The 71840-nt window shown below is 40.4% G+C and overlaps 3 protein-coding genes, 1 long non-coding RNA gene and 1 pseudogene across 5 annotated transcripts in view; 3 read left to right on the top strand and 2 right to left on the bottom strand.

Annotated features, from left to right (window-relative positions):
• Positions 1-22528: 22528 nt before the first annotated feature.
• LOC122430998 (tripartite motif-containing protein 77-like) lies at positions 22529-43946 on the top strand. Of its 2 annotated transcripts, XM_043452010.1 has the most exons (7): positions 22529-22669; positions 35311-35725; positions 36946-37041; positions 39625-39855; positions 41154-41176; positions 41871-41968; positions 43228-43946. In XM_043452010.1, the coding sequence occupies exons 2-7, from the start codon at positions 35315-35317 to the stop codon at positions 43719-43721; spliced, it is 1353 nt and encodes a 450-aa protein (XP_043307945.1). In that variant the 5' UTR covers positions 22529-22669; positions 35311-35314; the 3' UTR covers positions 43722-43946. The 2 variants fall into 2 exon arrangements, with proteins under 2 accessions (XP_043307945.1, XP_043307946.1); XM_043452011.1 differs by lacking the exons at positions 22529-22669; positions 39625-39855 and having other exon boundaries at positions 35315-35725; positions 43228-43721.
• On the bottom strand, positions 42366-46686 carry LOC122430999. The gene is made up of 3 exons (XR_006266420.1): positions 46301-46686; positions 44196-44350; positions 42366-42529 (listed from the first exon to the last, which is right to left on the bottom strand). It is a non-coding gene; the product is annotated as an uncharacterized LOC122430999 (long non-coding RNA).
• Positions 46687-61384: 14698 nt separating this feature from the next.
• Positions 61385-62626, top strand: LOC122431442 (upstream-binding factor 1-like protein 1). The gene has a single exon (XM_043452745.1). The coding sequence runs from the start codon at positions 61397-61399 to the stop codon at positions 62624-62626; it is 1230 nt and encodes a 409-aa protein (XP_043308680.1). The 5' UTR covers positions 61385-61396.
• Positions 62627-62673: 47 nt separating this feature from the next.
• On the top strand, positions 62674-64863 carry LOC122431441 (annotated as a pseudogene).
• Positions 64864-67429: 2566 nt separating this feature from the next.
• LOC122431440 (tripartite motif-containing protein 43B-like) overlaps positions 67430-71840 on the bottom strand; it is a 5970-nt gene continuing 1559 nt past the window's right edge. Inside the window, exons 3-6 of the mRNA XM_043452744.1 lie at positions 70555-70785; positions 69853-69875; positions 68999-69096; positions 67430-67929 (exon numbers count right to left, since the gene is read on the bottom strand). Of these exons, the coding sequence (XP_043308679.1) occupies positions 67430-67929; positions 68999-69096; positions 69853-69875; positions 70555-70785 (852 nt within the window). The remainder of the gene's footprint in view (positions 67930-68998; positions 69097-69852; positions 69876-70554; positions 70786-71840) is intronic.

The following is a 71840-nucleotide window of genomic DNA, read 5'->3' as shown; positions in this document are numbered from 1 at the left end:
CAGTCTACTTTTAATCAGAGGAAATTGCACAAAACACACGCTCGTACACACACAATAATATAGGGAAGAAAAGTACAGGCGAGAGCTTCCTGAGTTACTCACGTCTGTCCAATTTAAGTCAAAAAATGTAAACTGACAATTTTGCAAATTCCTCCATATCAAATTTGAAAATATTTACAAACTTAAAGTAATAATAATTTTATACAATTTTATTTCTAATGCGGAAAAGTTCAGATGCATTTTTGAACCATTAAAAGTCCTTTAAAAGTTGATTTTCCAAGACTTCCCAGTGATCCAGTGGTTGAGAATCCACTTGCCAATGTTGGGGACACAGGTTCCGTCCCCGGTCCAGGAAGATCCCGCGTGCTGCGCGGCACCTAAGCCCGCGAGCCAGCCTGCTGAGTCCGAGCCCACCTGCGGCGCTTACTGACCCCTGAGATCTCCAGAGCTGTGCCCCGTAAGGAGAAAAGCTAGCGCAATGAGCCGCGGGCGCTGCAAGCGGAGAGCAACCCCCGCCTGTCTCAAGGAGAGGAAGCTTGTGCGCAGCAACCAAGACCCAGTGCAACAATGAAGGGAAGTGAAGTGAAAGTCGGTCAGTCATGTTTGACTCTTTGCGATCTTGGAATTCTCTACACCAGAATACTGGAGCGAGGGACCGAACTCCGGCATTACCGGCCGATTCTTTACCAGCTGAGCCACAAGGGAAGCCCAGGAATTCTGGAGTGGGTAGCCTTTCCCTTCTCCAGCGGATCTTCCTGACCCAGGAATTGAACCAGGGTCTCCTGCATTGCAGGTGGATTCTTTAGTGCAACAATAAATAAATATTTTTTTAAAGTTGATTTGCTTTTTTTTTTTCATTTTCAAATTTCTTCTCTATAAAAGCAGGCTTCATCGCTGTTGTGCCTGGACTTTCTCCAGGTGTGGCTTCTGTGTGCGGGCTTCTTGTTTCCGAGCCCCTCCGGTTGAGGACAGGCTCCAGGCCCGCGGGCAGTGGGCGGTGCAGCGCGCGGGCTCAGTTGCGTGGCTCTCGGCCCTACAGCGCAGGCTCAGCAGTTGTGCCCAGGCTCAGCCTCTCCTCAGCAGGTGGAATCCTCTCAGACCAGGGATTGAACCTGTGTCCCCCGCCCTGGTCCCCCACAAGGCCAAGTGGATACCCATCCACTCGGCCACCAGGGAAGTCCAAGAACTAGATGTTTAAAGTACTTTTGAGGCCACCTGTGTGTGAGTTTTGCTATTTACATCTCTTCTTTCACACTCTTAACAATGCCCATTATAGGCTGTATGTTTTAGTATTGTTTGACTATTTTTGTTTTTTAAATAATTTTAATACGATGTTTGCTTAGTTTGCAGGGTTTTTTTTTTAAAGTTAATCAAATAGAATTATATTTTCTAAATAATTTTCTTTTTTGAATAAAATCATTCTCTTGTAATTCTTCTGTTGTTGTCTGCATTTTACTCATGTTTTCTAGCTATATACTATTCTTGGGCTCCAAAATCACTGTGGATGGTGACTGCAACCATGAAATTAAAAGATGCTTGCTCCTTGAAAGTAAAGCTATGACCAACCTAGACAGCATATTAACAAGCAGAGACATTACTTTGCCAACAAAGGTCCGTCTAGTCAAATCTATGGTTTTTCCAGTAGTCACATATGGATGTGAGAGTTGGACTATAAAGAAGGCTGAGTGCCAAAGAACTGACACTTTCAAACTATGGCTCTGGAGAAGACTCTTGAGAGTCCCTTGGACAGCAAGGATATCAAACCAGTCCATCCTAAAGGAAACCAACCCAGAATATTCATCTGAAGGACTGATGCTGAAGCTCCAATATTTTGGCCATCTGATACAAAGAGCCAACTCATTAGAAAAGTCCCTGATGTTGGGAAAGATTGTGGGCAGGAGGAGAAGGGGGCAACAGAGGATGAGATGGTTGGATGGCATCACCGACTGGATGGAGATGAGTTTAGGCAAACTCCAGGAGATGGTGAAGGACAAGGGAGCCTGGCGGGCTGCAGTCCGTAGGGTTGCAGAGTCGGACATGACTTAGCGACTGAACAATAGCAACGGCACTTGTCCAAGCTGAGGAGACAGAGCTGAGAGTCTGGTGCTGATGCTGTTGCGGACAGGATGTGAACCCCAGGCTTCTCACTGTCCTGCCTGGCTTCCTGGCTTGATTTCTTCCTGTCATTAGAAGCCGGATCAGGAAACACACCCTGAGCTGCAGGGGCACCACGTTCCCAGTGACCTGGGAGGGGCCTCCTGGTTGAGTCCCCAGCTGACCATGCAGACCCTGGCTTTTGTTTGTGGTTTTTGATTTTAGTTTTTTTGAAAACAATTTTATTGACAGATAATTAACATACAATAACACTGCACATATTTAGAGTGTATAATATAAAAATTTTGAAAAAGTCAAACAAGTTTTCTTAATTTAATTTTAAAAAAAAAGTTAAAATGAGGATACTAACCATAGAGGAATAAATTCATGGAAGTGAAGAGAAGAGAAATTTTGCACCTCTTCTAACAGGTAAGTGGGAGAAAGATTGCCTGCTAACTGCTGCAGAATCTGTGAAGCCTTATGAGGAAGGGTGGATATTTTTGTTGTCTCTCCATAGTTTTTCATTTTTTTTCTCCTTTCCTATTATGTTTTCTTCTTGTTCCCTTCTCTCTCCCACCCTGTCTTTGTGAGAGCTGCAGCACTTTGCCAAAGAGGTGAAAATTCCAGCCCTCGAGGTATATTTTAACATAGCTGAGCAGCTCCCACGAAGATGCCAGTAATGTCAGAGGCCAGATTGCCCTGGCTCCTGAACCCCATATCTTGGACAAACAGTCTGTTTTCCTTTCCCTGTTTGGTCGATTTATTATTTTCTCTGTGACTGAGAGGTGGCTTCCCAAGTGGTACTAGTAGTAGAGAACTCACCTGCCCACGTAGCTAGACATAAGAGATGCAAGTTCGATTCCTGGGTTGGGAAGATCCCCTGGAAGAGGAAATGGCAACCCATTCCAGTATTTTTGCCCAGAGAATCCCATGGACAGAGGATCCTGGAGGGATATAGTCCCTGGGGTCTTAAACAGTCGGACACAACTGAAGTGACTTAGTATGTGTGGCTTAGTGGAATCAGTACTTTTCTCCCTTGAATGAAAATGTGCATGAAAAATGTTTCTTGAGGGACAATTGTCTCTGTCAGCTTCTCTTTGTCTGTTCATTTGTCTATCCTCCTCCCAGTCCCCAGAATCAAATGCCCAAAAGTCCCGGGCTGACAAGAAATCCTTCAGAATGCATTTTCATGTAAAATCGGATGCGTTATCATTACTGAAGAAGGAATTCATAGGGCCTGGACTCCATCTCAGGCCTGTCTGTGCTGATCGTGCGCGGCCACCTCTCCAGTGGACTCTGAACTCTGTGCTTAGCACCTGTGGGAATGACAATGGAAGGATAAGACCCCCCTCTGGGCAGGGGAATCTTGAAGAACAGACACTAATCACCCCTGCCTCCGGACACTAGCTATCAGAAAGTAAGCACAGGCTTATCAGTTATTAACTATTTGTTATGTAACTGCGGGCTTATTGATTATTGACTGTTTGAACACATAACACGTGAATGATGGGGTTATTGTAGTTGTATTTACCCTTCCTTTGTTTATGTAAGTCTCAAGGGAATTGGGGTAGTGGGTTTGGACACATGGGGTATAAAAGATTTTCACAAATGCTGGTCGGGGTCCTTGGCTAAGAGGAGACTCTGCCTTGGGCCCGCCGGCGTAATAAACTGCACTCCACTATCTGCATTGTCCTTCTGAGTGAGTCTGTTTCCCGGAAAGCGTGGCTATAACATTACCATTAAGAGAAATTCAAAATTACCTGGAATGGATGAGGATCGGAAGGAGCTGGTGCTTCTTGGCCATTCATTTTACCAAGTCTGAGAAATCCTGAGGAAAGGTTGGCGAGGTGTTGACCCTAGTTAGGCCTTTGAGTTGTAAATTTTGGTTTTGTTTTTAAGATACACCCACTCCGAGTAGTGTTTGAGTTAGGTCCTTCGATCCCAGGTTGGTTTTCAGATGTGTGTGCTGTGCTGAGAGTCTTCAGCGTGTCCGACTCGACTCTGTATGTAGCCCACCAGGCTCCTCCGTCCATGGGATTCTCCAGGCAAGAATACTGAAGTGGATTGCCATGCCCTCCTCCAGGGGATCTTCCCAACCTGGGGATCGAACCCGCGTCTCTTACGTCTCCTGCATTGGCAGGTTGGTTCTCTACCACCAGTGCCACCTGGGAAGCCCTTGTTTTTGGATATCGTAAGGCAATCAGCATCAGCATACTCATCTTTTTCTATGCCATCACTAACTTCAACATTCTAAGGAAGGGTCTCTGGACTGCTGGGCTGGGAAGACCCTGCCTCCCCCTAATGAAGATCTGCCGAGCCAGGTAGGGTCACCCGAAGCACAAAGCTCTGGCCACCGTCTTGGCTCCCAGTCTGCCTGCCCACCCCTCTCACCGGCTCTCGGGCTCCCTCTAGCGGTCCCTCATTTTCCGCCCTGGTGCGAGATGAGCTCCAGGGTCCTCTCCTGGCTCTTCTTTGTTGTTGTTGTTGTTGTTGTTTTTAATTTTACTCTGCCTGCGAAGTTGGCCAGCAAATACACCACTCCTCCTCTCTCTCCAGATCTTTGAAAGTCAGAGAGTTCTTATGCAAATGGCCTTCTGTTGCAGGGCGAATTGGGGCTGTCTAGTCAAAGCTAAGAGTCAGACACGACTGAGCGATTTCACTTTCACTTTTCACTTTTCACTTTGATGCATTGGAGAAGGAAATGGCAACCCCACTCCAGTGTTCTTGCTTGGAGAATCCCAGGGACGGGGGAGTTTGGTGGGCTGCCGTCTATGGGTTCGCACAGAGTTGGACACGACTGAAGCGGCTTAGCAGCAGCAGTCAAAGCTATGGTTTTTCCTGTAGTCATGTAGGGGATATGAAAGATGGACCTTAAAGAAAGCTGGGCCCTAAAAATTGATATTTTCCAGCTGTGGTGCTGCAGTAGACTTTTGAGAGTCCCTTGAACAGCAGGTAAATCAAGCCAGTCAACCTAAAAGGAAATCAGTCCAGAATATTCATTGGAAGGACTGAGGCTGAAGCTGAAGCTCCAATACTTTGGCTACCTGATGCAAAGAACTGACTCATTGGACAAGACCCTGATGATGGGAAGGATTGAAGGCAGGAGGAGAAGGGGACAACAGAGGATGAGATGGTTGGATGGCATCACCGACTCAACAGACATGAGTTTGAGCAAACTCTGAGAGATAGTGAAGGACAGGGAAGCCTGGCGTGCTGCAGTCCGTAGGGTTGCAAAGAGTCAAGAAAGACAACTGAGTGACCGAAAAACAACAGCTGGTTTTCTCTAAGTATAGGCCCAGGTGTGGCATTGCTGGGTCATATGTTAGTTCTACTTTTAGTTTTTTATGGAACTTGCATACTGTTCTCCACAGTGGCTGTAATAATCTACATTCCTGCTAACAGTGTAAGAGGGTTCCCTTTTCTCCACACCTGCTCCAGCGTTTATTGTGCATAGATTTTGTGATGATGGCCATTCTGACTAGTGTGAGATGATACTTCATTGTAGTTTTGATTTGCGTTTCTCTAATAATAGTGATGTTGAACATCCTTTTATGTGTTTGTTGGCCATCTGTGTGTCTTCTTTGGAGAAATGTCTATTCAGGTCTTTGGCCCATTAAAAAAAATTATTTATTTTTTATTGAAGGATATTGCTTTCAGAATTTTGTTGTTTTCTGTCAAACATCAACATGAATCAGCCATAGGTGTACATATACCCCTCCCTCTTGAACCTCCTTCCCATCTCCCTCCCCATCCCACCCCTCTAGGTTGATACAGAGCCTCTGTTTGAGTTTCCTGAGCCACACAGCACATTCCTGTTGGCTATCTGTTTTACATATGGTGATGTAAGTTTCCATGTTACTCTTTCCATACATCTCACTCTCTCCTCCCCTCTCCCCGTGCCCGTAAGTCTCTCTGTGTGTTTCTCCATTGTTGCCCTGTAGATAAATTCTTCAGTACCAGTTCTCTGGATTCTGTATATATGTGTTAGAATATGATATTTATCTTTCTTTTTCTGACTCACTTCACTCTGTATAATAGATTCTAGGTTCATCCACCTCATCAGAACTGACTCAGATGCATTCCTTTTTGTGGTTGAGTAATATTCCATTGTGTATATGTACAACAACTTCTTTATCTGTTCATCTGATGACGGACATCTATGTCACTTCTATGTTCTAGCAATTTTAAATAGTGCTGCAATGAATAATGGGATACATGTATCTCTTTCAATTTTGGTTTCCTCAGTGTATATGCATAGGAGTGGGATTGCTGGGTCATATGGTGGTTTTATCCCTAGTTTTTTAAGGAATCTCCATACCATCTTCCAGAGTGGCTGGAATCAATTTACATTCCCACCAACAGTGCAAGAGCATTCCCTTTTCTCCACATCCTCTCCAGCATTTATTGTTTGTAGACTTTTTGATGATGGCCATTCTGACTAGTGTGAGATGATATTTCATTGTAGTTTTGATCTGCATTTCTTTAATAATGAGGAGTGTTGAGCATCTTTTCATGTGTTTGCCATCTGTAGGTTTTCTTTCTTCTTTGGAGAAATGTCTGTTTAGGTCTTTTCTCACTTTTTGATTGGGTTGTTTGTTTTTCTGCCATTGAGTTGTATGAGCTGCTTGTACATTTTGGAAATTAATCCTTTGTCAGTTGTTTTATTTGCTATTATTTTCTCCCATTCTGAGGGTTGTCCTTTCACCTTGCTTTGCTGTGCAAAAGCTTTTAAGTTTAAGCAGGTCCCACTTGTTTACTTCTGTTTTTATTTCCATTACTCTAGGAGGTGGGTCATAGAGGATCTTGCTTTGATTTATGTCATCAAGTGTTCTGCCTATATTTTCCTCTTAAGAGTTTTATCATTTCTGGTCTTACATTTAGGTCTTTAATCCATTTTGAGTTTCTCTTTGTGTATGGTGTTAGGAAATGTTCTAATTTCATTCTTTTACATGGAGCTGTCCAGTTTTCCCAGCACCATTTATTGAAGAGGCTGTCTTTGCCCCATTGTATATTCTTGCCTCCTTTGTCAAAAACAAGGTACCCATAGGTGCATGGGTTTGTTTCTGGGCTTTCTATCTTGCTCCATTGGTCTATATATCTGTTTTTGTGCCAGTACTATGCTGTCTAGATGACTATAGCTTTGTAGTATAATCTGAAGTCAGGAAGGTTGATTCCTCCAGCTCCATTCTTTCTCAAGACTGCTTTGGCTCTTCAGGGTCTTTTGTGCTTTCATATGAGTTGTGAAATGTTTTGTTCTAGTTCTGTGAAAAATGATACTGGTAATTTGACAAAGGTCACAATGAATCTGTAGATTGCATTTGGTAGTATAGTCATTTTCACAATATTGATTCTTCCTACCCTGAAACATGGAATATCTCTCCATCTGTTTATGTCATCTTTGATTTATTTCATCAGTGTCTTATAATTTTCTTTGTATAGTTCTTTTGTCTTCTTGGGTAAGTTTATTCCTAGATATTTAATTATTTTTGTTGAAATGGTGAATGGGATTAATTCCTTAATTTCTCTTTCTGATTTTTCATTGTTAGTATATAGACATACAAGTGATTTCTGTGTATTTATTTTGTATCCCGCAACTTTGCTAAATTCACTGATTAGCTCTAGTAATTTTCTGGTAGTATTTTTAGGGTTTTCTATGTACAGTATCATGTCATTTGCAAACAGTGAGAGTTTTACTTCTTTTTTTCCTATCTAGATTCCTTTTATTTCTTTTCTTTTTTTTTTCTTTGCCTGCTGTAGCTAGGACATCCAGAACTATGTTGAATAATGGTGGTAAAAGTGGACATCTTTGTTTTGCTCCTGATCTTAGGGGGAATGCTTTCAGTTTTTCACCATTGAGAATGTTTGCTGTAGGCTTATCATATATGGCCTTTACTATGATGAGGTAGGTTCCCTCTATGCCCATTTTTTGAAGAGTTTTAATCATAAATGGGTGCTGAATTTTGTCAAAGGCTCTTTCTGTATCTATTGAGATGATCATATGGTTTTTATCTCTCAATTTGTTATTATGGTGTATCACATTGATTGATTTGTGTATATTGTAGAATCCTTGCATCCCTGGAGTAAACCTGACTTGATCACAGGGTATGAGCTTTTTGATGTGTTGCTAAATTCTGTTGATGTGTTGCTGAATTCTGTTTGCTAAAATTTTGTTGAGGATTTTGCATCTATGTTCATCAGTGATATTGGCCTGTAGTTTTCTTTGTTTGTGCTGTCTTGTCTGGTTTTGATATCAGGGTGATGGTGGTCTCATAGAATGCATTTGGAAGTGTTTCTTCCTTTGCAATTTTTTGAAAGAGTTTTAGAAGGATAGTTCTTCTCTAAATGTCTGATAGAATTCTCCTGTGAAGCCATCTGGTCCTGGGCTTTTGTTTTTTGGGAGATTTTTGACCACAGCTTCAATTTCAGTGCTTGCAATGGGTTGTTCATAATTTCTATTTCTTCCTGGCTCAGTCTTGGAAGATTGAACTTTTCTAAGACTCTGTCCATTTCTTCCAAGTTATCCATTTTATTGCCATATAGTTTTTCATAATAGCCTCTTATAATCTTTTGTATTTCTGCATTGTCTGTTGTAACCTCTCCTTTTTCATTTCTAATTTTGTTGATTTGGTTCTTCTCTCTTTTGTTCTTTATGAGTCTGGCTAAGTGTTTGTCAATTTTGTTTATCTTCTCAAAGAACCAACTTTTAGTTTTATTAATCTTTACTATTGTTTCTTTCATTTCTTTTTTATTTATTTCTGCTCAGATCTTTATGATTTCTTCTACTAATTTTGGGTTTTTTTTTGTTGTTGTTGTCGTTGTTCTTTTCTTTCCAGTTGTTTTAGGTGTAAAGTTAGGTTGTCTATTTGATGTTTTTCTTGTTTCTTGAGGTAGGATTGTATTGCTATAAACTTCCCTCTTAGAACTGCTTTTGCTACATCCCATAGGTTTTAGTTGTCATATTTTCATTGTCATTTGTTTCTAGAATTTTTATGATTTCCCTTTTGATTTCTTCAGGAACCTATTGGTTATTTAGAAATGTGTTGCTTAATCTCCATGTGTTTGTGTTTCTTATGTTTTTTTTTCCCTTGTAATTGATATCTAGTCCATAGCATTGCGTTCAGAGAAGATGCTTGATACAATTTCCATTTTTTAAAATTTACTGAAGTTTTATTTGTGACCCAAGATGTGGTCTATCCTGGAGAATGTTCCATGTGCACTTGAGAAGAAGGTGTATTCTTCTGCATTTGGAGGGAACGCAAATCCTGAGGATATCAATGAGATCCACCTCATCTAACATATCATTTAAGACTTGTACTTCCTTATTAATTTCCATTTTGATTATCTGTCCATTAGTGTCAGTGGGTGTTAAAGTCTCCTACTATTATTGTGTTACTGTCAATTTCTCCTTTTATGTGTGTTAGTGTTTGTCTTATGTATTGGGGTGCTCCTATGTTGGGGGCATAGATATGTACAATTGTTATGTCTTCCTCTTGGATTGATCCCTTGATCATTGTGTAGTGTCCTTCCTTATCTCTTATAAACTTCCTTATATTAAGGTTTATTTTGTCTGATATGAGGATTGCTGCTCCAGCTTTCTTTTGCTTCCCATTTGCTTGGAATATGTTTTTCCATCCTCTCACTTTCAATCTATATGTGTCTTTAGGTCTGAAGTGGGTTTCTTGTAGACAGCATGTATATGGGTCTTATTTTTGTATCCATTCAGCCAGTCTGTGTCTTTAGGTTGGAGCATGTAATTCATTTACATTTAAAGTAATTATTGATATATATGTTCCTATTGCCATTTTCTTAATTATTTTGGGTTGATTTTGTAGATCTTTTCTCTTCTCTTGTATTTCTTGACTATATAAGTCCCTTTAACACTTGTTGTAAAGCTCGTGTGATGGTACTGAATTCTCTTAACTTTTGCTTCTCTGAAAAACATCTTAGTTCTCCATCAGTTTTGAATGTGATCCTTGCTGGGTACAGTAATCTTGGTTATAGATTTTTCCCTTTCAGTACTTTAAATATATCCTGCCATTCCCTTCTGTCCTGCAGAGTTTCTGCTTAAAGATCAGCTGTTAAGTGTATGGGGTTTCACTTGTTGTTACTTGTTGCTTCTCCCTTGCTGCTTTTAATATTCTTTCTTTGTATTTAGTCTTTGTTAGTTTGATTAGTATGTGTCTTGGTGTGTTTCTCCTTGGGTTTATCCTGTATGGGACTCTTTGTGCCTCTTGGACTTGACTGACTATTTCCTTTTCCATGTTGGGGAAATTTTCAAGTATAATCTCTTCAAATTTTTTTTTTTCAGATCCTTTAATTTTCTTTTCTTCTTCTGGGATCCCTATGATTCAAATGTTGGTGTACTTGATATTGTCCCAGAGGTCTCTGAGACTGTCCTCAGTTCTTTTCTTTCTTTTTACTTTATTCTGCTCTTCAGAAGTTCATTCCACCATTTATTTTCCAGCTCACTGATTCGTTCTTCTGCTTCAGATATTCTGCTATTGATTCCTTTTAGAGTATTTTTATTTTTTGTAATTGTGTTGTTTGTTTTGTATTCTTTAATTCTTCTAGGTCTTTGTTAACTGATTGTTGCAGTTTCTCCATTTTGTTTTCAAGGTTTCTTTTTTTAATCATCTTTACTATCATCACTCTGGATTCTTTTTCGGGTAGTTTGCCTGTTTCCTCTTCATTTATTTGGAGTTCTGTGTTTCTAGTTTGTTCCTTCATTTGTGTAGTATTTCTCTGCCTTTTCATTATTATTATTATTATTTTTTAAGTTATTGTGTTTGAGGTCTCCTTTTCCAAGGCTTCAAGGAAAGTTGAATTCTTTCCTTGAGGAAAGTTGAATTCTTCCTTTTGGTTTCTGCCCTCCTAAGATTGGTCCAGTGGTTTGTGTGAGCTTCATATAGGGTGAGATTTGTGCTGAGTTTCTGTTTGCTTGCTTGTTTGTTTTTCCTCTGTTGGGCAAAGCTGAGTTAGGTAGTAATCCTGTCTGCTGATGATTGGGTTTGCATTTTTGTTTCGTTTGTTGTTTAGATGAGGCATCCTGAACAGGGTGCTACTGGTGGTTGGGTGATGCTGGCTTTTGTTTTCAAGTGGTTTCCTTCATGTGAGTTCTCACTATTTGATACTCCTTAGGGTTAATTCTCTGGTAATCTAGGGCCTTGGAGTCAGTGCTCCCACTCCAAAGGCTCAGGGCTTGATCTCTGGTCAGGAACGAAGATTTCACAAGTGGTTTGTTATGGCATTAAGTGAGATTGAAACAAATACCCAAAAACAAGAAACCAAAGATGAATCCCAGGCAAATGGCAGTTACAAAATAATAATTAAATTAATGGAACATACACATATACATATACATCCATAAGCAAAGTCAAAACAGTCCAACTAAAATAAAGTACAGTAGATTGACCTGGCAAGCAAAGGAAACCAAAAATTATATTTACCAGTTAAGAACAAAACTAACTAAAGGACAAACTGGAAAACAAAACTAAAGCAAGGTGCCAAGTGGGGAATAAAGCAATGAAAACAAAATCAACAGATATGTTGAGAGGAAAGGAAAGACAGAAAAGAAGGAAAGAATAGATATGCAATTTAAATAGAGGTAGATAAAAAAGATTTATATATGTTAAAGATTAACTGCAAAGGGAAAAGAACAGTAGGAAAGGCAATCAAAAGAATAAATGTAGAAAAATATAATAGGTTTAAAAAATTAAAAACTAAAATTATAAGAAATAGAAAAGAAAAAAATATAGAGAAAAAAAAAAAGGAAAACTCCACATTACTGCAAAAGCCCAACATAGAGGCAAAGGTTTATAACAACAATGAAAAATGTGACTGAATATAGACGTATACATATATACCCATAATTAAAATCAATACAGTCCAACAAAAATAAAGTACAATAGACTGACCTAGTGAACAAAGGAAACCAAAAATTATATCTACCAGAGTGAAACTAACCAAAGCACAAACTGGAAAACAAAACTAAAGCAAGGTGCCAATTGGGGAATAAAGCAATGAAAATAAAACTAATAAATATGTTGAGAGGAAAGGAGAGAAAGAAAAGAAAGAAAGAATAGATATGCAAAGTTAAATAGAGGTAGGTAAAGAAGATTTATGCACATTAAAGATTAACTGCAAGAGGGAAAGAAGAGTAGGAAAAGAAAACAAAGGAATACATGTAGAAAAAATAATATTAGGTCTGAAAAATTAAAAATGAGAAATATAAAAAAAGGGGAGGGGGTGGGAAACTCCACAGAACTGCAAAAGTCCAACTTAGAGGCAGAGGTTTATAGCAACAATAAAAAGTGTGACTGAGAACAAAAAAGCTCAAAAGCTTAACTGGATTTCTTAGTGTCAATAAAATAAACAACTACAACAGAGGGTGGGGGGGGGGGAAGATAAAGGAAAAAAAATCCAAAAGAATTTACAGAATAATTCAAAAAATAATAATAATAAATGTTTTTCTTGAGTGACTGCTTTGAGTCCTTTCCCTCACTGGGAGTCACAGCCCACCTCACCTCCCTATGATGTCCTCCAACACTGTGCTGGTCTCTGGACCTGCTGTGGGGGCAGCTCAGAGTCTAATCTGGTCCTACTCCTGTGTGTTCTTGCCTCCAATGTCCACAGCTATCAGAAGTAATTCATTTTCTTTTGTAGGAGCTCTCAATGTCCTTTCATATATTCCATAGACACAGAGTCTGCCTAGTTGATCGTGTGGATTTAATCTGCAGCTTGTACAGCTGGTGGGAGGGTTTTGGGTCTTCTTCCTTAGTCACACTGCCCCTGGATTTCAGTTGTGGTTTTATTTCCACCTCTGCATGTGGTCGTCCACTGGGGTTTGCTCCTGAGGCTGCCCTGGAGGACTTGGGTCTGCCCCAGTGAAGGCCAGGTGTGGAGATGGTGCAACTGCTTGGGCCTCAGGGGTTCTGGCAGCACCAGGTACTCAGGGGGTTGGCAGCAAGGGCAGCAGGAAATACAGTGCTCTAGAAGGGTATGGAAACCAGTATTGGCCAATACACTCCAGTATTCTTGCCTGGAGGACCCCCCCCCCCCCCCCCCGATAAAGAAGCCAGGCAGATTACAGTCTATAGGATTGCAAAGAGTTGGGCACGACAGAAATGACCCTGAGCACGTAGACACAAGAGTTTTTTTCTTGCCTGTGGCAGCTCTGCCCCAGTGAGGGTTGACTGTGAATGTGGGCAGCTGCTTGGCTTGTGGGGACTCTGGTGGCATCAAGCGTGCAGGGCCACAGGCTGTCTCCACTGCAGGAGTTATGGCCGGATCAGAGTCTTTCTTCCAGCCTCTTGTAGCTGGTGATCAGAAGGCTTCTTTGGCCAGTCTTTCTCCATAGCTCCGCCTGTTCAGGCACTTAGAGGGCTCCCTTGCCTGGGGTCCTTCTCTGTTGTTTGGCGTGTCAGGCACATAGAGGGGCTCCCCTGGCTGGGATCCTATTCTGTAGATCTGTGCATCAGGCGTTTGATGGGCCAGCCTCTCTATTGTTCTGCTGCCAATGCTTGAGTGTGGAGAGAGAGAGGCTATGGTGATGGCTCCACCCCCTATGCGTGGCTCAAATTATCACATTGCTTCCATGTCTGCCTGGCTTTCCTCCGCAGGCATTTCCCACCACCATCTCCTCCCTCACATTCCCACAATCCATATCTCCACAGTCAACAGCAGCCTGCACACTGGGATTGCTCCATGACCCCAAACTCCCAAGCTCCCAGTCGCTGCGCCTTCCAGAGGACCACAGTTCCTGTCTGCTGTATGTATGGCAAGAAGAGGTGGCAAGAATACCCCGAAGAACTATACAAAAAAAAACTTCAGATCCCAGATAATCATGATAGTATGATCACTCATCTAGAGACAGACATCCTGGAATGCAAAGTCAAGTGGGCCTTAGGAAGCATCATGAAGAACAAAACTAGTGGAGGTGATGGAATTCCAGTTGAGCTATTTCAAATCCTAAAAGATGATGCTGTGAAAGTGCTACACTCACTATACCAGCAAATTTGGAAAACTCAGCAGTGGCCACAGGACTGGAAAAGGTCAGTTTTCATTCCAATCCCTATGAAAGGCAATGCCAAAGAATGCTCAAACTACCACATAATTGTACTTATCTCACATGCTAGTAAAGTAATGCTCAAAATTATCCAAATCAGTCTTCAACAGTATGTGAACTGTGAACTTCCATATATTCAAGCTGGTTTTAGAAAAGGCAGAGGAACCAGAGATCAAATTGTCAACATCTGTAAGATCATAAAAAACAAAGATAAAAACAAGAAAGTTCCAGAAAAACATCTATTTCTACTTTATTGACTATGCCAAAGCCTTTGACTGTGTGGATCACAATAGACTGTGGAAAATTCTAAAAGACATGGGAATACCAAACTTCCTGAACTGCCTCTTGAGAAATCTGTATGCAGGTCAGGAAGCAACAGTTAGAACTGGACATGGAACAACAGAATGATTCCTAATAGGAAAAGGAGTAAGTCAAGGTTGTATATTGTCACCCTGCTTATTTAACTTATATGCAGAGTAAATCATGAGAAATGCTGGGCTGGAGGAAGCATAAACTGGAATCAAGATTGCTGGGAGAAATATCAATAATGTCAGATATGTAGATGACACCACCCTTATGGCAGAAAGCCAAGAAGAACTAAAGAGCCTCTTGATGAAAGTGAAAGAGGAGAGTGAAAAAGTTGGCTTAAAACTCAACATTCAGAAAACTAAGATCATGGCATCTGGTCACATCACTTCACGAAAAATAGTTGGGGAAACAGTGGAAACAGTGACCAACTTCATTTTTTTGGGTTTCAAAATCACTGCAGATGGTGACTGCAGCCATGAAATTAAAAGACACTTGCTCTTTGGAAGAAAAGTTATGACCAACATATAATATGACAGCATATTAAAAAGCAGAGACATTACTTTGCCAACAAAGGTCCATCTAGTCAAGGCTATGGTTTTTCTAGTAGTCATATGGATGTGACAGTTGGACTATAAAGAAAGCTGAGCGCCAAAGAATTGATGCTTTTGAACTGTGGTGTTGAAGAAGACTCTTGAGAGTCCCTTGGACTGTAAGGAGATCCAACCAGTCCATCCTAAAGGAGATCAGTCCTGGGTGTTCATTGGAAGGACTGATGCTGAAGCTGAAACTCCAGTACTTTGACCACCTCATGCAAAGAGCTGACTCATTTGAAAAGACCCTGATGCTGGGAAAGATTGAAGTCAGAAGGGGATGACAGAGGATGAGATGGTTGGATGGCATCACTGACTCGATGGACATGAATTTGAGTAAACTCCAGGAGTTGGTGATGGACAGGGAGGCCTGGTGTGCTGCAGTCCATGGGGTTGCAGAGTCGGACATGACTGAGTGACTGAACTGAGCTGACTGTATGTACGGCTGCGGCAAGGACTGTCTGATTCTCATTCCATTTAGGCTGCCACAGATCAGCTGTTTCACTTTCAGCCTTAAATGTTTCTCCTTTGACTCAGACAAATGCCCCAATGTGGGGACTGGACCCCTGCTTCAGTTCCCCCACCTGCCGAGGGCAGGTCCAGTCCTACTAATACTCCTGTTTTTCCCCCTAGTTCCTTTGTCCTACTGAGTTTTGTGTGTTCTATGTATTCATTTCCACTGGTCAGGTCCTCCTACCCATCTCAGCTGGCGTTCTGCATGCACTTCTGTGTCTGAAGCTGTATTCCTGATGTATCCGTGGAGAGAGATGTACTCCACGTCCACCTACTCCTCTGCCATCTTCGTATCTGCCCATTATTTCATTGGCTTGTTCATTTCTTTGATATTGAGCTGCATGAGCCACTTGTATATTTCAGAGTGAATCGTTTGTCAGTTGCTTCGCTCGCAGACGTCCTCCCCTGTTGTGAGTTCCGGACGTTCCGCCTCCTCTGTCCGGACGTCACTTCCGCCAGCCCTTTTCCCACTTGCTCCCTACTCAAGTCTCAATGCTTCTTGTGTGTTTCTCTTCTGGAGGGATTTTTAACGTTTTTTTAAGCTTCCAGGACTAATTCTGTCAAAGAGCGAAACTTTCTCAGGTTATAAGTCTAACTATTTAAGTTTGCACGTTTGTTCAGAAAAAAAATTTAAAGGTATTTTTTCCCAGTCCCTTAGTGACTGTGTAGCCTTGAACAAGTGGTTGTTATTGGGTGGAAGATTATTCTCCTCATGCCGGGGTCCAGCCCCAGCAGGATCCAGGGGAACCCTCAGGATGAACGGCGTTGGCGAGAGAAGACAGACAGACACACACACACAGACGTTGAGTAGAAGAGGTAGCTTCTTTTTTTATTTTTAGGATAGCTCAGTTTTTATAGAATGAATGTTACCTCCCCCTTAAGTCACCACATATTACATCAGATATTGGTTTATGCTTCCGTCAATATTTTTTTCCCCATGTTTTTCCCCTAAGCATTCATCTAGAACATTTCCAATTACAGGGTTTATACTTAAATATCCCGTACATAATCTTCTTGCCTCAATGGCCTAACATTCTCACTCTAACAAAAACAATGTTTCATAAATCTCAGGTATAGTGTAGATTCTTTGGACAATAAAACAATACATGGGAAGGGTTACAGTAACATGTTTGACATTTCTGAAAATAGTACCATGAGAAAAACCTGATATTTTTCTTTACCTGAAACCACAAAATCTCAATTTACAACGATTAACTATTAAACAGCAAAAACACCTCTAAAGCAGCAAAACACCTCTATTAATAATAAAATAATGGCAGTAAAGCTGGTTAATATAAATCTTCTATTAAAATCTTATATACCCCATTTTCTAACTTTACAAAAATACCCATAATATTCCATGTTGTTTAAAGAAAGGGAAACAATGAACAAGTAGCAGCAAGGAAATAGCAATAGTGAAAACCCTTTCAACCAAGGAGAAAGTAAACTAAAGCAGTATATCTACTTCTAAATCTAAACACCTCTACTCTTTTCTATTCTAGAACATTATAATCTTTTAAGCAAGCAGCCAAACTATACCTGTGGCCTTTTCTTTTATGACTTGATGTTTATGGTCGTGTCCTGAGCCAGAGCAATCTTAAGCATTTCCAAAAGGCTCGGACTTTTCCAGCAAGGCCTTATTACTATGTATTATAATTTCCAAAAATTAATAGAAAGCCCAACAACAGTAAGACAGAAGGAAGAAAGGGACATACCGGGCCCCTGGGACAACCTCGAGGGGAAGAGCTGCCTTGCAGGTTCCTTTCTTGTCCCGGTGGCTCCCAAAATCCTCATATACTAGTGACTTTATAATGTCTTCTTTGGAGCACTGGTCTTGGCCGTTAGACATTATCTTTAGGTATTTGGGCCATTTGTAAGATCCCAGTTGTGCAGACATTTCAGTAAGAGCTCAAACTTCTTCATTCTCAAAACTAGCAGGTGAATTATTTTTTGGAAGTGTGTATGTGTAATTCCATATTTCTGAGGAGAAAAAGAGGAAATGAATGACAAGATCACAACCCCACTTGGCTTGTCCCTTGTATAATTAAATCTCCTTAACAATATAAATGGAATATTGCCTATTCTAAATTGAAATTGATGTTCAGTTTCATATGCCACATTTGCACTTTTCAAAAGTATCACCCTCCACTCCAGCCTGCCTTCTGCCAAACCTCACCAGGTTCTGTCTTAAATACAACTGAGTAAGACCAAAAACTGGCTACTCTCTTAAGAAGCTCAGTTGAGTTCAGTTCAGCTGCTCAGTCGTGTCCAAGTCTTCGTGATCCCATGGACGGCAGCGTGCCAGGCCTCCCTGTCCATCACCAACTCTTGGAGTTTCACTCAAACTCAAGTCCATTGCATTGGTGATGCCATCCAACCATCTCATCCTCTGTCGTCCCCTTCTCCTGCTGCCTTCAATCTTTCCCAGCATCAGGGTCTTTTCAAATGTGTCAGTTCTTCACATCAGGTGGCCAAAGTACTGGAGTTTCAGCTTCAGCATCAGTCTTTCCATTGAACACCCAGGACTGATCTGCTTTAGGATGGACTGGTTGGATCTCTTTGCAGTTCAAGGGACTCTCAAGAGTCTTCTCCAACACCACAGTTCAAAAGCGTCAATTCTTCGGTGCTCAGTTTTCTTTATAGTCCAAACCCTCATATCCATACATGACTACTGGAAAAACCATAGCTCTGACTAGATGGACCTTTGTTGGCAAAGTAATGTCTCTGCTGCACAAAAAGACTTGGGAAAGAAGTATAAGAATATACAATGAAAAGAGAAAGAGCTAAAAGGGAAAAGACCTTTGTTCTCTAGTACTTTGAGTACGGCCACCTTCTAAGTGCTGCCCAGGTGTCCATGACTGATGGTGTGAGTTATAAATAAAATGTGACAAGCCAGGGAGCTCCTCCACAGATGCATCCCACCGTGGTCTTCTTATGACTGAGACTAAACTTGTAGTAAATGACTGATATATAGATTATTCAGTATATATATATATATATATATATATATATATATATATACACATACATACTGATATATATAGGACCTTGTGCAGGAGTATGAATGCTTTCTAATGAACTGTACTTCTCCCTTCAAATGTCAAGGACCAAATGAGAATTATAGAACATTTATAATTTTATTTGGTTGAACTGTTCCTCGTTTAACAGTTAACTTTTAGGTTCCAATGCTAAATACAAAACTACACAAAATCTAGAACTTTTCTTTAGATATCAAAATTAAGTTAAAAAAACATATAAATTTGTAAATGTCAAAACAATAACAGATAAAAATCTATGGTTCAGAGTGAAGTGAAAGTAATTACATAAGTTTTACTAACTAAGCATATAAATCTGCTTAGGAAAGTCTTAAGCCTGCTGACAGTTAAATTCCTTTTTTAATTTTTAAAGGAAAGAAGTAAAAAATCATTTACTTGCACGAGTGTGCTCACTTGTTAAATTCCTATAATTGGTCTCATCAATATTTGTAGGAAAACTCAGGTCAGGGATTCTGGGTTCTCTGGGCACTCTGTAAAAATGATATGCTAATAAATTATTAAAATCATCATGGAATACAAAAGTCCTAATGTACTCAAAATATTTTTCAAAAATAACAGTTAGAAGATTTACATTACCCAGCTTAAAAATGTACAATACATTTACTGTAATGAAGACTATTAATGAACACAGAATGCAGTGTTAGCATAAAGTGAGATATATAAATATGTACAACAATGAAGCAGAGTTAGAATCCAGAAATAGATAACACAATGGTCCATTAATTTTCAACAAAGATACCAAGATAAATAAAAAATGGAAAGGATAAATATTTTCTACAAATAGAGCTTAAACATTGGGACTATATGCAAAATGAACCTCATCCTCACATTATACCATACAAAAATTTGACTAAAAGTGGATCGTTGATCTAATTGTATTTATAAAAAAGAAAAATTAGTGACCTTGTGTTAACAAAGATTTCTTGCACATGGCACCAAAATGAAACAGAAAATAAAAAACTGCCAAATTGTATTCATCAATATTAAAATTTTCATTCTTTAAATGAGGTATTTAACAAAACTAAAAGATAAGATACAGATTAGGAGAAAAAATTTGCAAAACAAATATCAGCTAAGGGTTTTGCATCCAAAAGAACACTTACAATTCGATAAGGCCAATAATTCAAAGGAAACCATTGTACAAACTAGAAGACTTGAGTAGACACTTCATCAAAGAAGGTGTTAATGTCTAGATGGCAAATAAGGACATTGCCTTTGTCTGTTCTAGCTTCTATGACAAAAATACCATAGACTGGATGGTATATCTCAGAAACATATCTCATAGTTCTAGAGGCTGGAAAGTGGAAGGTCAAGATGCTGGCAGATTTGCTGTCTGCTGAAGGCCTGCCTCCTGGTTCACAGTGTCTTCTGGTGTCCTCACATGTTAGAGTGAGTAAGGGCCTCTCTCTAATAGGACTCTAATTCTTTTCATGATGGCTTCACCCTTATAACCTAGTCATCTCCAAAAGTCCTACCTCCAAGTATCACAATGTTGATTAGCCTGTTAGGCTCCTCTGTCCTTGGAATTCTCCAGGCAAGATACTGGAGTGGGTAGCCATTCCCATTTCCAGGGGATCTTCCCAGACCAGGGATTGAATCAAGGTCTCCTTCATTGCAGGCAGATTCTTTACTGTCTGAGCCACCATGGAAACCTGATTATGCTTTAACATATGAATTTTGAGGGAAACAGACATCTAGTCTAGCATACATAAAATAATGCTCAACATCCTTCAGTTCAGTTCAGTTCAGTCGCTCAGTCGTTTCTGATTCCTTGAGACCCCATGAATCGCAGCACGCCAGGCCTCCCTGTCCATTACCAACTCCCGGAGTTTACTCAAACTCATGTCCATCAAGTCGGTGATGCCATCCAGCCATCTCATCCTCTGTCATCCCCTTCTCCTCCTGCCCCCAATCCCTCCTAGCATCAGGGTCTTTTCCAATGAGTCAACTCTTTGCCTGAGGTGGCCAAAGTATTGGAGTTTCAGCTTCAGCAACAGTCCTTCCAATGAACACCCAGGACTGATCTCCTTTAGGATGAACTGGTTGGATCTCCTTGCAGTCAAAGTTATTAGTAATACATGTGCAAATTAAAACTACAATGAGATACCACTACAGAGTAAAAAATGAAATGGCTTAAGTAATGAAGGCAAACAATACTAAATGCTGCTGAGAATGTGGAGGAACTGGAACTCTTATAAATAGCTGGTGGCAAAATAAAATGGTTCCCAAATAAACAAAATGGTCCAGCTATCCTGAACAACAGTTTTACAGGCTCTTAAATGATTAAATATATAAAACAAGTAACTCAGCACTTCCACACATAATAAATAAATCTACCCACAATAAATGAAAGACACATGAAATTTCATAGCAGTGTTATTCATTAGCTAAAAACTCAAAATAATCCAAATGCCCATCACTTAATAAATAATTATGTAAATTACAATAGATTCATAAAATGCAAGGCTACTCAGCTAAAATGGGATAAATGAATAAACTACATTTATGAAAAAGGCATAATAGACTCGAAACATTTTGTTAAGTGAAGGGGGCCAGACACAAAGGACTATGTGTAGTATGATTTCATACATGTGATGGTTCTAAAAAGACAGAACCATAGAGACAGAAAGCAGGTTATCTGGTTGCATAGAGCTGAGGATGGGAGTAGGGACTGACTGTGAAAGATCAGGAGGGATCTTTTGCAAAGGCCTTTTGGAAAGATCTTTTGGAAGTATTCTAGAAGTAGATGTGATGATGGTTGAATAAAATAAACTTAAATATTTATTATAAGTCATTAAACTGTACCTATTAGGTGGGTAAATTTTATGGTATATAAATTGTACCTCAGTTAAATAAATTATTGTGGAGTCCCACAAGCTTTTTGTTAACTGGGCTCCTTTTTTTTTTTTTAAATGTCAGACCATGCCATATCCCCTGGAGAAGGGAATAGCAACGCACTCCAGTATTCTCGCCTGGAAAATTCCATGAACAGAGGAGCCTTGTGGGCTACAGTCCATGGGTTTGCAAAGAGTCAGACAGGACAGAGACTAACACATACACACACATGCTGTATTAGAAATTAAACCTAAAAATAACTAAGTATTTATTTACTAACTAATTTAAAATAACATCTATAGAACCATATAGGACACAGGACAAATATTCTCTAAATATTATTTTAAATATAATTTTGACCTCACAGACTCCCACAGTTCTCATAACCACACTTTGAGAACCTATGAAATAAGGACATATTTCCTGTGAAGTCGGGATAGGGAAGGGAATGATCCAGAGGTGGGCTGCCTGGGCCCCTGGGCAAGAGGCCTGAACCTTGTTGCTTGATTTTCTGGGCCCTGCAAGCTAAGGATCCACGGTGGTACTCCTGCACTCCTCCCGAGGCCCTGTAGCTATATGGGCAAGAGAGCCAGCATTTTTGGCCACTTCATTCTTTCCACCACAGACTATAAAAGGTGATAGTAGCAAGGTCACAGTGTGCTTCCAGCCTGTGCTTTTCAATAAGATTCTTTTTAAACTATCCTTCCTTGTACAACCTAAAAGTATCACCTGTAATAGACGTAGATTCAGTCAGAGATTCTCAAATTATGGTCCTGGAAACAGCACCAAATTATGGTCCTGGAAGCAGCACTGGTCCTGGAACAGCATCTTGTGAGCTATGCAAACTTGCCTCTCATTAGATATGCAAACTCGCATCTCATTAGATGTGCAAACTCTGTGACCCCAGACCTACTGAATCAAGAAGCTTTGTGGCTGAAGACTAGCAGCCTGTGGTCTACCAAGCCCTGCAGGTGATTCTGATGTACCTACTAGGCTAGGTCAGCCTTGACGATTAACATCAAACCGGCCTAGCATCCCTTCTCAGAAAGGAAGCAGCACAGCTGGGAAGGGCAGCTTCTCTCGCTCGCTCTCATCTCCTTGCCTTCCTGAACGTGGACAGCGGGCAGAGACAGAGAATCAGTTCCTGGTGTTGGGGACAGACAAAATCAGGCAACAGCGGCTCCTTGAGAAGAAGCACCAACTGAAAGGTGAGAAATGTGAGTTGTATAAAAGAAGACTGCCTTGCTTTTGGTTAGTGTTTGTCTTTCCTTGTAGTTTTCACTGAGCTTTTAAGAAAGCCTGTAAATTAAAGTTTCAGCCTCCTCTCTGACCCTTGTTTGAATAAAAATGAAACCAGGATCATATTATGTGGAACAACACCACCCGTGGTCCCCTCGATGGGGGTTACCCAGAAAATCTTCAAAGAAGTGGAGTTGTGCTGAGAGCTGCTCTCTGCACCTGGAGACTCCCCTCTGGATGCCTTAGTGGTTCTGAGTTTGCTTCCATTAACGAAGGAGGCTTCATTACAGTTCATTCTAAGGTCTGTGGATACCGCAGAGACAGCCATCTACATCCTCTTTCCTAATACAGTCTTGCACTCATATTTTTGCTACTTGCAAATTTGTAAAGTACCAACAAAATAACAAAAATAAACTACTTTAACTCATATTACATAAATAGCATCTATTAGTGATTTTGTTAATGTTTGTTAATATTTTTGGTATGAGTATTTTCTTTATTTTAATTTTGTGTTTCATTAGAGAAAGTTTTAGTAAAAAATTAGCCAACAAAATTTACTGAGATGGACTGGTAAGTTTGCTTTCATATATATTGAAATAAGGATTGAGGGGAAGATAAATAGAAAAGATCCTCATGGTGTGAAATCAGTTATAGGGTTGATATCCTTCTTGGGAAAAATTCTGAAGCACATTATGAGTTCAATTCAGTGCTCAGTCATGTCCGACTCTTTGTGACCCCATGAACTGCAGCATGCCAGGCCTCCCTGTCCATCACCAACTTCCAGAGTCCACCCAAACTCATGTCCATTGTGTCGGTGATGCCATCCAACTGTCTCATTCTCCATCATCCCCTTCTCCTCCTGCCCTCAATCTTTCCCAGCATCAGGGTCTTTTCAAATGAGTCAGCTCTTCGCATCAGGTGACCAAAGTATTGGAGTTTCAGCTTCAACATCAGTCCTTCCAATGAACACCCAAGCACATATTCTAGGGATTAAATAATGTTTTATTTTATTTTTTCATTTATTTTTATTAGTTGGAGGCTAATAACTTTACAATATTGTAGTGATTTTTGCCATAGACTTTCATGAATCAGCCATGGATTTACATGTGTTCCCCATCCCAATCCCCCCTCCCGCCTCCCTCCCCATCCCATCCCTCTGGGCCTTCCCAGTGCACCAGCCCTGAGCACTTGTCTCATGCATCCAACCTGGGCTGGTGATCTGTTTCACCCTTGATAGTATACTTGTTTCAATGCTATTCTCTCAGAACATCCCACCCTTGCCTTCTCCCACAGAGTCCAAAAGTCTGTTCTGTACATCTGAGTCTCTTTTTCTGTTTTGCATATTGGGTTATTGTTACCATCTTTTTAAATTCCATATATATGTGTTAGTATACTGTATTGGTCTTTATCTTTCTGGCTTACTTCACTCTGTATAATGGGCTCCAGTTTCATCCATCTCATTAGAACTGATTCAAATGAATTCTTTTTAATGGCTGAGTAATATTCCATTGCGTATATGTATCATAGCTTCCTTATCTATTCGTCTGCTGATGGGCATCTAGGTTGCTTCCATGTCCTGGCAATTATAAACAGTGCTGCGATGAACATTGGGGTGCATGTGTCTCTTTCAGATATAGTTTCCTTGGTGTGTATGTCCAGGAGTGGGATTGCTGGGTCATATGGCAGTTCTATTTCCAATTTTTTAAGAAATCTCCACACTGTTTTCCATAGTGGCTGTACTAGTTTGCTTTCCCACCAACAGTGTAAGAGGGTTCCCTTTTCTCCACATCCTCTCCAGCATTTATTGCTTGTAGACTTTTGGATAGCAGCCATCCTGACTGGCGTGTAATGGTACCTCATTGTGGTTTTGATTTGCATTTCTCTAATAATGAGTGATGTTGAGCATCTTTTCATGTGTTTGTTAGCCATCTGTATGTCTTCTTTGGAGAAATGTCTGTTTAGTTCTTTGGCCCATTTTTTTTGATTGAGTTATTTATTTTTCTGGAATTGAGCTGCAGGAGCTGCTTGTATATTTTTGAGATTAATCCTTTGTCTGTTGCTTCGTTTGCTATTATTTTCTCCCATTCTGAGGGCTGTCTTTTCACCTTGCTTATAGTTTCCTTTGTTGTGCAAAAGCTCTTAAGTTTAATTAGGTCCCATTTGTGTATTTTTGCTTTTATTTCCAATATTCTGTGAGGTGGGTCATAGAGGATCCTGCTGTGATTTATGTAGGAGAGTGTTTTGCCTATGTTCTCCTCTAGGAGTTTTATAGTTTCTGGTCTTACATTTAGATCTTTAATCCATTTTGAGCTTATTTTTTTGTATGGTGTTATAAGGTCTTCTAGTTTCATTCTTTTACAAGTGGTTGACCAGTTTTCCCAGCACCACTTGTTAAAGAGGTTGTCTTTTTTCCATTGTATATCTAAATAATGTTTTTAAATGTGTGATATTCCCACCTTTCCAAAAGATTTTGTCATCTTTGAGGGGACTCTTGTCTCTGAAGAAAAATAGCCTGGTGGGCTATAATCCATGGGCTCACAGAGTCGGACACAACTGAGCGACCAAGTACAGCACAAGATCCTCTTTTTCCCCAAAGACCCTACTGAACCCACAATCAGAATTCAGCTTTCCTTTTTCTTGATGAGACCCATAGTCCATCAATTGTCCCTGAATACAGGGACTTAGAACCCTGAGTGTGGAAAACAAATGAAATCTCCAACCTGGATTATAAACACAGATATATCTGTTTTCCTACATCATTCTTCTATAATAAATTTTAAAAGTTTCAAAAATCTTTTAAATGCTTTTCCTGAACTCAGCTACCTTTTGATGAGGTTGTTTTCCTTTCATCAACTACCATCTCAAATTTGGTTTTTCTTTTCTCTGTTGCTTTATTTTTATTAGCTTTTCCTTAAGCCTCTCTACTTTTCTTCCAGTTCTTACATTTTTGTCTTTCTTGTGACTGTGCTCCCTCTCTCTTTTGTTGTCATTTTATACTTGATAATAGTAGCAATTAACTCTTCTACAAGGCACTGATCCAATTACCCCTCTTTGAAATAGGTACCTGGTTTGTTTTGCAAATGGAGATATAAAATCTTCTCAAGGCAGCAGGGTCTAGAGAACAATGGGTCTAACTCAGCAATTTAACTTCAGAATCTGTACTCTTAACCACAGACCACAGTGGTCTCTAATGTCTTTTTCACTTTGGGTGTTAAATTGCAGAAGCTTCATGCCAACTTCTTGAAATGGGAGTTTTCTACCACCAAGAATTGGAGAAGGAAATGGCTACCCACTCCAGTATTCTTGCCTGGGAAATCCCATGCACAGAGGAGCCTAGTGGGCTATAGCCCGTGGGGTTACAAAAGTGTTGGACACAACTCAGCAACTAAACATTAACCACCGAGAATAGTTTTGAAATGTGCAGAAAATTTTGCCTGTTGCCTCCTTTATCAGTATCTCATGTTCTCTACAACTTTGCTGATATTGTCCAAAAATTATCTTTCTCTTGGGTTCATCAATTAAAGCAAGGGCAATTTACTTTGGACCAGACACTGTTTGAACTCCTTTTTCTCTATAACTGCCCGAAGGTCACTGTAACCCTTTTACACAACTTTCTCTACAATTACATTTTTTTTTTTTTTTTGTATTGCTTTCTCTAAGTGCCTCTCTACTCCTGGTATCTCTTTTGTTTCACTCTCATCTCTGATCCTTTGGACTTATATTTTCTTCTTCTTCTCTTCCTATGATATAATACCCTAAATCCCTTGTCCTGTAAGTCACGACCTCCACACATGTTTGTGGAATCAGTCAGAACAGAACCTTCACTCCAGTTTCTTGAAGTCACATCATAGGAAAAAGACTGAACATTCTGGAAAGCTTCACCTTTTGCCACCTCCTCTTTAGGGTCCTACATATTTACTGCTGGTTCTCAGGTAAGAACTGGTGGCCCTGATTCCTCATTCTGGGATTTTTTAGATGATCAGCACATCGTATGTTATGAGAGGGAACAGCAAGAGCAGAGCCCTGGCATGTGGTTTGTGCTGAGGTCTGAGTCAGACAGGGGATGGAGGAGAAGGGAGAGGATTGCAGGGTGGCTTTGTCAGACATCCTGGTTCAGTAGGACCAGAGTAGAGATACACATAGTAACATGGTCAAAACAGTGTGGCAAGGACGGGGCCCGTTCCTTCACAGCAGTATGGTAATACAGACACTAGATTTTAGGAGAGATGCCACGTCTCAGAGACTGCAGCGGAAATTTCCACAGCCCAGAAGAGTGGGGAGGTCAGAAGAACTCGCCTGACTGGCCCTCAGAGTATGGGAGGCACAGAGACGGTGTGAACAGAGCAGTCTCTAAAGATGGGGCCACGTTTCAAGCTCTGCAGGCCGCACTGACTGGGAAGGTCCAGGGGATGTCTCAGCTATGGGTTTTTAACATCTGTCTATTACAGGCAGGATATGCCACTCTCTCCTCAGGAAGACACACATGGACCGAAGTCCACTGGGCCTTTTTATTTTTTATCATTTTATTTACTTATTTCTGTCTGTGCCGTGTCTTCGTTGCAGTGCGCGGCTTCGTAGTGCGGTGGCTTCTCTTGCTGCAGAGCATGAATTCCAGCAGTTTTGGCATGTGGGCTCAGGAGCTGCTGTTCCCCAGGTCCAGAGCCCAGCCTCCACCGTTGTGGCACCTGGCCTTTGTTGCTCCTTGGCATGTGGGATCTTCCCGGACCAGGGATTTAACCTGTGTCTCCCACATTGGCAAGCAGGTTCTTTTACCACTGAGCTCCCAGGGAAGCCCCAAGACCTGTATTGATGAGACTTTCTAGTGAAATATGGAGACATCAGAAGGGGCTTCCTGCTGAAGAGAGGTTCTGACCTTCACTCCATTGGCCTGGAATTACTAAGTCTGTTCCTGGTGCCCTGTGAGGAGGGGAACATCTCTCCCATTCAGTACTGTGCTTATCTGTATCAATATGCCTTTTACTGTGTTGTATTCAGAGTGACTGTCCAGTTGACACCAAATCCTTAAAGGGCCCTCCTACATAAAAAAATATTTATTGCGCCAAATTTCCAGAGAGCTAGAGAACCATTTAATAGAAACCTGGAGCTTGAAAGGTAGATCTATAAAAGACTCATTGAATCCAGGCCTTCACTCTCTGGATCCAGATCCCTGAGGTCAACTTATCAGGAAGAGCAGATATAGCAAGATTTATTCCTCCCCTCCTCATTCCAAAAGAGACTCAACAGTATCCCATTTCCCATTCTTTTCCTACAATGTAACTTCAGTCCTGCTCACAATTGAAAGTGTCCCATCCCTTTGAATCTGGGTAGGGTTATGACCACAACAGGTGAGATACTCTGAGTTGCACAATTCCTCTTGACAATATTGGGATGGAAATAACTAGGAAACTGACTACCAGGCTGTGAGGAAGCCCATGAAGCTACGTGAATGATTAGGTGGAGATATTCTGGGCAACAGCCCCAGCAGAGGCAACCCAGATGGTGTCATCTGCCAGACTTGTGAGTGAGGTCTTTCGTGTTTCTAGTACATATTCAGCTTCCAAGAGAATGACTACTAGGTGGGTCTATAGACCCAAGAGACTCAGGATACCCGGGAGTCTTCCAGAGCTGCTCTTCTTAAATGATCCTCATTTGTCTTTAGTCTAACATGAGATGAGGATTATGCTTCAGGTCTTCAAATATCAATTAAAACTCCTACCTTGTGTGAAATCAAATTGTATGCGTATTCCCATTTTCCTAAGTCACTTTAGTCATTGACCATAGGTCCCTTTGGATAAGGACTGGGTCATCTCTACAGTACATACTTGTCATGATGTCACAGAGAACTTACTCCTAGGGATGTGGTTACCTTATCAATCAAGGAGCTCTAAGTCTGAAAATAATCTCAGTCTGGAAAGAAGGATGATTAATTAGAGAAAAAACCCCTCTGCCTCCTGATAATGCTTTCTTGATTTCTTCTGTTTATATCTTACAGCAGTATTCTGGGCTGCTCTTGTGTCTCTTCTGCCCCTGGGGGTGCTATTCATTTTATTAACTATCTCTGCAATTCCATGTGGCTCAGGTCATCTTGGTTCCTGCTTAACCCTTGCTAGTCATTACACAGATGCAGTCTGCTGGCATCTGGCAGTTAAATACCCTATATCTGATTGAGATCAGTAGCCAAGCTCTGTAAATACTTTTATCACCATGCCAATGCTGGAGAGGACAGCTACCATTGAACTTCATTCTGAAGCTAGATCTCTCTCAGCAGCATATTTGTGATAATCTGGGTGGATAGTGTATCCTCTTGGCTTTATTGATAAACACAATGCTGTGACTGATCTTCTGATTTCATAACATATTCACTTCAACATGAAAATGCCCTTTTGCTTTTTAATCCTGTCCTGTCCCATCTTACACAGCAATTTTTGCATTTCATTGTTAAGCATGGGCCATCATTTTTCCAGGCTTGTAGGAGCCTACAAGCATCCAATGTGCCCCATCTTCTAATGTCCTTGTCAGACTGTTATATTCTGTATCCTGAGGAAGTGTCCCCAGACCAGTAAACTCTCTCTTATTCTGTTTTATGTCCCAGCCCCTTGATCAAGTATTTCAAAATCTAGTCCTAAGGGAACTCTCACAATCTCTGCCAGTGCACACTGGATAATTCTCCCAGCTTCTTTGGGATACAGTCCCTTAATTCTCAGTTAGACCCAGTGTCTTCATGGTTAGGTTTTGCTGAGGATTAAAGAAGCCAGGAGAGAATCTGAAGGGCTCCCTATTGACTCTTAGGGGAGAAACCTCTCCTGTGTCTACATAGCAGTTCCAGGTTTAATAGGAATAGGGAGATACCTCTGCAATCTCTGTGGATCCAGAGAAGTCTTATCTTCTGTCTTGCCAGTCTATTCGGTTCATTTGGATAAATACATTGGAGTGAAATAGAATCTGCCTGCAATGCAGGAGACCCAGGTTTGATCCCTGGATCAGGAAGATCCCCAGGAGAAGGGAATGGCAACCCACTCTCCAGTACGCTTGCCTGGAGAACTCCATGGACAGAGGAGCCTAGTGTGTTAATTTCTTTCATGGATTGTGCTTTTGGTGTTTTATCTGGAGAAAGGCTATTCTTTCTACAGTGAAGTGCTGATCAAAGTGAAAGTGAAAGTCATTCAGTTGTGTCCAACTCTTTGCGACCTCATGGACTATACAGTCCATGGAATTCTCCAGGCCAGAATACTGGAGTGGGTAGCCTTTCCCTTCTCCAGGGGATCTTCACAACCCAGGGATGGAACCCAGGTCTCCAGCATTGGAGGTGGATCTTTACCAGCTGAGCCACAAGGGAAGCCCAAGAATACTGGCTACCATTACACGTGTAAAAAAAAAAATCAGCCGACTATATCTCTGCAGGTCTCTACTTTCAGTTTAGTTCTAATAATCAGTATGTCTTTCCTTTTCCCAATACTGTGTGTTTTTAGTACTATAGAATTCTACTAACTTTTAAAATCAAGTAATGTGAGTATTCTGATTTTATTTCTTAGGATTGTTTTGGCTATTCTATTTGTTTGGTAGGCCATAATACATTTTAATGGAGTAGGCAATGGCAACCCACTCCAGTACTCTTGCCTGGAGAATCTCATGGATGGAGGAGCCTGGTAGGCTACAGTCCATGGGGTCTCTAAGAGTCAGACACGACTGAGCGACTTCACTTTGACTTTTTACTTTCATGCACTGGAGAAGGAAATGGCAACCCACTCCAGTGTTCTTGCCTGGAGAATCCCAGGGACAGAGGAGCCTGTTGGGCTGCTGTCTATGGGGTCGCACAGAGTCAGACACGACTGACGTGACTTAGCAGCAATACATTTTAAAACCAGTTTGTATATACCTATAAAATTTTTCTAGAGTTTTATTAGAGGTTACATTAAATTTATAGATCATATAGAGGAAGATTGCCATTTTAACAGTATTAAATTGTCCAATGTATAAACATGATATAATTCTCCATTTATCTAGATCTTGATTCTTTTCTTCCATTGATATTTTATTAAAATTATAACTAATTATTTCATTTTTTTGGCATGCACATGTGCCAAGTCACTTTACTTGTATCCAACTCTTTGTGACCCTATAGACATAGCCCCCCAGGCTTCTCTGTCCATGGGATTCTCCAGGCAAGAATACTAAAGTAGGTTGCCACGTGCTCTTCTAGGGGATCTTCCTGACCCAGGGATTGAATCTACATATCTTATGTCTCCTGCATTAGCAGACATGTTCTTTACCACTAGTGCCACCTTCATTTTCTTAAAATTTAATAATTGTGTTCAGACATAATTGACAAAAAATAAACTCTACATACTTAAAATGTACAATTTGACAATCTTTTGATACATGTATACATTTACAAATCCTCCATCAAAATCAAGATAATGAACATATCAATGCATTACCTGCAAAAGTTTCCTTTGCCCTTTTCTTTAAATTGTAGTATAAGAACACTTAACATGAGATCTACTCATTTAACACCTTTTTAATGATACAACAATATCATTAACTATAGGTACAATGTTGTTTATAAAACCTCTAGAACTTGTTGCATTTGGCTAATTCATTTTTTGAAGTTATTATAAATGTAAGGTTTTTAAAAATTCAAATACAAATTTTTCATACATGTATGAGGGATTAAAATCAATTTTTATATATTGACCCTTTGTTTTCTGACCTTGATAAATTTGCTTATTACTTCCAAGATGTTTTTTAGTAGATTCTTTGGGATTTTCTACACTCATAGCCTTATCATCTATGAATATATGTAGTTAGCTTAAAATATTGTTGTTTAACATGAAAAGATGCTCAACATCACTCATTATTAGAGAAATGCAAATCAAAACCACAATGAGGTACCATTACACGCCAGTCAGGATGGCTGCTATCCAAAAGTCTACAAGCAATAAATGCTGGAGAGGGTGTGGAGAAAAGGGAACCCTCTTACACTGTTGGTGGGAATGCAAACTAGTACAGCCACTATGGAAAACAGTGTGGAGATTTCTTAAAAAACTGGAAATAGAACTGCCATATGACCCAGCAATCCCACTTCTGGGCATACACACTGAGGAAACCAGATCTGAAAGAGACACGTGCACCCCAATGTTCATCGCAGCACTGTTTATAATAGCCAGGACATGGAAGCAACCTAGATGCCCATCAGCAGATGAAATGGATAAGGAAGCTGTGGTACATATACACCATGGAATATTACTCAGCCATTAAAAAGAATACATTTGAATCAGTTCTAATGAGGTGGATGAAACTGGAGCCCATTATACAGAGTGAAGTAAGCCAGAAAGATAAAGAACATTACAGCATACTAACACATATATATGGAATTTAGAAAGATGGTAACGATAACCCTATATGCAAAACAGAAAAAGAGACACAGATGTACAGAACAGACTTTTGAACTCTGGGGAGAATGTGAGGGTGGGATATTTCAAAAGAACAGCATGTATACTATCTTATGGTGAAACAGATCACCAGCCCAGGTGGGATGCATGAGACAAGTGCTCGGGCCTGGTGCACTGGGAAGACCCAGAGGAATCGGGTGGAGAGGGAGGTGGGAGGGGGGATCAGGATGGGGAATACGTGTAAATTTATGGCTGATTCATATCAATGTATGACAAAACCCACTGAAATGTTGTGAAGTAATTAGCCTCCAACTAATTAAAAAAAAATAAAATAAAATACAATCAGAAAAAAATAAATAAATAAATTTAGAACTTTCCAAAGGCAAAAAATATATATATATATATATATATATATATATATATATATTGTTGTTTAGTCACTAGCTCATGTCCGACTCTTTTGCGACCCCAAGGACTGTAGCCTGCCAGGCTCCTCTGTCCATGCGATTTCCCAGGCAAGAATGTGGAACGGGTTGCCATTTCCTTCTTCAGGGAATTTTCCTGACCCAAGGATCAAGAAAATGCATCTCCTCCATTGCAGGCAGTTTCTTTACCACTGAGCCACCAGGGAAGCCCCGTTCAAAATATACCTCTTTAAATAATCTTTGTCCACTTTCAGTAATACTATATTGCTTTTCATTTAATGTAAAATCCATATAATATTTCCTATTCCTCTTTTCTATTTCTTATGTCATTTTTGTCATAAGTTTCATAAACACATGGTACATTGTTAACTATTGCTTTAAATAGTAAGTTAAAGAAATAAAAATATAAGAGCTTATGTTTTGCCTGTATTCAATTTCCAGTGTCATTTGTTTTTTGTGAGTAGATCAATTTTCTTCTTAGTATCATATGCTTTTAAATCAAGAGCTTCTTTGTGTATTTCTTGTAGATTAGACCTGATAGCACTGGATTCCCTCAGTTTTTCTTTCTTGTTTGTGAAAAATTCTAGTATTTTACTTTTGAAGTATATTTTCACTAGCTATGAGAATTTTGGGTTAATACTTGTTTTCTTTCAGCAATCTAAAGATGTCACTTAATTGTTTTCTTGTTTGCATGTTTTCTGCTATAATTTTTATCCTTATTTTTCTGTGCATAATCTTTATTTTTATTTTTCCTATTGCTGTGGCTCCCTTAATGAATTTCTCTTTGTAAAAAAAAAAAAAAAAAAGAAAGAAAGAATTTCTCTTTGTTATTGGTTTTTATTCAGTTTCAATATAACTTGCCTAGTTGTGTTTTTGTTTGCTTATTTGTTTTGTATTTTCCTGTTTGATAGTCTCTAAATATCACAGATCTGTTTTATTGTGACTGACACTAATTTTGGAAGAGCCTCTACCATTATTTCTTTAAATGCTTCTTTTGCCCTGTTGGGTTTCCCTGGTGGCTCAGCTGGTAAAGAATCTGCCTGCAGTGTGGGAGACCTGGGTTTGACCCCTGGGTTGAGAAGATCTCCTGGAGAAGGAAAGGTTACCCACTCCAGTATTCTGGCCTGGAGAATTCCATGGACTGTATGTATAGCCCATGGGGTCGCAAAGAGTCGGACATGACTGAGTGACTTTCACTTCACTTTGCCCCATTATATCTTCATTTTCTTTCTGGAAATCTAATCACACAGATGTTAAACAATGTTAAACAACACTTAATGTTGTCTTACTGCTCTTTGATGCTCTGTTCTGTTGTAACATTTTACCCTTGGATTTTGTGTTTAGTTTTTGTATTTTACACTGACATACTGCCGTGCTCACTGATAATTTTCTTACTTGTATTTCACCTACTTCTGAACCCAAACATAAAAATTCTCTGCATATGTTATATCTAGCCTATCTGCTTGTCTTATAGTTTTCATCTGTCTCCTGAAATTACCTATCTTGCATGTTGTCAACATTTTTTTAATAAAAGTCTTTAATATACTAATCATAGTTATTATTTTTTAATTAATTTATTTATTTTAATTGGAGGCTAATTACTTTACAATATTGTAGTGGTTTTTTTCCATACATTGACATGAGTCAGCCATGGGTGTACATGTGTCCCCCATCCTGAAGCCCCCCTCCCACCTTCCTCCCCATCCCATCCCTCAGGGTCATCCCAGTGCACCAGCCCTGAGCACCCTGTCTCATGCATCGAACCTGGATTGGCGATCTGTTTCACATATGATAATATACATGTTTCAATGCTATTCTCTCAAATCATTCCACCCTCGCCTTCTCCCACAGAGTCCAAAAGTCTGTTCTTTACATCTGTGTCTCTTTTGCTGTCTCACATATAGGGTCATCATTGCTATCTTAGTTATCTTAATAGTTCTAATATCTGTTTTATATCTAAGTCTGGTTCTGATGATTGCTTTGTATGTTTAGACTAAATTTTTCTTGCCTTATGACATGCCTCATGATTTTTGTTGAACCCCTGACATATTATATAAAGCAGTAGATACTGTGCTAAGTTCTTTTTGTATGCGGTGGTAAACACAAACTTTCTTCTGCTAGGATTTTAAGTATAGAGATTTGTGTTAATTTAGTCCAGAATTGGCCTCTCCAGAATTAGGTAACTATTGTTCAATGCCATTGTCAAAAACTGTTTCTTTCTATGTTTTTGTTATCCTTAGACTATTGGCTTTTCTCCTCAGGCTGGCTCATGCTGTGATCACAAAATGGCTATGCAAGTGGGCATTATATCTGCAAAATGTCCAGAAACAGAAAAAGCCATCTGTTTATTCCGTGCATATCCTCTGGAACAAAAAATTTTTTTTTCTAAAATTGTCCTAGGAGTTTTAGTGTCTTATTTTATTGGCCAGGATTGGAACAAATACCTAGTGCTAACCAATCAGAGAGAGTAAAAAAGGGGAAAATTGTGATAGTTTTGGACACAATGTGACCCACTGCCTAGGAATGAGCCCAGAACCTCTGATTTCTTTGTCTTTGAAAAAGAGATAACATATGTGGAAAACACTGGATTTCCAATAGGGAAATGAGAAGTAGTGCTGGAGGCCAATGGTGGAAAATAATAATGCATTTTACTGGTCTGTAGGACTCTCTTTTCCTCACCATCCTCAAAACATGGGCTGTCCTCCTACAGTACATATGTGCATTAGCAAGAGAAAGCTTAAGCTCAGTTCACATGCCACGGGTAAACACAGTCCTTTCCTTTTGTTTCCTTAGAAACATGGCATCTGCTTCTGCACAGTGTCTCCCCAGTGAGATCATCTGCCCCATCTGCCAGGACACGTTCACAGACCCTGCCACGATTAGGTGCGGGCACCGATTCTGCACTCCCTGCCTCTGTCTCTTATGGGAAGCCGCCCCAACAGTTACTTGCTGTCCTGTGTGCAAGGCGGTGTCTCCGAAAATGGACCTCAAGAGCATTATTCTTGCTAAGAAACATATTCATTCTACCGGAAACTCAGTTGTCTGCCAGTTACCTGGCTCTGCCAAGCAGATGTGTAGGACACACCAAGTGATAAAGCTCTACTTCTGTGAAGCCGACAAGAGCCTGCTGTGTCTGTTCTGCTCTTGTTCTGCACGGCATGCCACTCACGAACACCATTCAATAATGCAGGTTGCAGAGCACTACAGGGTAAGTAATATCTCTGACTGCACTTTAAAATGTGGAGGACCCTGTATCTGATAGGCACTGAGGAAAACACATTGGTTAATAACCATTATCATTTTATGCTATTAACAAATACAATTTCTGAACACCATGTGCCAGGCACTATGGTGAAATCTAGAGAGAAAGCAGTGAAGAAACTAGGTAACATCCTTGCTCTCCTGTGTTTAAATTCAGTTGGGCTGAGAGGAATGATGATGAAATTGATGAGGATTAGGATGGTGGTATTTCAGAAGTAATGTGGTAGATGGGCTTCCCTGGTGGCTCAGACCGTTAAGAATCTGCCTGCAATACAGGAGACCTGGGGTTGATCCCTGGGTCGGGAAGATCCCCTGGAGAAGGGAAGAGCTACCCAATCTAATACTCTTGCCCGGAGAATCCCATGGACAGAGGAACCTGGTGGGCTACAGTCCATGGGGTCGCAAAGAGTCAGATACAACTGAGCCACTGAGCATGCACACAATGTGGGAGATAAATATCTAGTTTCAGTAAGAGTCATTGGCTACTACAAACATGATTATAATGAGCCTGTTCTAACTATAGCAGATTTAGAAACACTGGCCAACATTTTCTAACAGTGCCACAGGAAAACTGAGGGCTAATATTTCACAATTAAATATAAAGCAAGAGACCTCACAGAATGAATTAAAAGGTATTCCTTCCTCTTCTATTATTTTAGAAGAGTTGGAGAAAGGTTAGTGTTGATTCTTCTTTAAATGATTGGTGCCTTTCATCAGTGAAACCATCTGGTTCTGGGCTTCTCTTTGTTGGAAAATTTTTCAGTATCGATTCAATTCTTTACTACATATGGGTCTGTTCACATTTTCCATTTCTTCTTGAGTTAATTTTGGTAATTTGTGTCTTTCTAGGAATTTGTTCATGTTGACTTAAAAAAATGCATAATGTGAAAAAAACAAAACAAAAGCAAGATTCACTTCTGAAAATTGACAAGGTTATTATAAATTCAATGCTAGATTCCTCAGATAATGGATTACATTTTTCAAATTTAGACATTCTATCTTTGCTTGATCTCCTCAGATTTAGGAGTTAGTATTCCAAAGGAAAATCACTGACCTCTCTGCTCTTTTTACTGTTTGTCCCATGTTCATCCCTTTATATCTTCTTTTAGGTATCTGAAATGTACTAACTTTGCTTTTCTAGTGCTCCAAATTATAGTTATTTTGCAGGAGCACCTTCTGATGCAAATGAAGTCTATTTGGAAAAAGAAACAGGAAAATCAACAAAATATAAAAAAAGTGACCAACATATTCAGAGCATGGGAGGTAAGTCACAGACCCTGAATCCCTTGAAGCCAGTTTGGAACAAATATCCTGGTAACTTACAGTGGAAGAACTTGAATTAAATCATAATGTCGCCTGAGAGGGTGATCAGAGAAAGCTGCATACGGAAAAACATGACCTTCAACGTATGATTTCATGTTGAATGACCCCAATAAGTAACTAAAAATTTTTTCCTGATTTTCTTGATAAAGCAATATCTACCACTAATATTTCAGCAGAGACAAGAAAATGCAGTATCACAAAACAAAATACAATGGTCACTCAGATGGAGGTAAAAAAAGAGTTCTGTAGGAGCTTAATAAACTTTGAATGTTAAGCTTCTCAAACAAATAAAAATCATCCTGAAGCTAATGTTTTAGTAGAACCTGTAAATTCATAACATAGAGATCTAAGGTACAAGAAAGCTAAATATGAGAAAAAATCATGGAATTATCTGGGGCATGTAGATAGCTCCTATTAATTAGTACATAGGGTATGAGGCAGGCAGTGAGAGATATGGCCGGCAAGATGCCAAGCTAAGGATGTGGGGTTTTATTATTCATTGGTTCACATTTATGAATGGAGAACCTGAAACTAAAGAAGTTTAAGTACATTTTCATTTTCAAAGAACTCAGTCACTTCTAAAGAAGACACATCAGCAGGCTATTTTACAGAATATTTCTGTAAATATTCTGTATGTAGTGCTGTAAAAATACTGGGCAATAACAAAATTACCCTGATCATTTAGGATGGCTTTCCTAATGAACCTTTCTTTCATAGGAGGGCATGTGATGTGTTCCTCACTGTTCTAGGTCCATAGAGAGATATGGGAATGGGCAAAAAGGAACAAAGCAATGACTTCAGTAGGATATAATCTTGTAAGAGGAGTCACATAACAAATAAAGAAGAATAACATTTACAATACATCACATTTGTAAAGTTCTTGGAAGAAAATTAAAGAAGATATATATAAATAGTACAGGTTTGGGGGATGTATGCTGGCCAGAGAACACCCATCGTGACAGTTACATCAGGGTAGAGATCTACAAGATCACAAAGGTAGTGAGCCAGAAGCTCTCTGAGAACACATCCTTCAGGAGCACAGAAGACAGAAGCTATGGTCCGAAAGTTTGGGTCCCCCCCAATTCAAATGTTGAAATTCTAACCCCCAAAATGATAGTGTTAGGAGGTTTGGCCTTTGGAAAGTGATTAGGTCATTAGGAAAGAATCCTTATTAATGGGATTCTTATAAAAGAAGCCCTAAACAAAAAAAAAGAAGCTTAGTAGAGACTTGCCCCTTCTGCCATGTGAGGACACAACCAGAGAATGGCTATCTAGCCAAGGCATAGAAGAAACCTAAATGTTCATTGACAGATGAGTTGATAAAGAAAATGTAGTATATTTATACAATGAAATACTACTCAGCCATGAAAAAGAATGAAATAGTGCCCTTTGCAGTAGTAGCATGATTGGATCTAGAGATTATCATACTAAGGGAAGTAAATCAGAGAAAGGAAAATATCATATGCTATCACTTACATGTGGAATCTAAAAGAATGATACAATTACACTTATTTACAGACCAGAAATAGGCCAATAGTCACAGAAAACAAGCCTACGGTTATCAAAGGGGAAAGTGAAGGGAGGGACAAATTAGGAGTTTGGGATTAACGTATATAAACTATTCTACATAAAAATAGATAGACAACAAGGACCTACTTTATAGCACAGGGAACTATCAGTTCAGTTCAGTTGCTCAGTCATGTCCAACTCTTTGCGACCCACAGACTGCACCATGCCAGGCTTCCCTGTCCATCACCAACTCCCAGAACTTGCTCAAACTCACATCCATCTCATCCTCTGTCATCCCCTTCTCCTTCCACCTTCAATCTTTCCCAGCATCGGGGTCTTTTCTAATGAGTTGGCTCTTTGTATCAGATGACCAAAATTTTGGAGCTTTAGCATCAGCCCTTCCAATGACTATTCAGGGCTGATTTCCTTCAGGATTGACTGGCTGGATCTCCTTCTATCCAAGGGACTCTCAAGAGTCTTCTCCAACACCACAGTTCAAAAGCATCAATTCTTCAGCACTCAGCAGGGAACTACAATCAATATCTTGTAATAACCTATAATGACAAAGAGTTAGAAAAAAGAATATAGCTATACACATGTATATGGATAACTGAATCACTTTACAGTATACCTGAAACTAACACAATATTGAAAATCAATACTTCAACAAAAAAATACATGCATATGGTAAAAAATGAAAACCAAGTATGTGAATGTGATTTGTAAAGTGGAGTATATTTTAATTATTATTAAGTGGGAAAAAAAAGATGCCTATTTAAGAGGTGGGCTCTCACTGTACACCAAACCTGCTGGCACTAATCTTCTATTTCTTACCTTATTGAACAGTGAGAAGTAAATGTCTGTTATTTATAAGCACTCAGTCTTCAGTACTTTTGTTATAGTAGTCCAAATGAACTAAGACAAGCATTCTATATATAACACATAGACAACAGTTGATAAGGGAAGAATAAAACCATCCAAATACATTATCTAATTAATCCAATGTCACTGCAGGGTTTTATAAATCTACGACTGGTGATGATACAAGCTGAATACCCTAAAGTGTGTCAGTATCTCCAGGAAGAAAAGCAAAAACATTTAGAGATGTTGGCAATTGAAGGCACAGTTATTTTTCAGCGACTCAATAGAAATGTAGCCAGAATGATTCATATGGGGAAACTCCTGAGAAAAATATATGAGGAACTGAAGGAAATGTGCCTTAAAGCAGATGTGGACATGCTCCAGGTAAGGACTAAGGAAGGATGTTGGGTGCAGAACAGCAACCTGCTTGGAAAGCACTTATATCATTTGACATTATATCCTCTTTGACTTCCATTATATTTCTGACTCCAAAGTCCAGATTCTGACTCTTCTACCTCTGTGATGGCAGGTTTTGTTCCTCCAGCATAACCTGGAGACAAAACATCAATTTTGCCTTCTATGGAAGAAGGAGGACTATGTGGAAAGATTCAAGTAACAGACAGAAAAAAAATCTCCCAAACCTTCTTATATCCATCTACCATACAGTTGCCCTTCCAACTCTACAGGTTTTGCATCTGGGGACTCAACAGACCACTGATGGAAAATATTTTTAAAGAAAATTCAGAAATTTGAAATAAGAAAATCTTGAATTTACCAGTGCTGACAATGATTTACATAGCATTTACATTATATTAGGTCTTATAAGTAATCTTGTTATTTAGTCACTAAGTCATGTCCAACTCTTTTCAACCCCATGACCTATAGCCTGCCAGGCTTCTCTGTTCAGGCAAGAATACTGGCTGTTCATTGTTCAGTTGCTAAGTTGTATCCGACTCTGCAACTCTGTGGATGGCAGCACTCCAGGCTTCCCTGTCTTTCACTAACTCCCGGAGAATACTGGAGTGGTTGCCACTTCCTTCCCCAGAGGATCTTCTCAACTCAGGGATCTAACCCTTGTCTCCAGCTGGGCAGGTACATTTTTTACCACTGAGCCACCTGGGAAGCCTTTAAATAATCTAGAGATGCTTAAAGTATACAGGAATGTGTATACATTATATGGATATACTGTGCCATTGTATATAGGAATTTGAACACCTGATGGATTTTAGTATCCAAGGGGGATCTTAGAATGAATTCCCCTCATATGATGAGGGATGACTGTGTTAAACAGATAATTTATATTTGCACTTGATAATACGTGTAACGTGTAACCGTAGGGTGCATTCATCCTTTCTATTGTGAAATTCGAGATTTGGAGTCCACACACCAAAGAACTTTGGGGAAACCCCTGTGAATACTTCTGTATATCAAGACAAAGAACAGTCATTCATGCACCCTAAGAACATTTGACTTTCAATTTTGTCAAGATTATGATCTTGTCAAGTGTATGTAAATGTGAGACTGGATTTCACATTTATAAGGAGAAGGGAAATGACAAATGATTTTATCCAAGGAAGAAAACTGGAAATAATGAATTTCCCAGTATAATCTCATATCCTCAAACTAGACTTAACAGGAGAGTTTGTGCTGAAAACTAAGCCTTCTTCACTTTTTCTTTACAGGGTGTGGAAGACACAGTGAAAAGGTAAGTTTGCCCCTCTATTTAAATCATGATAATTATGACAGCGATCAGGCTATTTCTGCTAAGATGAACCCTCCCTTTCAATGAGAAGTTTCTTTCTCTCTGTATTTATTCCTTCCTTCTCTAATAGCCTGCCAGGTTTTATATAGTCTACCCTTTGGTGACAGTATGTTTGAGAGGAGCACAGTTTCTATTGCAAGGCTTTCTGTAGAAGTTGCAAAAAGACGATTTTTCCTGCCCCTAATTTCCAAATCTTAGTTATCCAAGGATTATTCCTGGTCATCCATGGGAAAGGCAGATAAACTCAGAGAAGGAGTAGGTAGAAGGATGCTGAGAAAAGGAGTGAGGTAGAATTCATCAAGAAAGAACATACAATAGTGCTGACGTTTCATGTGTATTAAATGGCAAGTTCCAATAATTTTCTGCCTATTAGATTTCAGGAATTAAATGAGAATTGCTGTGTGGATCTCCTAGGGAAGCTAGAAGGAAGGAAACAGACACAGTTTTGATTGAGGTGTCACATTCTACTAGGTTTGATATGCCAAAAGCAAGGAAGCAGATTATAAAATATAATAGCAACTGCAGTGTTCCTCCACCTGAGCAGTTAAATTCATACCCTTTAAAGGTAATTATGAGGATTCTGTTGAAGCATCATCAGTGGGTTGCTAATGATACCTCTTGGCCTTTCTCTTTACAGGAGTCAGTTAATGCAGCTGTACATTCCCCAGCCTTTGGACCCACAGCTCAGTACATGGACCATCACTGGGATGTTGGAAAGGCTTAACAGCTTCCGAGGTGAGAGGCGGCACTCTGCGTGAAGGCAATCACATTTCCTACATGAGTAGATAACACATTGATGATATCTCTTCACCACTCTGTCTGTTCTTTGTAGAAAACAGGGGAGCATGTACATATGCAAACCCTTATAACTTATTTATTTTATTGCTAATTATCAGTCAGAAAAGTTAACTGAAGCCTGTCAAAAATAATCAAACATGACACATAGTTTTTTATACAGCTACTTGCAGTGAGTTAAAATAATAATAATAAAAAGAACACTTTGACTTATAAAAATGCGTATCCATTCAGTGTATTTATGTGGATATTGAGATTCCTAGAATCACCTTAATGCTGTTATTTAAATTTTTACCTGAATATTAAAGGTAATGTTTGCATGTGAAAAATCACAAGACTTTCAAAAAGCTTGAAAACAATCCTTAATTCATTGTGTAGAGGCCTCCCTGAGACAAACGCAATTGGAGGTGAGCCCGGCGGACAAAGGAGAAGCTGGACTAAGATGGGATGAGTTGGATTCTGATTTAGCAGCGACTCCATTAGAAATTCTGGGAGAAATCACTGCAAAAAAAGAGCACATATAGATATTTGGTTTATTTTATTTTTACTTCCTTAAATGTTAAGCCCTTATAGCCTAGGCAATGTGATCCCTATTTAGGACTAAAAATAGCAACAATGTCATATGAAATATATATTTATTATGATTATTTTTAATTTTGTGATGATTGATTAATGAGATGACTTAAGGGCCATTTTGCTATTTTCTTGACATCTATGAATGGACTCCCAAATTTTTGGTGAGGTAGTGAAAATAAGCCAGAGTCTGACATCCTTATCTTTATGTATTCTCAAAGTTTTCCTTCCTTCAGTTGTACAATTAGAGATTTTCTGGCTCTTTAGATAGATAAGAAGCCCTTCCTGTTCTTTCTATGTATTTCCAGCACACACTCTGTATAAAGGGTGTGGTAACACAGGGTTTCGAACATCTGTGATTAAAGGATTCTGGAACTAGCCAGTATTGCCACACTCGTGGGAGCTAATTGTTACAAGCTCCAGAATTTTAGGAGCAATTACTTAAGGACTGGCACCTTGAAACTGGTCATGGTGGGTTGAAATATTCCCAGCAAATAAGACAAATCAGTTTTGCTTCGTTTCAGAGATTTGGTTGCTAAACATTTGTCACAACACCACTGCACTTATATGTTCCTCAGAACTTGAAATTGCTGTTCCCTGACTTCATTGCTTTCGTTTTACTGAAGTGTATATTACGTTGGATGGTAAAATAAGAAACTGTCACGTGCCTCTGATTGAAGCCCTGAGATGTCTACAATGCAGTCCTGTCCATCGAGATGTGCCTTGGGACCCAGCACGTCCAGAGAACACTCCTACATGGGGTGCTCAGACCTTCACCACTGGCAAACACTACTGGGAGGTGAATGTGGGCAACTCCTGTGATTGGGTTATAGGACTCTGCAAGGAGTCCTGGACAGGCAGGAGTGATATGCTGCTGACCTCTGAGGACATTTTTCTACTGCTGTGTGTCAGGAAGGATGGCCATTTCAGTCTCTTTTCTACCTTCCCGTTCTTACCCCACTATATTCAAAGACCCCAGGGCTACATAGGGGTGTTTCTAGATTATGAATGTGGTATGATAAGCTTTATTAATGTTGCCAGAGGTTCCCTCATTTGTAATTTCCTCTCACGATCTTTCTCTTTCCCTCTCAGACCTTTCATTTGGTGTGGACCCAAATGATCAGAAACAGGCCACAAACCTGACCAAGGTCTTGGTAATTCTAGTAGCTGAGGGGGCTCCTATCCTGTTGACTTCTAGAATGGGGAAAATCAATTATAACTTCACTGTGTTTAACTTCATTTTACCTTTAGGACTTATAATGGCTGCATTATTTTTTAAAGCGGTGGTAATGTTAATGATGTCCATTTGTCTTTTATATTTTATTTAAATAAAAGCAATCACTTTTATTTTATTGGGTAGGGTATAGGCACTTTTCATTTGCCATCTGAACTTGCTAGAGATCAAAGAACACATGGGTGTGGAAACCCAGTCAAATGCATGAATGCAAAGCACAGAGAATTCTTCTTCCAGAGAATCCTTGTCAAAACTCAAGGGCAGCATAGAAGTTTCCTCTCCTTCCACTCATCTGGCTAAATTCTATTCCCCCTTTAATCCTTGCTTTACTTAAGTAAAGTAGATCAATTATAATACGACCTCAAGAACAGCTTATTCTTTCCCTTTGCAAAGCTCACAGTAGACTTTGGATCTTCTTTTGCAGTGTTCAGACTGCAAAAAAGGAAGGACGACATCCGTCCTCTTCATAACCACATTCCAGGGACAAAACACCAGGTTAAGGATATGAAAGACATCTGAAAAATATTTGAACAAATGAATATGTAGGAAAAACATTAAAAGCAAAGGCTATATAACCAAAAACATTTACTATCGTGTAGACACAGTCAGTAGCTCAAGAAGTGATGAGAAACATTAAAGAAGTGAATTAAGTTATTGTCCAGGTTCGTGGCTCAGAAATTCATTTTAGTGGGCAAGATATAGATTTAGTGTATGATTTGATTCCCTCAGTGTTGCTCTTAGTAGTTCTCAATGATGAACAAATTTTCAGGAATACACACATATTTTTACCAGAGCAATAGTAGTACAGATAATAAGGCTTAGCTGCTTGGAATCTGCAGTATTTTCAAGGAAGATACACAGAGTGAAAATACTCTGAATATATATTTTCAAGGATGGACAATGAACTTTATTTCCCACATATACAAAACATCCAAGCTGTCAACAAATTTCATCTCAAAGAGTGTTACTGACTGAGAGATTAAAACTTTGCAAAATAATCAGACATTGAAATCCATCTCTTTGGGGATATATTGCCCAACATAATGACTCTAGTTAACACTGTTGTATGATGGATAAGAAAGCTGCTAAAAGAGTAGATTCTAAGAGATCTTATCATAAAGAATGTTTTTTCTTTTTTCTTCTATTTTCATATATATATATATGAAGTGGAGTGTGAAAGTGTTAGTCACTCTATAGTCTGACTCTGACTGATTCCGTCAGTTGTGTCCAACTCTTTCTGACCCTGTGTACTGTAGCCTCTGTCCATGGAATTCTCCAGATAAGAATACTGGAGTGGGTAACCATTTCCTCCCGGGGATCTTCCCAACCCAGGGACAGAACCGGGATCTCCTGCATGGCAGGCAGGAGGGAAGCCCATATATATACATATAAATATTTCTCTTCCCACTCTTCTTTCTTCCATCTCTGCATCTTTTGTTCACTCTCTTTACAGAGAAAGTGGCTTAGGGAATAATCTCCGCATTAAATGTATTTCTATGAAGTTGTAGCTGAAAATAAACTTTAATTAGAGTTTCAAGTATTTGCTTAGGGATTACTTAAAGCAATCTAATAATGCCCAGGTGGCACTCAGTTCAGTTCAGTCGATCAGTCCTGTCTGACTTTTTGCAACCCCATGAACTGCAGCACGCCATGCCTCCCTGTCCACCACCAACTCCCGGAGTTTACTCAAACTCATGTCCATTGAGTCAATAATGCCATCCAACCACCTCATCCTCTGTCCTCCCTTTCTCCTCCTGCCTTCAATCTTTCCCAGCATCAGGGTCTTTTCCAATGAGTCAGTTCTTTGCACCAGGTGGCCAAAGTACTGGAATTTCAGCTTCAACATCAATCCTTCCAAAGAATATTCAGGACTGATCTCCTTTAGGATGGACTGGTTGGATCTCCTTGCAGTCCCAGGGACTCTCAAGAGTCTTCTCCAACACCACAGTTCAAAAGCAGCATTTCTTAGGCGCTCAGCTTTCTTTATGGTACAACTCTCACATCCATACGTGACTACTGGAAAAACCATAGCTTTGACTAGACCGACCTTTGCGGGCAGGTGGCGCTAGTGGTAAAGAAACCGCGAGCCAGTGCAGGAGAAGGAGATGAGGGTTCATCCCTGGAGGAGGGCGCAGCAACTCGAGTCTTTTTGCCTGAGAATCCCAAGAACAGAGGAGCCTAGCGGGCGACAGCCTATAGAGTCCCAAAGAGTTGGACACGACTGAAGTGACTTAGCACACACGCACAATGCCGTTATTTTTGGAAGGGATCCAAAAATTGTTGCATACCTAAACTTTTTAGATTGATTCTGACACCAGCCAAAATGGGATAAATTGCCCATAGTATGTCTTATGTACAGATAACTGAAAACTCAGAATCGACTATAAACAGTAACTATGTGAGGACTGCGAAAAATTAAAAGTGGAAAATGAAATGAGGAGAGAAGTTAAAACTGGAATCATTACCCACAATGGAGTTGGATTTTGTGGAACTGTTTTTCCGCTTCTCTTTCCCGGCATTGACTGAAAGGAAGGGAGACAGAGCTCTCTGGTTTGCACAACTTGAGCATGCAGCAAAAGGTCACACACAGACGCCTGCTCTCTGGTCAGAGAACCTCCAGGGCAGGCCTCCCGGCTCCCGGCGGCCCCCGTGGGCCTCAGATCCCTTTAGCAGGCGGAGGCGCCCTGCCACCGGCCTCTCCGCTCGCAGGGATGCCGCTCCTCCCGGAGGGTCCCGCCGCCCCAGGGCTCGGTAAGCGTCGCGGCCGCTCTCTGAGTCCCCGCTGAGCCGGCTCGGTCTACTGTGCTCGGCCGAGTCCCGCCATGCCCCCCGTGACTGCTGCAGCCCCTCTGGCCGCCTCCCTTCCCCGCACCCGGAAGAATTTACCAGGTTGTCGGTCACCTATGCACGCATGCGCAAGCGTCTGTGCTCCTTGACTGCCGTCGTGGCCTTCTCTCGGTGACCCCATGGAGTGTAGCCTCCCAAGGCTCCTCTGTCCATGGGATTCTCCAGGCAAGAGTACTGGACAGGGTAGTCATTCCCTTCTCCAGGGGATCGTCCCGACCCAGGGATCCAACCCAGGTCTCCTGCATTGCAGGCAGATTCTTTACCATCTGAGTCACCAGGGAAGCCCCAAACCACCTATTCTTCAATTTAAAAAGAAGGGGAACATTTTCTTTCGCGATACAGTTGTTCAGGGGCCCAGTCGTTTGGGACTCTTTGCAACCCCATGGATGGCAGTACGCCAGCCCCCCCGTCCCCCACCGTCTTCCGGAGTTTGCCCATGTTCGTGATCATTCATGGTGATGCCGTCTAGCCATCTCATGCTCTGACGCCCTCTTCTCCTTCTGCCCTCAATCTTTCCCAGCATCAGGGACTTTCAGAGTGAGTCGCCTATTTGCATCAGGTGACCAAAATGCTGGAGCTTCAGCATCAGTATTTCCAACAAGTATTCAGGGTTAATATCTCTTAAGATTGACTGGTTTGATCTCCTTGCTGTCCAAGGGACTCTCAGGGGTCTTCTCCAGCACCACAGTTGGAAGGCGTCAATTCAGTAATACAGTAATAATCAATTAACAATACAGCAGACAGTATCAAAAAACTGTTCAGATCTTTCAGAATTCAAAGATATTGCTGGCCATGTCCACACCTCAAATTTCTCACATTGTTAAACAGCTTGGTATTGTGACTGGTTATTTCTTAACTGAAGGAACTTGCCACTGTGGCAAAAGCAGAATATTCCAGTCAAAGTCAGATTTTGAATTACTATAAAGGTTTCCTAACTAAGAGTCATCCCCCTCTCCAACGGTTTTCCTCCTGTATAAAAAAACAAAACAAAATAAAAATACAGTTTTGTTGTTGGTGTTAGTTTCCTCCAGATAGCTTGGACTTCCACAGTTTGATTCATCCTATAGCTCCAGGTGGTGAGTCCTATTTGGTCTGAAAAATCAAATAATTATAGTACCAGCCAGGGACTGGTTTAACAAAGAGTAGTTAACTAAACTTTTCTACTTCCATTATTTCATTTAAATTTCACAACCATCCAAGCAGGATTTCTTGTTCAAAATCACCCTGCTGAGAAGTGTGGGAGTAAGAAATCACTTTTGATCCAAATTAAAATCCACAAGTCATCAAGTCTCCTAGATCAGGCAAAATACAAGCAACATGTTGTTTCTAAGCAACTATGTTAATTAAATCACTAAGTGTTTTCTGGCAAGTTGACAGTTCAAGGGACAATCTACCAGCTTGAGGATGTAATGGTTAATAAAACAACATTCTTATAAGAGATAATCAGAGATTAAAAAAAAAAAACACACAGCTGTTAAAATGAAGAAATGTACACAGTGCCACTGATCTGTACTTCTGCCCTCATCCATGATCTAGAAAATACTTAAAGGCCTCCTCTGGTGATACAGTGGCTAAGACTCCTCACTCCCAATGCAGAGGGCCCAGGTTCCATCCCTGGTCAGGGAACTAGATCCTATATGCCACAACTAAGATCGAAGTTCCAGTGTGCTTACAACTAAGACTCAGCACAGCCAAAATAAAATAAATAAATAAAGTAACATTAAAAAAAAAATGTAAAAAATGCCTTGATTGCAACCCACTGATTAAAATGCAGGAAAGTGTGCATACACAAGATATAGTCACAAACTATGGTTTCCTTTGATGTCCTTTATCTCAAATAGAATTCCTCATTAAAAATCAGTTTCTGAATATATGAATTAATGGGATTAATTTTTGTAAAAGTGGGTTAGATTTCAACTAAAGTCTTCTTATATGAGTAGAGCTACATTTTAAAATTTTCCCTTCTATCTTTATTATTGACACCTTTGCATTTAAAAACAAAATGTTGAGGAGAAGGGATTATTCTGAAGTTCTCTGAAACTATTATCAAGAACTCCTCCCCACTGTGATGTAACTCTCATTCCTAACAGGCAATACCAGAAAACAAATCCTTTTAACCTTTTAGTTTGTAAAAAACATTTCAGTTCCATTCAGTCCTGTCTGACTCTTTGGGACCCCATGGACTGCACCACGACAGGCTTCCTTGTCCATCACCAATTCCCAGAGCTTGCTTAAACTCATGTCCATTGAGTCGGTGATGCCATCCAACCATCTCATCCACTGTCGTCCCCTTCTCCTCCTGCCTTCAATCTTTCCCAGCAACAGGGTGTTTTCTAAGGAGCCAGTTCTTTGCATCAGGTGACCAAAGTTACTGGAGCTTCAGCTTCAGCATCACTTCTTTCAATGAACATTCAGGGTTGATTTCCTTTAGGAGGAATTCCCTGGTGGCTCAGATGGTAAAGCATCTGTCAACAATGCAGGAGACCCAGGTTCAATCCCTGGGTTTTGAAGGAAATGGCAACCTACTCCAGTACTCTTGCCTGGAGAAATCCCATGGATGGAGGAGCCTGGTAGGCTACAGTCCATGGGGCCACAAAGAGTGGACATGACTGAGCAACTTCACTTTCTTTCTTTCTCTTCCTTTAGGATGGACTGGTTCAATTTCCTTGCTGTCCAAGGGACTCCAAGAGTCTTCCCCAACAACAGTTCAAAACCATCAGTTCTTGATCTTAATTTCTACATCCCATGAATGGTCACTTTAATTTCTCATATTTATGCACAGTTACAAATGTCACTTTCCTATAGATACATTCGTTATTGCTTGCTCCAAGTCAGAGTTTTCTGAAGAGTCATTTGCCAACACTCAAAACCAACTTCTTTTTTTTCTCAAATCATTTACTGCACTATCTCCTTATCTATTGCTAAACATTCTTTTTAACACACACATATTACCACTTGTAATATATTTATATGAGTAGAGCAGGATGCCCTTTTTAGGAGCTACACTAAATAGAAAACTAAACAGTACCTGGAAACTACTTTCTGAGTCCTTAAAATCTATGTAAACGACCAAGGAATTCGTGGATAACAGACTTAAAATTAATCATCAAATTATTCCAAAAATATATAGCAAGACAAGATGGCAAAATGGTTTAATTTATAGAAAGGTTGAAAGAAAGTAATACTTTTAAAAATTTGACAAATGAGATCATTACATAGAAACAACCTCAGCTTGTTATAGGAAAGCTTGGCCTCTGAATACCCGTGCCAAATCAAATCCCAGAGACAGAGTTTTCGGTGAAGCAGAAAAGGATAGCTTTATTGCCTTGCCAGGCAAAGGGAGACATACCATGCTTCTGCCTCAATAAACTATGTGCCTAAACCCCAGAGGATTTGATGAAGGTTTTTAAAAACATTGGATCAAAGGTGGGGTCTGACAAAATTAGGGTGTGAGCAAATCTTGTTCTCATTTAATCTCCTCTCAGCTAGTCTGTCTCCTAATCTTGATGAGCTTCACCAGTCCCTTTAATCTTACCTAGATGGTTTTTGGCTGTTCCTCCCTTGATTAGCAACTGTTTGAATCAGCCCTTTGAAACTCAGGGAACATGAGGCTGGCTTCATGCCTACAAGAAATGGAAGCACAGAAAAGCCTCCATCCTGGGGAGAGGTCCCCAACATTTTCGGTGCTAGGGGCAGTTTCATGGCAGACAGTTTTTCATGGACTTGGGAGGGGGCATGGTGCAGGCGGTAAGGTGAGGGATGGGATGGGCAGACGACCTTCGCTTGCTCACCCGCTGCTCGCCTCCTGCATCGTGGCCTGGCTCCTTCCAGCCCATGGACTGGTTCCGTCCACGCCTCAGGGTTGGGGACCACTGCTCTGATTCCTCTGAGGTCTGGGAGCTTCCCTGGGGTTAGCTATGCAGGGTTAAGGCAGAAGGTGCTTTTTGGTTCTGGGACCAGAGGACGGGGCTTCAGCAGGAGACCCAGCTGAGCAGGTAACCAGAGTGTGTGATGAATGTGGGTAATGTGGGCTGTAACCTTGAGGAAACTGCACGGCCTGCCATTCTCCTGACTTGAACCGGGTCGAATCAGTTCTCCCTAATTCAAACTGGGAATCGAAGTGGGGTCTCCTAACCAACTGAGCTATCAGGGAAGCCCTGTTTTGATGCTACTAGACTGAAAATCCCAAGAGGGTAGGGAAAATACTTTTTATTATTCCTACTATCTTATACATGCTTTGAACATAGAATACTATAAAAATGTGGTGAATGAATGAGTAAATAAATAAATGAATGAAAGAGTGAATATAAACAATATTATTCTGGCATTAACAAAGTTTTCCAAAATGCAGCTAACATAATAGGATTGAAAATAATAAAGCAGAATGTCAACAAAAGTCAAGTCATAGATTGATTTCCAGATTGACAGGCCAAGGAAATTCCATTATTTTGAGATTTGAAATGATTATACTATAATTTTATTCTACAGGTTTGATTTTGAGATTTCCTCAGGGATGGGCTTCCCTGATAGCCAATCAGTAAGTAAAGAATCTGCCTGCAATGCAGGCGACCCCAGTTTTATTCCTGGGTTGGGAAGATCCACTGGAAAAGGGATAGGCTACCCACTCCAGTGTTCTTGGACTTCCCCGGTAGCTCAGCTGGTAAAGAATCCACCTGCAATGTGGGAGATCTGGGTTCAATCCCTGAGTTGGGAAGACCCCCAGGAGAAGGGAAAGGTAACCACTCCAGTATTCTGGCCTGGAGAATTCCATGGGGTCGCAAAGAGTCTGACACAACTGAGCGACTTTTAGGGATGGCAAATGTATATTATGGAAGATAATGTTCCTAGTGGTTAAGAAAATGGAAAACAGTACTTAGAAGGAGACAGCCAGGATTTTTATTTTTATTTTTTTTAAAGTTTTTATTGGAGTATAGTTGATTTACAGTGTCATGTAATTAAGTTTCAGGTATACAGTGAAATGAATTGGTTATACATATATACACTCTTTTTTAGATTCTTTCCCCATATAGGTCATTACAGAATACTGGGTAGAATTCCCTGTGCTATCCAGTAGGTCCTTTTTAGGTGTCTATTTTATGTATTTTTTATTTTTTTTTTTTATTCTTTTTTTGTTTTTTTTATATGTATAGTAGTGTGTGTATGTTGATCCCAGTAGCCCACTTTATCCCACAGACACACTTACCCCTGGTAACCATAGTTTTGTTTTCTACATCTATAACTCTATTTCTGTTTTGGAGACAAGTTCATTTGCACCCCTTTTTTAGATTCCACATATAAGTGATATATGATATTTGTCTTCCTTCAGACAGTCAGGATTTAAATAGGCATATATACAAGATCACTTACTGGGACTTTCTTGGTAGCAGTTGCTAAGACTGCACTCCCAATCCAGGGTGTCTGGGTTTGATCCCTGGTCAGGGAACTAGATCCCATATGCCACAACTAAGACCCAGCACAGCCAAATAAGCAAATATTAAAAAAAAGAATCCTTACTAAAGCTTTAGATGATATAAACATTACACATTGAAAAAACAAAACAGATTTGCTTTTGAAAGAATGATGCACATGACTGAGAATTCACATTTCTATAAACCAAATGATAACATGCCTCACAAGAAAGAAGAGCAAAGAAAATGCTTTGGGATTTGGTTCTTGGGCTCCAAAATCACTGCAGATGGTGACTGCAGCCATGAAATTAAAAGGCACTTGCTCCTTGGAAGGAAAGCTATGACAAACCTAGACAGCATATTAATATTCATTGGAAGGACTGCAGCTGAAGCTGAAGCTCCAATACTTTGACCACCTGATGCGAAGAGCTGACTCATTGGAAAAGACCCTGATGCTGGGAAAGATTGAGGACAGGAGGAGAAGGGGACGACAGTGGATGAGATGGTTGGATGGCATCACCGACTCAATGGATATGAGTTTGAGCAAACTCCGGGAGATAGTGAAGGACAGGGAAGACTGGTGTGATGTAGTAGGTGGGGTTGCAAACAGTTGGACATGACTGAGCAACTGAGTAACAAGATGGTGTATTAAAAACCAAAGACATCGCTTTCCCTACAAAGGTTCATCTAGTCAAAGCTATGGTTTTTCCAGGAGTCATATATGGATGTGAGGACTGGACCATAAAGAAGGCTGAGTGCCAAAGAATTGATGATGAACTGTGATGCTGGAGAAGATGCTCTTGAATTGTGATGCTGGAGAAGACTCTTGAGAGTCCCTTGGACTGCAAAGAGATCCAACTGGTCAATTTTAAAGAGAATCAGCTCTGAATATTCATTGAAAGGACTGATGCTGAAGCTCTAACACTTTGACCATCTCATGCAAACAACTGATTCATTGGAAAAGACCCTGATGCTGGGGAAGATTGAAGGCAAAAGGAGAAGACGGTAGCGGAGAATCAGATGGTTAGATAGCATCACTGACTCAAAGGAAGGAATTTGAGCAAACTCTAGGAGATAGTGATGGATAGGGAAGCTTGGTGTATTGCAGTCCAAGGGATCAGAAAGAGTTGGAGATGACTTAGCGACTGAATACCAACATGGCCTTGGGATAAATGATGACTGAAATGTGAAAAAATTACACAATTTGTAATGTGTTAAATTCCATGAAACCGGGAGTTCACTTCTTACATATATTTCAGGCAAGTGAAAAGCTCTCAAACAAGTTAGAGGAGAGGCTAATTTTCTCTAACACCCCCAAACTTAAATGAATCAGAGTGTGTACTTCCCAGGTTCTCCTCCTGTCACCTTTTCTTTGATTTGTCACTAGTGACTAAGAATTCAAGACTATGTTAAATATAGTTACTGTTATTAGATAATGAAAAGTGCAGAAAAATGTGATTTTTTGACCCTACTTCTACTACTGATGTAAGTATGATTTTGGTCAAACTTCTTCATATCTCTTTGATTACAAAAAAATTTTTTTTCTTTCCTTTTAAAATTTGGCTTCATTTCATGGCACTTCAGACCTTAGTTCCCCAACCGGGGATCCAAACACAGCCCCTGCATTGAAAGGTGGGGTCTCAACTACTAGGGAAGTCCCTTGTTTATTGCATGTTTAATAAAACATTTTTTAAGCATTTTATCTAAGTTTCTGTCCCTTTAATAGGATTTAATTTCCAGTCACCTAAAACAGTGGTCTTTTAGACTCTGGAAACTTTCAAACTTTGGAGGGGGAGGGGGACTCTGAATTCTACAAGCATGCCATTGTTTTAAAGGGAAGGGCTTGAGTTTATTGTTTTCTTACTAGAGAAAATAATAAGGGAAATTTCTTTTTTGAAAAGATAGGCATAAGATCTGCAAAAAAACTGGGAGGAGGGACAAGTTATTGCTATGTTGAAAGGAGATTAGTAGCAGTTGTTCCCTTCAATCTCATTTTAGGAAAAACTGTCATTCATTCATTCTGTTTCTTTATCCCCAGCTACTAGGAAATCTTCCTTGATGAGTTTTTCTCCTCACTAAAAGTTCATTTCCAAAGATGCCTGGGAAACACCCACAACTAAGTACTGTATTAACATAATCCTTTTAAGAAGAAAAATATTTATCTTCCTTCCATTTACAGAAAGAAAGCAGCCCAGTAAGAATCAAAGAAGGACATGGAGAAAAAATTTGCCTGATTTGTGGTTGGAAGATCAACACAGTTTCTAGAGAGCTAGAATCCAGAAAAGAAGTAAGAAGTTACATGGAGTAAGGGAAGGATTGCCTCCATATAAGTTTACTAATCCAACAGCATTTCTCAACGATTTTGTACAAATATTGTTCTTCATCAACCAGGTAAGAAGATACCATAGAGTCTATTATTTCCCTCAACATCTTATCTTTGAACACAAATCTGTAATTCTGTGTGTATCGAAAGTGGGAATATTAGGAAATATGTGACTGGACTATATAAATTTTTTTGGTATTTCTTTTCTTCTTTTCATTTCATTTATTTATTTCACTGAGCTGGGTCTTACTCTCTCTAGTTGCGGTGACTAGGGGCTACTCTAGTTGCAGTGGGTTGGCTTCTCGTGGTGGCTTCTCAGAACACGGGGTCTAGGTGCTGCAGCTTCAATAATTGTGGTTCAGGGGCTTAGTTGCCCTGGGGTCTTCCTGGACCAGGGACAGATTCTTTACCACTGGACCACCCCAGGGAAGTCCCGTTTTTGTATTTCTCTTTCATGTTATTACTTATTTGATTCACTAGCTTCTGTACTGTTGCCTTGCATGCTTTAGATTTTACAGTTTTAAATATCAACATATCTAAACTATGTTATGGATCTTACTGTTGTTGAAAATTCAATTAACAATCAAGGGGAAAAAAAGAGCATTTTACTCAAACCAAGCTGAGGAGTATAACTCAGGAGACAGACTTGCAGAAGCTCTGAGAATTATTCTGCCTGTTAGAAGTGGAAGACACAGTCACAAATCTTTCAAGACAAAGTAACAGACATTAAAACTATATATTGATATTTTATATAAAGTTCACCAAAGATATATAGTCCAGGTGAAAAATGAAAGTGTTAGTCACTCTATCATGTCTGACTCTGCGATCCCATGGAATATAGCCTGCCAGGCTCCTCTGTCCATGGAATCTCCAGTCAAGAATATTGGAGTGGGTTGCCATTCACTTCTCCAGGGGATCTTCCCAACCCAGGGACTGAACCCAGGTCTCCCACGTTGCAGGCAGATTCTCTACCATCTGAGGGACAGTAGGAGAACCCCATTCTTTAACACTAGAAGTGTAACCCTTTAAAGAAGAGTGTTCTTTCCCAGCTCTGTATCGGGGTGTCATGATGACTTGCTACTCATTTTGTGTGTTATTACCTAGACTATGAGCATCACTGGTGGCTCAGAATCCACCTGCAATGTGGGAGACCTGGGTTCGATCCCTGGATCAGGAAGATCCCTGGAGAAGGGGATGGCTACCCACTCCAGTGTTCTTGCCTAGAGAATTCCGTGGACAGAGACACCTGACAGGCTACAGTCTATGGGGTCCCAAAGAGTCGGACACGACTGGGGGACTGACACTTATAAGAAGTTACGTTGCTAGCATTAGAAAAACGGGAAAAGAAATTTCTTTATGATCGGGTGGACACCCGCATCTTTGAGGAGATCTGGTTAGTGTGGAATGCAGATGGACACTGCACACTAGGGAAGGAGGGAGCAGGCCCAGATGAACACTGGAAGAGAACTTTGTTTAAATTTTTTCGTCATCACTAAAAATACAAATTTTATCATGAGCAATGTCTCATTTACTTTTTACACTGCAGTGGTTTCACTTGGGGGTGATTTTTCCTTCCAGAGGGCAATTGTTGATATGTGGATAAATGTTAAGTTGTCACAGTTGGATGTTATTATTATTTCATGGGTAGACACCATGGATTCTGTTAAGCAGCCTACAAGGCAGAGGAAAGCCCAACAAGAAAGAAATAAGCAGTTCCAAATGTCGTTGTTCTGATTTTAGAAAATCCCTGAGCTAGAGAATCTTAACATGGATTAGTAATAAGACTTTTAATTAGTCAGTTCCTGAAGAAACAGGCAATCAGTAAAAATTCCTGAATAAATGGAAAGCTAAGACTTTAAAGAGAACTTTTTTTTTTTTTTTTTTTTTTGCCTAAGATTTATGTGGAATTCCTTGAAATCACTCTGGATTATTAAACTCACATCTACTAGCCAACAGTATTTTGACTTGAGATTTTGTCACTATGACTTGAGACTTTGCCTTTCAGTCTGTAAACATGTTTTCAATACTGTGAATAACACATCTGAATGCATTCTTGGGTTATTCTGTTGCTTATGTATTAACATTTGTTTTAAGTACCAAGGGGCAGTTATGAACAACACAGACATCCTTCCTACTTTTATGAAGATTATAGTCAGGGAGCAAGGAAATGAATAAAAGCTATAGGAATTCTAGTTACAATTTGGATCAGTGTAAGGGGGGAAAAGGAATGTGCTAAAGGAATACATAATGAAGTATAAACTTAAGGCAGTGGCATAACGGAGTGGCATCTGAAGACAGACTTGAAGGATAAATAGGGTGGGGTGGGTGGAGATCCTGAGGTGGGAAAGAGCTTTGATACTCTTCTGTACATGGCTGAAAAAGCCATTGAATCAAACAGAGCAAGAAAACAAAAGTATAATGAGGTAAGTAAGGCTGAACTGGCTTCCTTGGTGGCTCAGTGGTAAAGAATGCTGCCAATGAAGGAGACTTAGGTTTGATCCCCATGTCGGGAAGATACCTTGGAGAAGGAAATGGCAGTCCACTCCAGTATTCTTGCCTGGGAAATCCCAAGGACACAGGAGTCTGATGGCTACAGTCAACGGAGTTGCAAAAGAGTTGAACACGACTAAATATCACCAACAAAGGCCTAAATATTCAGAGTTTTGTTAGACTCAAAAAGTATTTTAATCTTGACTATGTATTCATACTTCTTTGCTACTTTTGAAAAATTATCTATTGGTATAATAGTTTTTCTTTCTTATAAGGTCCCCTACAGATATCATCTTGTGCACAGTTTTCTTGTCAATACTATAATTTTGTTTCCTTCTCTTTCCCACTGCCATTTTTATAGATTACATCAGCTTGGACCTCCCAAAAGAATTGCATGGAAGCAGTGACAATGGCTGTAAGTGAAAGTCACTCAGTTGTGTCTGACTCTTCATGACCCCCATGGACTGTAGCCTGCCAGGCTTCTCTCTCCATGGAATTCTCTAGGCAAGAATACTGGAGTGGGTAACTGTTACCCTTCTCCAGGGGATCTTCCCAGCGCAGGGATCAAACCCAGGTATCCTGCATTGCAGGTGGATTCTTTGCCGTCTGAGACACCAGCAAAGTGATAGTGACTATCCTTGATCTTATTTCTGGTTTTAAAGAGAATGCTTCTAGTGATTCCCCATTTACAATGACATTAGTTATATGTATTTTATTTAGTTATATTTATTTTAATCTTATACTTTCTCAGATTTAATAATATTCCCTTTTATTCACACCTTTCTAAAAGTTTTTATTGTGACAATATGTCACATTGTTTTAGACTTCCTTTAGGTCTTAGGAAATTGTCAACATGTGTTTAGAATAATGTATTTGGTAACTATTGGATTTTGTTTCTGTTAATAAGGTTAATCTTGTTAACTGAGTAGTCAATTCCTTAATGTCTTTACTGAAGCTTCCCCCTCCCCCCTCCCCCCCCTGCTTAATTTATCCATAAATGAGATATATGTTCATTGCTTAATATATATATATGATATAATTGCCATATATGCAATAATATATTGCCATTGTTTCTATCAGTTTTTTAAAGTGATTTTTCAGGTTTTTATTTATGTATTTATTTTTGGCTGAGTCGGATCTTCACTATTGTTCACTGGCTCTTCTCTAGTTGCAAGGGGCAGGCTTCTCATTGCAGTGGCTTCTCTTGGTGTGGAGCACAGTCTCTGGAGCACGCGGGCTCCAGTAGTTGCAGTGCTAGGTCTCAGTAGTTTGGGCTCACAGGTTCTACAGCACAGGCTCAATGTTGTGATCTCTGGGACCTGGGATCAAACCAGTGACCCCTGCGTGGCAAGGCGGATTCTTAACCACTGAACCACCAAGGAAGCCCTCTATCTTTTTTTTTTTTTCATTCTAAGACTATCAGTTGTCTACATGTTTCTATTTCATATGTATTATTGAATTGAATATTTTTTATTGTGTATTCACCTTTCAAGACACACTAAATGTTTAATATTTTGTCTGATGGCAAATCAAAGCTGTTAATTTTCTCTCACTTTACCATCTTCTACTATTGTATTTTCAAGTTTTCTCTATCATGTACTAGTGTCTCTTATAAATATATATCACAAATATATATATACTTTCTTTTTGTTCAGCATTAAAAAAGAAAGCATTTCTTAACTGGTAAATTTAATCCATTTATGTTAATTTTAATTAACCTAAGTCTTTTTAGATTGGCTTCTTTGAGTCAGCAATAACATTTAAAATCTCTCCATGTCTACTGCTGGCTTAATAGCTTGTTCTATTTAGCACTGCATTATATATCATTGTTTTGATGTACCACAGTTTATCTGTTAACCTATCCTGAGGGACTTCTTGATTTCTTTCAAATTTTGGCAATTATGAATAAAGTTGTTACACACCTACACATGCAGGTATTTTTGTGGACATAAGCTTTTGACTCATGGTGGGTAAACACCAAGAAGTATGATTGCTGGATTGAATGCTAACATTATGTTTTGTTTTCTAACTAAAGCCCCCATGGAGAAACTCTATGCCAAACTCTTTTTCCAAAGTGGCTGAACCATTTCCCATTCCCATCAGCAATGAATGAGAATTTCTGTTTTTTTCTGTGGCTCCATATCCTTGCCAGCATTTGTTGTTGCCAGTGTTTTGCATTTTCATCATTTTAAGAAGTATGTAGTGGTATCTTATTGTTTTAATTTGACACATTGTTTGGTGATATATGCTATTGAACATTTTTTTACATGCTACTTTCCATTGGTATATCGTGTATGGTTTAGTGACTGTTCGGGTCTTCCGCCACTTTTTAAATAAGTTTATTTTCATTTGAGTTCTGTTGAGTCTTAAGAGTTCTTTGTGTTTTTTGAAAGTGGTGTGTTATATATGTTCTTTGCAAACACTTTCCCTCAGTCTTTGGTTTGTGTTTTCATCCTCTTGACAATGTCCTTTGCAGGGTAGACGTTTTTAAATTGTAATGCAATCTACCCTATGAATTATTTTTTTCATGTATCATGCCATTGGCATTACATGTTAGGAGTCATCAACATACTCAAAGTTATCTACATTTTCTTCTCTGTTATCTTCTAAAGGGTTTTATAGTTTTACATTTAGATCTATGATGTGTGTATGTGCATGTGTGTGTGCTTGGTCATGTCCAACTCTGACCTATGGACTGTAGCCCTCCAGAGTCCTCTGTCCATGGAATTTTCCAGGCAAGAATACTGGAGTGGGTTGGCATTTCTTCAACAAGGAGATCTTCCCAACCCATTGAACCCAGGTCTCCTGCATTGCAGGTGGATTCTTTACCACTGTGCCACCTGGGATGCCCCAGATCTATGATGTAGTTTAAGTTAATTTTTGTGAAACGTGTAAGATCTGTGCTTAGATTTTTTTTTTTTGGTATGTGCTATCTTTTTTTCCTGCACCATTTGTAGAAAAACATGCATTTCCCCCCTCCTTTGTATTGGCTTAATTCCTCTGAATTCCTCTTAATTCAGAGGAATTAAGCCAATATACAATATAGACCTATATATATATAATATATATATATATATATATAAAGACCTATAAAATATAGACCTATATAAAAATATAGGCCTATATATATATAAAGAGAGAGCAAATAGGTATAATATACAGAAGAGTTAGACTGCCCTAAAATTATTTTGTGATCCCCTGTTCATCAATCCCCCACCGTAAACCTCTGAAACCACTATCATCACCATGTGTGTTCAGGTGTGTCAAACTCTATGCTACCCCATGGACTGTAACCTGCCAGGCTCCTCTGTCATGGAATTTTCCCAGGCAAGAATAATGGAGTGGGTTGCCATTTCCCCCTCCAGGGGATCTTCTCGACCTAGGGATCGAACTGGCATCTTTGCATCTCTTGGATTGGCAGGTGTACTTGATTCTTTACCACTAGTGCCACTTGGGAAGATCAAACTCCTGAAAATGACAAGTTATTTCACCATCTCCATACTTTTGTTTTTCTAGAATGCCTTACAGTTGGACTCATGAAATACATATTCTTTTCAGATTAGCTTCTTTCACTTAGTGATATGTATTCAGGTATACTCCATGTCTCTTTCTAGCTTCATCTCTCATTTCTTTTCAGCAGTGAATAATGTTCCATTGTCTGTAGGTAGTGTAGTTTCTTTATCCAGTCACCTATCTAAAGACATGTTGGTTGCTTTCAAGTTTTGACAATTATGAACAAAGCTGCTAAAGCATCTCTGTGCAGTTTTTTTTTTTTTTTACAAGTACAGGTTTACAGCCAATTTGGTTAAATACAAAGAAATATGATTACTGAATAATATTAAGAGGATATTTAGTTTTATAAGAAGGTTCCCTATTATTGTTCAGAATGCCTGCATCATTGTGCATTCCCATTAACAATGAATCAAAGTTTCTGTTTTTCCAAATTCTCTCCAGGATTTGGTAATGTCACTGTTTGGGATTTTGGACATTCCAATACATGTACCATGGTATCTCATTGGTATTTTAAAGTCCTTTCCTTTTCAGGAATTTTAATTTTTTAAATTTTGTTTCATTTTCACTTATTATTTGCCCCCTGAGGGGGGAACCGGTCTTTTGTTTTGTTCATTTGTATGTAAAACAACCTGTGGTAAGACTGATTGGAAAGCATGTTGGGAAGGTGCCTGAGGATTTTTAATTATGCAAAAGAAGCTTCATAAGGTTCAATAAGAGTCTCAACTCAAAGGTTGGGCCAGTTTTCATTTACATTCTTCAGGGTAAATGAAATGATAGAAAGGATATATCTCAAGTGGGGTATGCTTCTCTCATGTATCACATAGGAGAACTTTCCTTTTCTTTCTCCACAGAAAGATAGAATTGCACACTGCAAGACTTCAGAAATAACTCACCTGCTGAATCTTGGGAGTGACGAAGCTGAAAATTCTGCTGAGGTGTCTGAACTGCTGGGACCATTGAAGTGTCCCAAAGACCTAGAAATGACGATGCCTAAAAGTCAAGATGACTGGTCCAAGGAAGACATTGTGCAGTTACTGGAATGTATGGAGAAAAACATTCCATCCAATGACAGGCATACATTCAAAACAACTCAGTCAGTGATGGACTGGGGTAAAGTAGCTTTTAAAGATTTTTCTGGGGAAATGTGCAAACTCAAATGGTTAGAGGTTTCCTATAACTTGAGAAAGTTTCGCACTTTGAAAGAATTAGTCCTGGAAGCTAAGGAAAATGTTAACAATTCCAAAAGCAGAAAACACAAGAAACATCCTGATCTACCCAAGAAGCCCCTGACAGCTTACCTCCGTTTTTTTAAAGAGATGAGACCTCAGTACCTCCAAAAACACCCCAAAATGAGCAACCAGGAGCTGACCAAGGTTCTGTCTGAGGAATACAGGAAGCTGCCGGAACAGCTCAAGCTGAAATACCTTAAAGATTTCCAGAAAGAGAAACAGGAGTTTCTGGAGAAAATGGCTCTGTTCAGAGAACAGCACCCTGATCTAGTCCAGAACTCCAAGAAACCCTATGTCCCCAAAAGAAGTCAAAGCAAAGTGCCAAAGAAGATTCAGGAAAATGTGCAAAAAGTAAAATCTCCTTCAGAAAACAAATTATCCATGGAAAGGAAATTCCACGGAGAGCCCAAGAAGCCCCCGATGAATGGCTATCACAAGTTCCACCAGGATCTCTGGTCAAGCAGGGAGCTGAAAGTGATTCCCCCGAGGGAGCGCATGGTGGAGATCAGTAGACGCTGGCAGCGGGTCCCCCAGGACCAGAAGGAGCTTTATAAGAAGCAGGCAGAGGAACTGCAGACACAGTACAAGGTGGACCTTGATCTCTGGCTCAGGACTCTGTCTCCTGAAGAATACACTGCCTACAGAGAGGCGACCTGTGCTAAGCGTAAGAACATGAGCGTGACGGGGGACCCAAACCTGAAGATTAGAAGGATGGATCTGCAGTCCCCATCATCAGGAAATTCTCCAGGAAGGCTTAGAGAGGACCCGGGGCTTCAGGCTGCAGAGTTAGCATCATCAGACACGATTGGAGAACATTCTCCTGCTTCAGGGAGATCAGAAGAAAATGAGGAAGATGCAGAGGAGGATGCCACTAACTCCTCAGACCAGTGCAGAGAAGATGAAGACTGTGAATTTGAAAGCAGTGGGGATGAAGATGAAGATTGTAATGGTGAGAGCACTGTCTCTAACTTGCCTTCCTAAGGGGTCTCCTCTGACTCAGACTCCAAAATTCATTTTTTATCCCTTAAATGGTGGAACAAAGGACTTTCCAGCAAAACTCTAGGGAATCTATGTCAAAGGGAGTGTGGAGTCTCCTCTTTGCCTGTTTCCTTCCCTCTTTTCCTTCATTCCTTCTTTCTCTCTTTCCTTTCCCTTTCTCCTCCATCTAAAGGAGGACAGGTTGGGAAGAAGAGAACTTGAGAAGTATTCACTGCATCAAGTCATATACATGAGAGGAGTGGACACTGCTGGGAGAATAACTGTAAATACGAACTAGCGTTGCTCCAACCTCCAATACCACCCACCCCTCCTCCTGTGAACCAGGATATATTTGAAAATCTGTTTAAGGTTGATGCCCTCTCATTATTCTTTCTGTTTTTCCCCCTAAAAGTTCCTGGCTTCTTTCATTTTTTGTTTTCATGAAAACTTGCATTTACTAAATAGTTGCATCTTTTATATACGCAAAAATAGGTTTGAGTGTTAATTTTGTTGCTAGAAATCTTAGAGGTTTATTTTACTGTTCATAACTGTGTTTCTCAGTAAACAATTATAATACCAGAAATAATGATGATATTTACACTTGTTATACCTGAAATTTATTTCACACTATGTCTTGCCATATGTCTGAAGTGATGTTTATAGTGAAGCTATGTTATTGTCCTGATTATGACTTTAAAGCTAATGCTCCAAAGCATTAAGGCAGGGTTTCCACTGATGATGCCTGGAGGCTGAGTAGTGGTACCTGGAGTCTTGGGCTTCAAGGAGCACTTCAGCCCTGTGCATGCACTGCTTGAAGGCCATGTTCTCCTTAAAGCCACTGCAACCCACTGAAGCCCAAACGCACCTGCAGCTTGGCTCCCTGCTCTGCCTTCACACTGAGAACAGAGAGCAGGCAAGTAGCCATCTGGAGAGGGCAGGCTGACAACCCAGCAAAACCCGCTGTTTCAAAGATGCTAAATCTGAAGCAGCAAGGCTTTTGTCTGAATTATGCTGTCAAGAGACGTCCATTGATTCAAGAAAGTCGCTGCTGTGAGAAGCAACCTAGATCTCACCGCCGAGCCTGTCCTGGAACTGAAGCTTGGTCGTCCAGGTTACACGACTGCACACACTTGAGAAGGACCCCATGTCAGCCTGCTACCTCCTGCGTGTGGGGCCGGGAACGCCCGGGTGGTGGGATCTGAGTACACACGGGTGCTGTTCCTGCTCAGCAAGGGATGTGGCTGCTGTTGCAGGAAGTCCACCCACTGTTGACCCTCGGTGAACAGATAATAGAACACCCACAAGGGAACCCCACTCAGAAAGGCTCTGTGTATTTTCTTCCTGGTGCTCCAGTTAGGTGCTCTGATGCCAGCCAGATAAAGAGTAAGGAGCAGCAACAGCAGTGCATCTAGACCATCACCACACTGTGCTCGAAGAGATCCTGCTGATCCTGCAGATCCAGCAAACCCGCCGACCTCTTCCACCCGTTTCCCAAGGAGCACGCATGCGCACTTGTCAACGTGGAGACTGTGACGCACTCCATGCAAGCTAGCTACCAAGAGAAGGCGCAGAAGCACGCAGACTTGTCCTCTTGCGGCTGGAGAAGCTTAAGATGCTCGATTGCAGCCCGTCCTGTCCTCCTTCCAAATAATCCTGCATGAGTACCCCGGCACGTGCAGGCTGGGCAGAGGATACGGGCCGCTGGGCTGCAGGAGATCTCCCAGGTCTGTTGGCTGCGCCGGCAATGTGACCCCCGCCTTCCCACCCTCCTAGCCACACAGCTCAGCTGCGTACCCTGCCGGGCCTGGCCTGTGTCTCTGCCAACGGCATGGACAGTGCTGAAGCCCAGTTCACCACAGCTTTGAGGCTCACCAGTGACTGGGAGCTGTGGGCCTTCATCGTCACCAACCTGGTGAGCGGGTGTATAAAGGAAGGAAACAGACACCCAGAGGGAACTGAACAGTTCGCTGGAGAGGGTCAGTCCAGACCACAGCCTGGCTGCCAGCTCCTACTACCTCTGAGTGTGTGGCTTTTCTACCTGGGTGTGCTCTTCTCCTTCCTCCAGAGCCAATACAAGGAGGTCAGACACGCTCTCCATCATGTTTATCTATGTTTAAGCCTTTCTTTGCTTCTAGGGCATTTTGTATGTAGAGCCGATTAAATAAGAACCTTAACAGTTAACATCTGTCTTGATATGAAAGTGCTTGTAGTGACCATTCTGTTATCTGTATACATGTAAAGTTAGGGATAAGCTCTCAAGTGTGCAGTTAGAAATTCAGTCTGTGCCTGGGTGCTCAGACACTCAGTTGTGTCCAACTTGTGACCCTGTGGACTGTAGCCTATGAGGATCCTCTGGAATTTTTCAGGAAGAATACTGGAGTGGGTTGCTTTTTCCTCCTCCAGGTGATCCAGGGATCGAACCCATGTCTCCTGCACTGGCAAGTGGATTCTTTACCACTGGGCCACCTGGGAAGCCCCCTGCCAAAATTCAGTACTTGATATTTAATATTCCACTCTAGCTTCACGGAGGCCATCCCAAGTGTACATGCATGTGTACATTTGTGTGAACTTTGAGCCTTTTCTTCACCTTTCAGTTATGTAAAGCTGTCGTAAATACCATCCGATGAGTCCCAGTTCAGTGCCTCACAGTTTTTTAATCATAAGAATTTAAAACAGACAGCAAGCAAGCCCCCAGGGAGCCATTACAGCTAGTCTCATACAGCTAAAGTGAAGTGAAAGTCGCTCAGTCATGTCTGACTCTTTGCGACCCCGTGGACTGTAGCACGCCAGGCTTCCCTATCCTTCACTATCTCCTGGAGTTTGCTCAAATTCATGTCCATTGAGTCATGTTTGGCAAGCTGTCTTTTAATGGGTTTATAATGTCTTATGTTTTTAGCAGACTGTATCTGCAGCTGGTGCTTTTAATTAGGGAAAAAATTGTAAATGCAAAATATTGTTTAAAAGACATAACCATAGAACACAACTTCTCACTTGTGGATTTTTTTCTGTGTGTTCCAAGTAAGATAACTTGAAGCAGCCATTGAAAAAATAAAATGAAGTACTCCCCACCCCCGCCCCCCCGCCCCGATTCTTGTAGGTGCTTTTGGTGTTGTGGTAAATAGAAAAACACACTTTCATTCTCATGGCTATGAGGTAATATCTGTACTTAAATGAATTCTAAATGGTTGAAATGCTGAATGTATTTGGAAAACCATGCTGCAAATTATATAATTTGCTTCTCTGCCCAATATGAAATTTGTAAAATTAGCGCCAAAGACATGATTCTTTTTATTTCAAATAGCAGGTAATATAGGAGACTCTAGCTACTAAGATGTAGTAAGATTTATTGAAGAAGAAAAGTTAAAATTTTACGTAACCTCCTCCTTCTGCCTCTGTAACTCCGCTTGCCCCTTGCAAAGTCTAGATCACGTAGGTCACATAGTCTTAGAAAGTGGGGACTTGCAATACTAGGAAATGGAGTTTATCTCACTCACCTTGTCCTGCTCTTTGCAGTCATCCAACCCCTGCAACCCTGCTTAATCATGCCTGTCCAGGTCAGACATCCCCCTCCCCATGTTGACCATTATTCCTGCGCGTGAAACCCCTAGTTTAAACCAGCCTATTAACAGCTAGTGTTGCCCACTACAGTCTGTCTATAAAAACTCTGTAACCCCTTTGTTCTGGGCTCAGAGCTTGGAGTGTTAACTCCTCTGGACCCGCCGGTGTAATAAATCTGATTCTCCAACTCTCCCAGTGTGGTGCTTGTTTCTCGAGTGCTGGTTTTGGCAACATTTCAACATGAGCTAGAGAGTAAGTTTAAGTAACCAGTATTGAAAAACTTATCAATATATATTTAGAAAGTATCTTTAGTGCTAGAAATACAATGGTGAATATGTAATTCAGTGTGGGGCAAAAATATTTAAATAAAAGAAAAAGTGCTCTATTGTATGATTGGAAAATGGGAACAGACAATGCTCCCATCCCATCCTTCATGCCCAGGTGATAATCCTAAATCCTAATATAAAAGTGTAACATACCACCAGTATGATTGCAATGCCCACAGTCACCCCCACACTTATAATATCTACACTTAACAGAACCTCCAACATACAAATACACTTAAGCTCAATGTGTGTAATCTAATTAGTTTTTGACATCCACTTTTAAATCCTGAAAGCTTAAACTTTTAGACTCTAGTCCCTAACTTTTACTGCAAAACTCCTTTCCAATCAGGAGTATTTATTTATTAATTTCTTCAGGCAAAGATTTGTCCAGTGCCCCTCATGAAGCACTTTCTTTTTATTATTGTACAAGAAAAGGACCTGCTAATTCTGGATTCTCTGAAAGAAATGCTTATCCCAGTCTCCAGGGTCAGTGGAGATTTCCCTGCAAATCGGTTTTCTCCTGGAGGGTGAATAGATGTGTAGGACAGAGTAGTTTGTGAGGAAGGAGAAGAAGGTTGGAGGCTGACCTGGATCTGGTTAGGGACCAGGTCTGTCCATGTTGTTTAAGCCCTGGGGGGCAGGAAATGGGAAGCACAAGGTCATATTTTGTTGAGTCCAGCAAGCTCACAACACAGGTGAATATATTTCATATATTCCAGACAAATGGCTATAAAGGAAAATTTCACTGTCAAGATGATAGTAGAAACCAACAAAAGTTTGCAGTTGACACCTGCTTTATAACACAGCAGTAAAAAGGAGGCTCCATTACAGTAGAAAGAGCCTAAAGACAATGAAGGATTCTTTTGCAGCTCCCACAGAGAAGGAGTCCTGAGCATCCTATCTGGGCCGTGACTCAGCCTCCTCACCTGTGGCCAGTGCAGATGAAGGGCCTGACAGGGAAAGTGAACACACCATCATAGTATCTCCAAAGGAGGGAGTGCTTGGTAACATCCACAAAACTAATACTCCCACTGCCACAATCAATGAACACCCCAACCCTGCCCAGAGGTCTCTCTATGTACAGAGGCGTGGTGGGGGCGGTGGTCCAGAGTTGGTAATGGTCATCCTGCTTCATACACAGAAGGAGAAACTTGTCCCTGTTGGACTCGTCCAGTATGCCATCATCCTTCCTTATCCAGGAATCCTTACAGACGCCTACAGCCCAGTCCCAAGAGCTGTCCATGAGCATCTCCCAGTACTGTTCGCCAGAGGTGAAGCTCTGGGCTCCCCATGCAGCAAAATACTTCCATGTTCCACCATCCAAAGATGCATGGAGGCTGGGATGTTCATACGTCAGACGTCTTGCATCATCGAACAGCCTGATGTGCTGACTGCTTACTTCCTTATTGAAAGAAAAGTTGACTGTGGAGAGATGAGAGAAAATGATAGTCAAAATGAATATTAAAATAAAATGATCTATGAGAGAAGAGGGTTTATCTAGAGTCTCACTGGGTGAAAAGTCTTAAGGTTATTAGAAATGTACTTTTAACTGGAAAACATTGAATTCAAACGTTGCCAGGATATCTGCCAAGGAAATAGATTATTAGTTACCATGGAAAAAACTGCTTAAAAACTCAGAGATTGTAAACAATAGGGAGTTCATGTCTACTTCTGGCTGGGTACTTTTTATTACATCTAAAAGACTGGACAACAGGCATTGATCATCTCCAAGATCATGACAGTATATCTTACCTCCACCTCCATTACTCCTGCTGAAGAGAAAAAAAAATACATTGTAGAATAGAGAATTGGTGATCATTCTTCCATTTCAGTTAAATTAGCAAATGGACATTGAGGAAACAAAACCTAAGGATGGTTTCTTAAAAGTGATTTCCTTATAGACTTTTTTCTGCTTTTGATCTTCGGTTCCAGCCTAAGGTCTAGTCTTCCACTTCCTGACAAGTCACCCTCCAGGAGGAGGTTTATCATGGAGCTCTGTGGGGCCCATCCACCAACCATTTATTTGCTTCCCTGTGGTTTCCATAATTTTGAGGCTTATATGTTTTTCCAGATTATATCAATGGGAAAACATATTATACATTCAATTGCTAAGAAACTTCCTCTATGTAACTACACTTAGACTCTGAAACTGGAATATCCTGGATTAATAACCAGTTTTCAGTGAACAACTGACATGGTACATGATGATATTTCTAGGGACCCAGGAGCCATTTTTGGAGTATGTCCGTTTCTTCATTATACAGATTATTCAAATTTATAAGTAATCGATGAGGCATGAATCGCGTCAGCCCCTGCACCAGCCTGTGTGTATCCTGTAGAGGATTTTCGTGACTCTGTGATCGCACATGTCTGTACCTGCCTATTTGCAGGCTGTTCTGCACAGGCTGAGAGATGAAGAGGGAAAGACTGTCTGCAGAAACCAACACTGAGGGACCCTGCAGGGAAGACGCACCGGTGGGGTGACGCTCACCCCGGAAGCGGTGGAGCCAGTGCATCAGCCCGGCCACGGGTCGCGCAGGGAGTTCTGGGAGCAGAGGCTGAGGCACGTGTAGCTGTGCTGGCTCACCCCTGTAAGAGGAAGATGCGGGTCATCCTTCTGCTGCCCAGGGCTTCTTGAACACAGCCTTTACGATAAGACAGCATCCTTCAGCTCAACATTCTTCATCTAAATCCTTTTCGCCACAAGCATGGGATAGGATCAGGCTCTTCTTGGGACATTTTTTTCTCATTTTTCTCATGGTCTGTTTTCACCCCCTTTCCCCAGAGGTACTTACTTTTCTCACCTAATGCCTGGAAATACTAGTCCTTGAGCTTCAACATGTTTATGATCTTGAAATTTTAAATCAGTAAAAACTGGCCTTTTGGAAAAGTCTGCTTTGGGCATGGCAACACTTACCTCCCTCAGCCACAGGAGCAAAATATGCTATTAATTACTTCCATTCAAGTGTAACAGGAAATTATATTCAACAAAACAGACACGGATATGTGTGTGTTAAGTTGTGTCCAATTCTGTGTGACCCTATGGACTGTAGCCTGCCAGGCTTCTCTGTCCATGGGATTCTCCAGGCAAGAATACTGGACTGGGTTGCCATGCCCTCTTCCAGGGGATCTTCCCAACTCAGGGATCGAGCCTGCACCTCTTGTGTCTCCTGCATTGGCAGGCGGGTTCTTTACCACTAGCACCACCTGGGAAGCCCCATAGATACATATACACACAAGTAATGTAGTATGTCTGACACGCTACATGTTCCCTTTGCTAAATGCAGCTTGATCTCTTACACAGCCTTCACAGTGCCATCATCAGCATCGAAAGATCAGACTTACCATTTCAGTTTGTCTCCCAATTCCTGTCAAAAATAAAATAAGGAAACATAAGACTAGACCTCTTCATAAATAGCCAACCAATATTTGTGTCGGGAAAACCAGAAAAGTTCTTATCACCACCATGAGGAAACAGTGGGGAAACCCATTGTCTTTTTTCTCCCCAAAGGGAATTGGCACAGCTTGTTGAGAGAATCCAAATTCTAGATAAATTAAGAAATTCGGAGGGAGAAGAAGAGAGAGAAAGTACAAGGGTAGTGACTGGACAACCCTCAGCTCTCTGTAAATTGATGTTTCCTAGGGCTTGTCCTAAAAGCTTAATATGCCCCAAACTAAAGGCAACTCAAACCTGGGATATTCCAACAGGAGGTGAAAATTTATGAATGTATCTAAAATTTCTCCCATTGCCCAACTGGAGATCAAAACATTGAATGGCAGTACAAAAGTTGTTCCTTTCTGGTTTTTACAGAATCAATTTACAAAAGATTTTGAGAAGGGAATATTCCCTGAGGAGTCTCCATCATCACAATTCTGCAAAGCTTGCTCAATCATGATTTGCATGAGTAGCACTTTCTCTATAATATTTCCCACTAGGAGAGACTCCAACCTTAGGATGCAAGAGATGAAAGAATAGACCCCTGGTACCATTAATGGGCATCGAAGGTGTGAGCTTCAGATAATACATTTTCAGCCCTCGGTCCTTACCTGGAGCAGCTCCACATTTGGTTTATAGGACATTTTCTTGAATTCTATGTATATTATTTTGAGATCTGTCTTCTTTCCACTCAGTTCCTTTTGTCTCTTTGTGATTTGCTTATAAATCTTTTGGCCTTCTTTTGTAATAAACCCTTTGTAGTAATTTTCTCCCTCCTGAAGAATTGGAGTTACCATCTGATAAGTTTTCCTAATCATGTCTCCATGTCCATTCACGTAAAACTGTTGGGAGAGGGGTTTCAACAGCATTTAGTTTGCTCTGACTCATTCTGTCTACCAAGAAGCTACATCCATCTTAAAGTCATATCTTCCCTCTTCTCAGAAATCGTCTTTCCTTCACTTATTTTCCATGATTTTTGACTAGGTCAAGAGTCAAGCCCACCCTTTTCTCAAATAACTTCCATCCATTTCATACAGATGTTTCTGAAACATCTGAAGAAAATCTTTTCATGGGTCATTTCTTTCATATGCCTCCTAACAAATCTGAAAGACCCGTGCAAGCAATTGAAATCTATGGGTAATTCATGCATCATGTGCAGTATCCTGATTTCAATGTTAAGAAGTAAACTGATGTCTCATCTCAAACCTCCCAAACTCCCTAGCCTGACTTCTCTCTGAGCAGCTATGTTCTATTTTACCCTCGGGGTTGGTATCCTAAGGAAAGATCTTCAGATTTTCATCTACTGCCCTCAAACAGATGCTCATCCTCCCAGTCCTTTCTTTCTCCCCTCCTTTTCTCTACAAGCAGGTTCTGTAAGGTCACAGGCTCCTACCCACGTTGTTTAGAAGGGCATTCATCCTCATTCCGTTGCATATTCCTTCCCAGTATTGATGAATTCACTCTCTCACTCTTTATCTGTTTCTCTTTATTCCTTTCCCTCCTGAGGTTTTTCTTTAACATGTCACATTTTTTGCTTACTCGCTAGCTGTTACTCTTCACCATGATATTCACACCCCTCACATTGCAGTTCAATTTCCTTTGTGTCCACCCGAGCTCATGCACTAATCAGATTGAAAATACCTGTGTTTCTCAATAATATGTCCCTTACTTTCTAGAATGCATGACTTACACAGAAATCTGTGCCTGAAATAACCCAGGAGTTTTTAAATGCCCCCTTGATCTTCAGAATGAGAACTGATCTTAAACCTGAGAAATTTCCCTGAGATCCTGAGTCCCGGGTGTGGAGTTGTCCACGTCCCATCCTGTGTCTCCATCTTAGCAATTGTGCCACGTGCTTCTAATGGATCTTTTGCTGTAGTTCCTGATCCATTAGATT

This window comes from Cervus canadensis, chromosome 29 (genome assembly GCF_019320065.1).
Source record: "Cervus canadensis isolate Bull #8, Minnesota chromosome 29, ASM1932006v1, whole genome shotgun sequence".
Classification (NCBI taxonomy): Eukaryota; Metazoa; Chordata; class Mammalia; order Artiodactyla; family Cervidae; genus Cervus; species Cervus canadensis.
The sequence above is the reverse complement of the archived record's forward strand: the minus strand, read 5'-3'. Positions and strand labels throughout refer to the sequence as shown.

What these genes read in the sequence shown, in the direction of transcription:
- LOC122431442 (XM_043452745.1), top strand. Translation starts at nt 61,397, where the DNA reads ATGACGATGCCTAAAAGTCAAGATGACTGGTCCAAGGAAGACATTGTG.
- LOC122430998 (XM_043452010.1), top strand. Translation starts at nt 35,315, where the DNA reads ATGGCATCTGCTTCTGCACAGTGTCTCCCCAGTGAGATCATCTGCCCC. An exon ending in AGGTTGCAGAGCACTACAGG is followed by an intron (nt 35,726 to 36,945) that starts GTAAGTAATATC and finishes GTTATTTTGCAG; the next exon opens with GAGCACCTTCTGATGCAAAT. An exon ending in AAGGCTTAACAGCTTCCGAG is followed by an intron (nt 41,969 to 43,227) that starts GTGAGAGGCGGC and finishes GTTTTACTGAAG; the next exon opens with TGTATATTACGTTGGATGGT.